At 51.2% G+C, this 66,421-nt stretch overlaps 6 protein-coding genes across 7 annotated transcripts; 4 read left to right on the plus strand and 2 right to left on the minus strand.

The window, feature by feature from the left end:
- The first annotated feature begins 2,326 nt into the window (after positions 1-2,326).
- Positions 2,327-9,234, plus strand: TMPRSS5 (transmembrane serine protease 5). Its single transcript, XM_075723408.1, has 13 exons — positions 2,327-2,365; positions 4,220-4,346; positions 4,572-4,679; positions 4,995-5,111; positions 5,496-5,718; positions 6,052-6,165; positions 6,372-6,415; positions 6,563-6,725; positions 6,843-7,015; positions 7,405-7,503; positions 7,812-7,954; positions 8,348-8,500; positions 9,142-9,234. Exons 1-13 carry the CDS (start codon positions 2,327-2,329, stop codon positions 9,232-9,234), a joined length of 1,596 nt encoding a protein of 531 aa, XP_075579523.1.
- A 1,208-nt stretch (positions 9,235-10,442) lies between these two features.
- On the minus strand, positions 10,443-23,061 carry ZW10 (zw10 kinetochore protein). The gene is made up of 16 exons (XM_075723236.1): positions 22,945-23,061; positions 22,509-22,643; positions 21,564-21,665; positions 21,297-21,374; positions 21,013-21,172; positions 19,912-20,061; positions 18,922-19,113; positions 18,092-18,255; positions 17,147-17,329; positions 16,410-16,648; positions 15,335-15,406; positions 14,445-14,614; positions 13,685-13,815; positions 13,060-13,191; positions 11,803-12,005; positions 10,443-10,787 (listed from the first exon to the last, which is right to left on the minus strand). Exons 1-16 carry the CDS (start codon positions 23,059-23,061, stop codon positions 10,667-10,669), a joined length of 2,349 nt encoding a protein of 782 aa, XP_075579351.1. The 3' UTR covers positions 10,443-10,666.
- Positions 23,062-24,760: 1,699 nt separating this feature from the next.
- On the plus strand, positions 24,761-28,022 carry LOC104037975 (T-cell surface glycoprotein CD3 delta chain). Its single transcript, XM_075723335.1, has 5 exons — positions 24,761-24,874; positions 26,067-26,270; positions 26,736-26,867; positions 27,294-27,337; positions 27,721-28,022. Exons 1-5 carry the CDS (start codon positions 24,802-24,804, stop codon positions 27,781-27,783), a joined length of 516 nt encoding a protein of 171 aa, XP_075579450.1. The 5' UTR covers positions 24,761-24,801; the 3' UTR covers positions 27,784-28,022.
- A 4,547-nt stretch (positions 28,023-32,569) lies between these two features.
- Positions 32,570-38,722, minus strand: CD3E (CD3 epsilon subunit of T-cell receptor complex). Of its 2 annotated transcripts, none has more exons than XM_075723287.1 (7): positions 38,689-38,722; positions 38,462-38,571; positions 37,021-37,041; positions 35,306-35,515; positions 34,374-34,526; positions 33,235-33,281; positions 32,570-32,887 (listed from the first exon to the last, which is right to left on the minus strand). In XM_075723287.1, the coding sequence occupies exons 2-7, from the start codon at positions 38,508-38,510 to the stop codon at positions 32,831-32,833; spliced, it is 537 nt and encodes a 178-aa protein (XP_075579402.1). In that variant the 5' UTR covers positions 38,511-38,571; positions 38,689-38,722; the 3' UTR covers positions 32,570-32,830. The 2 variants fall into 2 exon arrangements, with proteins under 2 accessions (XP_075579402.1, XP_075579401.1); XM_075723286.1 differs by having other exon boundaries at positions 38,665-38,716.
- Positions 38,723-42,794: 4,072 nt separating this feature from the next.
- On the plus strand, positions 42,795-46,615 carry LOC104025524 (myelin protein zero-like protein 2). The gene is made up of 6 exons (XM_075723337.1): positions 42,795-42,849; positions 45,018-45,184; positions 45,494-45,704; positions 45,956-46,100; positions 46,481-46,483; positions 46,555-46,615. The coding sequence occupies exons 1-6, from the start codon at positions 42,795-42,797 to the stop codon at positions 46,613-46,615; spliced, it is 642 nt and encodes a 213-aa protein (XP_075579452.1).
- Positions 46,616-48,767: 2,152 nt separating this feature from the next.
- Positions 48,768-55,272, plus strand: LOC104036356 (myelin protein zero-like protein 3). The gene is given in 8 exon segments (XM_075723360.1): positions 48,768-48,810; positions 48,813-48,850; positions 48,852-48,939; positions 50,141-50,307; positions 51,318-51,528; positions 52,172-52,337; positions 53,195-53,258; positions 55,246-55,272. Coding segments are annotated over 8 exon segments (804 nt in total).
- Positions 55,273-66,421: the final 11,149 nt, after the last annotated feature.

Genomic DNA, 66,421 nt, shown 5'->3' on the forward strand with positions numbered 1-66,421 from the left:
CCACCCCCGGACTGTTTTGGAGGCTTAGGGTCCCTCTGGCTAAATCCCCAAGGAAGAACTTGGCTTTTGTATGGGAAAGGATAGAGCAATGTGAGCACAGCCCAAACCAAATAATTAAAGTAAGTGATATTCAGCAACTGGCTGTTAAAGCTGCTTTGACAGCTTCATGTATTGGGCATATGGGCTAAGATTCACCCCAGGGTGAAAGCTTGTTGGGAGGAGCGTAGTTCCCGATTCATTTGTCCTGCACCCAGCACAAAAGGGCACAGTTTGTGATGTTACCACAAAACCGCAGGCAGCAGCTGCAATCCCCACCCATCAAGTCCCTGGTGATGCAGTGCCTAAGGGCGGCAGCACCCAGGCAGCCCCTGTTCCCGGGCCACTCGGTAGCGGTACGACGGACCGCTGTGGGGAAGCGGGCTGCGAGACCTGTGGAGCAGGGCACCTGCTGAGACGTGGCTGGGGAGAGGAGAGCCAGGCTCTAGGCTTGTTCGGGATTCATATCCCAGCTTGGAAACGCCCAGCAGCCTCGGAGTTGAGTTTGGAGAAGAATGCATCAGGGTCAGGTGTTCAAGATGCAATTTTATGTGCCAATAAGTGACCCTTTCCTGCTAATCTCAGCAGAACTGACTAACTGGAGAGGATTTTTGCTTGTTATTGCCAAGTTTAAAAGGTGTCATTTGAAAAAATGTAAGCCAGATCTTCCCATTGCTGTGCCTAGCCATGACTTTATCAGCTTCGGTGTTACAGCAACAGGGGCTAACATCTGGCTTGTTGCTCTGCAGCTGTGCTCTGCTTACTGCTCTCAGGTGGGAGGGGGAAGCCTGTTTCAATGGGGCTAAGTCAGAAAAATGACAAAGGACATGGCTTGTGCTGCGCAGCGTCTCTGCCACCTGTCAGGTATCCATGCAGCACATGGGCATTTCAGCGGTTGTCAATGTAATCGCTACTGCTTCTTTTTTATTTTATTTCTCTAAAGAACCGCAGAAAAATGATGAAAACTAGGAGGAAAAAGCTACAATGCTGTTCTCCTTCTGACCTTTTACATCTCTGTGTCAATGTTTAATTTTGAAAGCGCTCTCATTTTAGTCACTATTTTCTTACTGCAGGCAAGCAGAATTGATAGAAATATTGATCTTCTTTTAACGAGTTTTGAAAGAAGAAAACGAGTGTGACTCAGAGTAGCGAGGTAGTATAGACTGATTGATGTGTCTTATTTTTTTAACCGCTGCTGATGTATCTCTTTGGAATTTGCTCTGTTTTATCAGTTTCCTTGCATAAGACCAATACTTGCTCATTGCGTCTTGTTGCTTGCAGCGAAGGTGTTTTCATTTCCCTGGCTGTGGTCACAGCCTGCGTCTTCGTTCCGCTTTTGCAAAGGTCGGCTTTCCAGCAGCGCCGTGGCATGGGGTGCTGGGGGGGGCCATAACCCGAACCGGTCCTGCAGCACCCTTGGGCTGGTGCTTGGCAGCAGGGAGGAGAGGCCTGGGTGAGTCCTTCCTCTCCTTGAGCCCCAGCACGGCTCTCAGCGAAGGATTCTCGGGCTGGTCTCCACGCGCCTGGGCTGTTGCCTCCCGTTTCCCACTGGTGCTCCCTAGTCCTCCAGCACCATCTACAGTCCTCGGTAGGCTGAGGAGGTGCCACCCGGTGCAGCCCAGCCACGGCCAGGACAGGCCAGCCGCTGAGCCCACGTTGTGATTTGGGGGAATTTGCAGCCTCGTCCATTGCCTCTCAGCCTTCTGGCCTAATCGCTCAAGCAGATAGGGAGCCTGGAGAAAATAAATCCAAACCAAAAAAAAAAAACAACCCAGTTTTCACACCAGCTGAGCAGTTGCAAGGTGCCAGGCTGTAAAAGGAGCCCAACCTCGGGGAATTGTAACCAGCACCTCAGCACAGGTCCTGAGCAGCGTTGCAGCGTGCGGCTCCGGTGGTGCTGGTGTGTCTGTCCGCTCTCCAGGAGCCGACGGCCCCACCTGCTGCTCAGCGCAGCTCAGATTTGGGGCACAACACACGCAGTGCTGTTCATCGACAGCATGAAACCTCAGCCTGAACCTGCAAGACATGGCTATCATGAAATATTCATAGGAGTTGAATAGTAAATAGCATTAAAAATTCATTGACATTTTCAGCAACAAGCCAGCAGCTGTATCTTTCGGGGACGGAGAAGTATGTAAATAAGAAAAGTCTGTCTTTCATGAGACAGCTGTTTGTCTACTTCACTGCCTTTTGTTTGAGACACGCTGAAGGCAGTACTCAGCCTCATCTCTTCTGGAGGGGAGGTTAGACTGCTGACTCAGCTGGAGAAAGGCCATCTTATTATTTCGGGATGGGGTACAGTCAGCCGGAGGAGCAGCCAGCACAGCCGGTGAGCCGCCTGTGCAGACGAGGCGGCGTGGTGTACCGCTGACCTGGGGCTCTTTGCAGGGACTCTGGATGCTGCTGCCGCAGCAGGAATCTCCGGTGGTGTTGATGATCGCTGCCTGTTCAGCTTGCTGCCTGGGTCTAATTTCCGTAATGACTTTTGAACTTGTATTTGGATGTTGGGAATTTGACAACTGTTACAAACTTGGCCAGGAGCCTGGAGTGTTTCTGTTCGGTAGTGAGTAGCAGGGGTCGTGAGCAGACTGCAGTCAGGATGGGCTCTGGTGCCAGGCAGGCAAGAGGCAGGGTTGTGCACGAGGCGAGTTGTCTGTTCCCCTGCCCTGTGCCCGCAGCTGCCGGTGCTGCTCCAAGCTCGGCCTCTGCCTCCAGCGGGATGGGTTAGTGGGAGGGAGCCTGGCGATCGCTCTCTGCTAGGGCATCTACGTCCACCTTTGTGGGCCGTGGCTGTTTCATCTGCAGCTGGGGCCTCCCACAGCTTCGGCGTGGATTCCTCCTCGCTGCCCTGGGCAATGCAAGGAAGGTGCCGGCCCTGCCCTGTCCCCTGTCCAGAGCAGCGTGCCAGCTGGGGACCGGCACCACTCGTCAGCCTCGGGCGCAGTGACTGCGGTGCAGTGTCTGCCGGCTCAGAGGAAACAGTGGATGCAGCAGCACAAGCGATTTCTGTTCCACCTCTGCCACAAGAGCTCTGCATTGGTAAGGAAAGTGTCTCATTCCCCAATGCTAACCCATGGGACAGCCGGTACCCAAGCCATGGGCTAGAAAGTCTTCCCTTCCCGCAGGGTGCCGGCCAGGCATCTTTCAGCAACAAGAAATTACATGGAAAATCAGAAGCTGAACTGAGAGCTGCTGTTTGGCCTTTATTGCTCTGTGTGCTACAGCCAAAAGACCCCAGGGAACATGCAGCACCTGGGGAGGTGGGGCTGTTTCCCTGGAGGTCTCCGTGCTCATGGGGTGGGGAGGGTCTTGCTGAGTGACGGGGGCCCAGCAGCCCTCGCCAGCACATCCCTAACGCAGCTTGTGGGCAGGGAAGTCGTCCTTTACACATCACAGCTGGCAGGCACTTGGCTTGAGATGTGAGGGTGATAAAAAGCAGCTGCAGGCTGTCTTTTCTGATCTTGCCCCAGCTTAGGACATTTTGTTCCCCAGGGTCTGGTCTCTCTGAATGTAGCCGCTAACACGGAGCAGTTGGTCGGCGCCCTTCCTGCTGCCCGTGCTGGCGTCTGTGCTTCGGAGCGCGCCGTCGGCAGGGCTGGCCGCCAGCCTGCAGCCCCCTGCCCACGCCGATGGCCCGGGGACTGCTGCCACTCCTCAGCAGTGCTTGCTGTTTCTCATACAGCAGCTAAGCAGAATAAGGGGAGGGGGAAGGTGGGGGGGCAGCAGGTGGAAGATAGGTTTGAGAGCTGAGGTGACTCAACAGCTGCTGATCTTGCTCAGCGTGGCACCGGGGAGGAATGGGAGCGTTTCCGCTGGGGCTCCCCAGCCTGAGCAGCACGCTTTTGGGAGGGGGCGGGAGGGGGGCTGCTGAGCGGGGACCCTGTCCGGGGGGGGCCCAAAACAAGGAGTCCCTTCAGCGTGGCTGTGGGTGCTGTGCAGGGCGCGTGCACAGCGTCAGGCCGGGAGCGTGCGGAGGAAACCCGAGCTGCTTTGCAGATCTGTGTGCTCGGCTTCCTTGGCTCAGCAGCAGCCCAAACTAGCAGCTGCCCTCCGCGTTGCTATCATGGTGAGAAGCGCTTCCTCACAGCCTGGGCAGTGGTGTCATCGCTCGAAGCTTGTCCTCTTCCAGGAGTCCTGACCTTTGCTGCTGATCTGCTCCCCGGGACTCCACTTCTTTCCCTAGCGCCCAGCCTTAGCTAAGCAGTTTCCCGACAACCTGCCTTGCGTTGACGATGCTGTGCAAAGCTGCAACAGCCCGACAGCAGAGCCGAGGAGGGAAGCAAGGAGGACACAGGTCTCCCCGGAACACGGTGGGTGAGCTGTTTCTGGGCTTTGGGAACAGGGGGGGCCCCCCCGAGTCTTGACCTCCCGCAGAATCCATGGCCTTAGCTCACCTCCTCCTGGCATTGCAGGGAAAGGATCGGGTGAGTCCTAGAAACGGGTGCGTAACGACCCAGGGGCTTCACCAGGGGGTTGATAGTGCTGTGAGATGGGCAAGACCATGTTAATCCTTTCTCCCTCTCTGTTTCTTAAAGATTCTGCTAATGCATCTCTCAAAACTCTCTGCACCGTCAGGAGGCTGCTCCTGCTGCTCGGGGTTGCCGGGCTGCTGGTGGGGACAGCAGCTGGGACGTGGCTCCTAGGTCAGTGTCTGCTCCGGGACAGCCCTGCCGCTGCGGGCAGCTGCCAAACTGGCGAGTGAGCTCGGGGTGCCAGCAGCAGAGTGGTGGTGATGGGAGCTCCTTGGTCAGCGAGCTGCGGCGTGGGACGGGGGGATGTGGCTGGTGCGGGCTCTGCTGCTGGCTGCTGGGGTCCCAGCAGCAAGCTGCAGCTGTGCCCGCTGAGAGGCTCATCACCTCTTCCAGCGGGCAGTGCAGGATCGTTCCCAATATTGTGCATCCTCGGATGCTGCCCAGGCTGTGTGAGTCCACCTTCACCCCCTTCTCTGTTTCCTGAAGTGAAACACCTGAAGAAGCCTCAGCCAGACCAGGGCTTCACCCCACTGCAGGAGCCAGATGCGATGCCAGGGTGCAGTGACGGTGAAGAGGAAGACCCCGTGGTCCGTGGGGCTCCCAGTAGAGGTTTACACCTTTGCTTGCTGCTACAGAGGATGGGAACCGGGGAGCAATGTGCAGGACCATGCCTGCCAAGCCCAGCAAGAACAGAAAGGATGCTCTTTAATAATAAGTATCTCTTGCTGATCCACTAGCTTCTTTCAGCTGCGTTTTGCAATTATTTTGCTTTGCTTTTAAGTCCTGCTGCATTCCTCAGCATTACGGCTTCATTGCATGGAGTGATCCTGCAGCAAAGGCAACTCTTGCAGGACTCTGTGTGTAATCACTCGCCAGCGCTGCCACACAGGCACTGAGAATATGCGAATAGGTTCATGTATAGTTTCTAATTGCTTCAACTGGCTTTTTCTGGGGTTTGGGGTTTTTTTTTCTTTTTTTTTGCTTTAGATGTGCATGACCCTCCACTGTGCTGGCCCTGCACAAAACACTGCAAGGAAGGGAACTTGCAGGTTGTCTTTAGTGGAATGGCTTTAGTGTCTTTCAGAATAAATGTGGCAAACTCCTTGCTGGAAGCACAGGTGGAAGGCCATCCTGGCTGGCTCCTGGTGTGCCATGAGCGCTGGAGTCGCTCCCTGGGCACCCTGCTCTGCCGGCATCTCGGGTATCTCAGGTGGGCATGGCAGAGGCGGCCGCTTCGACCCCTACTTGCCCTTTTCCGAGGGGGATGGTCTTGGCAAAAGCAGGTGCTTGAAGGCTTGGGAGGTCTGTCAGGGCAGCAGTGCCAGATCGCACAGCTCCCTGGTGAATGCAGGGCAGACAGTGGGGCTCGGGCTGGCATGGGGACCTGCGAGAATTGCTGCAGAAGATCCTTCCCACCAAGGAGGTTAATGCCCCGCTGCCAGAGCAGCAGGACTGCGGACCATTGTTCCCATGGCAGGGCTAAATTCCTGATCCCCCAGCAGGTCCCCAGCCCTTCCTGGGACATGTACTGTTGCTTCTGCAGAGTGACCCATCAGAAAGGAGTGAACCTGACGGACGTCGAGGTGAATGACACACAGGAGTTCGTTCAAGTGAGACCCCGCCAGGAAGGCAGCCTGGAAGATATGTGGCAGGTCAGGTAAGGGTGAGTCTTGGGGAGGCAGAGTTTGCTGGTGGGGCTGAAGAAAACAGAAGCCTTTTTTTCAGGCTTAAGAACGCAGAAAGCTGTCCTGGTTTTGTGTGAAAGCAGCCCCTCTGGGGACTGCCGCAGCTGCCCTGGAGCTCCCTAGTGCCCCGGGGATTTTGGTTTATGTGTATTCTGACCAGAGGCTTATTCCTGCGCAGGAGCAGCTGTGAATCGGGTCAAACTGTGGCTCTGAAATGCTCAGGCGAGTGCCTCCTCTCCTGTGTCCCTGTGATCTCCACCTGGATCTAGCAGTTTTGTCGCTCCCGTTGCACCCGCTTCCCTCGCCCTGCAGCGTGAGGGTCTGGCACCTGGGCCTCCACCCAACACGTGCTCCCTGGCTGCCTTGCAGAGTGCGGGTTGCGCCCCGGCGCTGCGCGGGTGGTTGGGGGGGCGGACGTGCCCCCAGGGCGCTGGCCCTGGCAGGTCAGCCTGTACCACGGCGCACGGCACCGCTGCGGGGGCTCCGTGCTGGCACGCGAATGGATCGTCACGGTGGCTCACTGCGTGCACAGGTACCTCCGGGCTCTCCCGTGCCCAGCCTCGGAGGCGGTCTGTATCTGCTCTTATCCCAGGCCTTGGCGCTTGTTGCCCTGCAGTAAGAGGCATGCTGTATTTCTGCTCACTTACAGGCGGCTTCAAGCATCTGCCTGGCTGGTTTTTGCAGGCGCTATCACCCATGGCTCAATCGAGCAGGAGGCCGGGGTATCAGTAAAGAAAATAATTTACCACCCGCTTTATAACGACAGTAGCCTTGACTACGACATTGCTCTGATGAAGCTCCAAGTCCCCCTGAATTTTTCAGGTAAGATGCTGTCATGATGCTGTTGTGTCCTTATCCCATCTGTAGAGTCGTCTGTCTTATCCCACAATTAAGAGATGGCCAAAAACCAGCCTCTTCTGAACCTGCCACTTCAGAGCTGCTCTTTAGGGATATGCAGCCTGGCACCTGGGAGGCAGCATGCGCAGCAGCACGCTGTTTTGAACTACGCCAGAGCTGTGAATTACCGGGAAGGTGGCTGCGGGAGCTGCAGTCTCCAGAGCACCTGGCCCGAGAGTCTTTTGCTTCAACGTGCCAGGCTGAGTGTCTCTGCAGGCTGACGGCTCTGCAGCCCTTCCCTGGCAGCTCGTGCTCAGCACAGCACGGAGCTGTCCCCACTGGCCTGGCGCTTACCCCTGTCACCTTCTTACCAGATGCCATCCGTGCTGTGTGTCTGCCACCCTTCCACCGGGACCTCTTCCAGGGCACGCAGTGTTGGGTCTCCGGCTGGGGCTACACCAGACCAGACCAAGGTAAGCTTCTGTCTCGTCCCTGCTGCTCAGCACTGGCTGGAGGCTCTCCCCTTGCTCCCCACCGGCCCTGGCCAGCCCCTTCCATGCCACATGTGATCTTGCAAATGCCCCCTCCTGCCTTCAGCCCCCGCCCGACTCCAGCAGCTCTGCAACCCACATGCACAGCTCCTGTGGGTCTGGCTGTATTGAATCCCATGAGGTAATCCCATCTTTCCCATCTTCTGACTTCTCCAGCTAGCGCCCTGCTCTTCCCTTCTTGCTCCCTGCAGATCTTGTTTCCCTCTTGGCTTCTCTTTCTCCCTCCCCAGCGCAGGTTAGCGAGACACTGAAGGAAGCACCTGTTCCCTTAATCGGTACCATGAGGTGCAATAGTTCGTGCATGTATGCAGGCGAGCTCACTGCCAGGATGCTGTGTGCCGGCTACCTGCATGGGAAAATAGATGCATGCCAGGTAACAGGAGGGAGCAAGTGGTGTGTGCTCGGTGTGCGTAGCAGGTGTGGAAAGGACGGATATGTTGCATGTTCCTGTTAGGCACCAGCAAATGCTGGGGCTCGTGGCAATAGCTTGCAGTAAACAGTCTGTGCAGGGCAGCGTTGGGCCCATTGCATCTTGCACTGCAGCGTGGAGCCCGCAGTGCCCCAGCGCGTTGATGTCGGGCTGAGATTTAGCTTCTGTAAAGAAGGAACATGGAAACCTTGCAGGGAGGCACATGCTGCTGCTTGTACCCATGTTTCAGCTTCTCGTACGGCCGATGGAACAAAGCCGTGTGGGAGAAGCCGGCCTGATCTGCATCCCAGCTGCCAGCGGGGCAGAGCTGCTTCATTACTCCGTGCTGTCTGGCAGGGTGACAGCGGGAGCCCCCTGGTTTGCCAGGATGAATTCACGTGGCGCTTGGTAGGCATCGTGAGCTGGGGCCGGGGCTGTGCCGAACCCAACCACCCTGGGGTTTATACCAATGTGGCTCAGCTTCTGCCGTGGATTTATCGCATCACTGAGGTAAGCGGGAGCAAGCAAAGGCCTGTGTTCAGCCTGACATACAGCCATGCATGTTGCACAGACAAATCTCAATGCCAGCAGCCTGCTTTAACTCTTTCCTTCACTACCATACGCTCATGCTTGACGCACGAACCTCTGGGACAGCCTCTCTTATAGCACTGATTCCTTTTTCTGTTTTGTTTTCTTTTTTTTACCAGCTCTACTAGAAGTAAGGCAAGGAGAGACTTCACAGTCTTCCATGTAATAAGTGCAGAACGGTCCAGGACTAATTCATACTGTGTTACTATAACCCTAACAGAATCCCCAGACAACACTAGAAAACATGCTCAGTATAAATAGTTTATTAAAGAAAATAGCAAATTACATTTCTGTGAACAATCCACATGGGAGAAGTGGTGTTTTTCAAAATACACCGGTTTTTGGATTGCTGAGTGTAAAGGGGCAGGGGATCCCATGAGATGCAAGTGTTATGGGAACGCTCCCAGCCTTCAGACAAGTCACTTGGAGGGGAAGAAAAGAAAAAGCTAGAGTTTTAAGTGGCAGTCAGATTTTGCTTTGATATCTCCCTTCCTTGCTGCATTCCCATGTGCCGGACTCAGCCTAACTGCCAGTTTGACTGCATGTGCCCCCTCCCTATGCAGTTAAAGCCAGAAACAGAAGGGTCTCCTCAGCACCTGCCGCGGCTGTGCTCGGCTGACCCAGCAGAAGGGCCGATCAGTTCTGCAATGACTTAGTGCAACGTGAAAGCCAGCTGTGATTCAGGCCCTGCACAAAGGCTTGGAAATGTGAACAGAAGTCGGACAAAGCAAACGAAAAGGATACAACAGTAGATAACAGATTAAAACATTAAGCTCTGCGATCAAAACTTTTGTAGGCAGGTTGTAAGCACTACATGGTAGGAAATACTTTGTTCCATGTGTGCAGCAACTGGCACATCTGCCTCTGGGCTATGTCCTAATGAATGCTCTTGCTGAGTTTTTCAATTAAAAGAAATGTACGTCTCTCAAAGTCTCAAGCATAGCCTTTTGTAACTTAAAAGATAATGCTTTGAGTGCACACTTCATTCCCTTTTTATATTCATTTACATTTATCTCATTATTCTTAAAGGACAGAAAATTTACTACCAGAAAGACAACAGATGCCAAACCTACCTAGTACACACGCAACAAAGGTAAAGGAAGGAGCTGAACTGGCTTCTGCTGTTGGTAAAGTGAGATTGAAAAATTCTAAGTCAGTTTTAAGATATTTTCCATGAGAAATAAAGCCATGAGGAATTTTGCCACTTGTGCAAAACCCTGTGGCTTGATAAACAGCTCACTTGGAGGAGGATTTGCTCTCCTCCTGCCCGCCCCCCCCCCCCCCCCCCCCCTCCCAAATTTCACTCTCTTGAGGTCTGCTCTTCAGGGAAACCTGAGGTGGGAAAGAGCAAAGTTTGGCACTTCAGCATTCTTAGAAAGATATCAAAAGCTATTGAAGTCTGTGGGCTTCAGGTGTAATTTGCAGGGACAGAAGAGGTAAGACACAAAGGGGCTACATGCCCCTGATGTAAAACTGCATAGATAAGATTCGCTACTGAGAAATAAAAATCCCTCTACAAGACCCTGAAGCAAGCAAGCTTGAGTTGACATCATACAGCACCTTGCATGAGAGGTCCATCTGACAGCAGTGCCTGTTGTCACAGAGAGACATCAGATACAAGACTTGGTTTATTTCCCTACACTGGGCTTAACAGGAAGATGGAATCCTAGAGAACCGAAATTAGCAAACATCACAAAAAGCATCTCTTCTTCACCAGGACTGTACACCCACCAGCTCATGAAGGAAAATTTGGATCTGGGCAGAACACCTCTGGGGAGCATGGCAGGAGATTGAATTTTCAAGCCCAAACTCCATCTGCCTGGCAGATGGAGCATAAGCAGTTAGTGTCTATGTGTTGCCCACCTTTGTTTTTCTGGTCCCAGACTCACAGAGCCATTCTCTCTGCCCTACAAACACTGAGCTAGGTAATGTTCCTTCTCCCTCAGTCAAGCCTCCAGGAAGCACGTACCTAATGCTAAGCTTTTTTATACCAGTACAAATAAGAAGGGTCAAATCTGAAAAATATTTGAAAGACTCAGTTTGCTCTTGCTTTATCAGAAGATGGAACATGTAGGAGTAAACACAGAGTTACTTGATTTTGGCCAGTGCTGCTGCTCTCCTTTCTGTGTTCTGGAACAAGGCTCGGATCAGACTCTTCACTTCAGCTGCGGAGAATTCAGCTGCAAGAGGCCCCTTCCCATCCGCCCACCTACGTGGGAGAGAAAGATCTTTATTTAACCAAACTGCGCAGAAATGTCATATTAAAACAAGCTTGCCGAGCACTCGTTACAGTAGTAAGTCTGAAGGCAAAACAAATCCAGTTAGCAGCCTATTAGCTGTATGCAAGTTGAGTCCAGCGTTGTTTAGCTAGGCATATGAAGCAACAGGTTGTGAGGTGGATTTTGCAATCATTACAAACTACCTTTTCCTTCTCCAAAATAAGGCTAAAGCCTGTCTGCAAAATTCCCATTTACCTCCCAAACAACAGGGCGGGAGAAGTGGGTTTATGCCCAGGTGGAAGTAGAGTTGGGAACCTTTGGCATCTAACACGGTTCCAACAGCAGCAATGAGCAGGGCGCAGAACAGGAACTGCCTTCCCTATGTGCCTTCTCTGTGGCTGGCACCTTTTCAGTTTAGCCTGCTGAGGACAGTATGTTTTCTTGCCATTCAGAGATACGTGTGAGGCAGCGGTGAGCAGGGAATGTGTAGCTTCTGACAACTCATGCCAACTGAAGTAATAGAAGTAATTGTGCAAATCCTCATGTATAATTCAGATGAATCCCGCTCGCAAGTTAAAAGAAGCAAGATACAGCATCTAAAAAGCAGAGGCCCATCATGTGGAATGATTGCAGCAGCAAGGCACGGCTAACATCAACAGCAGTAGGCAAAATGCCAGGCTGCTTACCATGAAATACTTCTGAACTTAGAGAAGCCAAGGGGGAAGCACCATCACTCTGTGGTTGGCTCTTCCATGGCACTTGTTTTTTTACCATTGCCTTTTCCTCTGCAGGAGGCAGCTCAATACATGAGCAAGCTTGAAATGGAGTATTAACACACAGCCAAGAAACAGCCCCAGGAGCAGTTATCTGATCTTGATTAACGGTGATTGCCTTTCATCTGCAAGGAGTCCCCCGAGTGCAGTGCCTGCTGATGTCAGACCACTTCCCAGCTCCCTGTTATTGGGGTGAAGAACTAACTGAAAAGGAAGAAAGGAAGACACCTACTGATCTACTATTTCTTGGAGGTTGGCTTGCAAGATGATCATCAGCTCTTTGAATGTCATCCATTTCTGCACGTAGACTGGAACTTCCTCTTGATATTTCTTATTTTTGTCATCTTCAGGTAGCGGGGTGAAAACTTGGGGTCCTTCCTCCACCATGGTCCTACAGAGGGAGTACAACCTATCTGCATCTTCTGCAGAGATATCCTAGAATTGAACAAATGTTAACAGGGGAGCAGTTAGAAATATTTTTGGAGTACCAAGCAGTAAGTGAAATGGAAAAAAAGGCGGCTCTGTATGTGAAGATGAAAGCAGTGGTTTAGATCACGTTTAACATTCTCAAGCCGATATAATTTATTTCATGAATAGCTATTTCAGCAAGTTCTCAGCGATTGCCTCAGAACAATGGTTGTGCTTCTAAATAGCATATGTTAGTGCAATAGCAAGCATTTCACTCTGAAGCAGAGGTGTTACGATGAAGGTCTGAACAGTTTAACAAGGAAATTGCTCAGGCATTGCCAGCCCAGTGATGGAAGCCAAGCTTTTTGACAGGCACAGCCTGAGCAAGTGTCCTGTAAACTAGCTGTTAGGGGAAAAGAGGACTTAATGGCCTAATGCACAGTGGGAAGGCTCTTTGGATGTAGACTACAACGAGAACAGATGCACTAACATATTCCTATCACTTGCTGTGAAAAATATTTTAATTAAGAAATGTAATGGGATAGTTATACTGGACCCAAGGTAACCTGACAATCACTTAAACACAATATGGGGAGTCAGACGGAGATTTAAACAGGTAAGAATTTCAGTTTGAAATGCCACAGGTATTTCGGCATCTGGTGCCTAAACAGGATGGAGGGGTTCACTAGAGATGCACAGATTGAAAATGTATTAGAATAGATGGAGTTTGAGATAACAGTTAACTCCTGTACCTTGAACAAAGAAAAAAGAGATCAATTCATAGAAATGTTTATAGTAGGAGTGACACACCTACATCCAAATTAAGATGAAATCACAGCCACTTCCCTGACTCTCCCCTTGACTACAGAGTAATGGAATCACTGTAAGAGTATATATGGTCTCCACTGGATGTGAGTTATTGGTATCCTAAATGTTTCTCATAGATAGGACCACAATTATAGTCTCTGTGAAAGGTAACTGGTCCCCTGAAACCTGATCTTGGGAAGAATTTCTAGAGGTCACATGCTAGCTGTTCACACCACCACATGCTATGCCTGGCATGTCCATCTCGCGCAGTTACCTCTAGGGCAGCAATCCTAGTGACAATCTCTGTGAGAGCCGTGTTCAGCAAAGTCCCCATAGCCTTGCAGTACACGTTCACTGGAAGGACATCTTGCCAGACTTTTCCCAGTCTTTTCAACTGATGCAATACCTGGAAGATAACAGCTGTGTGTTATCTACATGTTATCAAAAAGGACATTAAGAGACGCATAGGATAAGAGGACTACATATGGCCAGGAATTGGTTTGAAAGAAGCGAAAGGCAATGAAGTACCCTGCTATCGCATAGAGCAGGCATTCCTGGGAAAAAATGCAACATTTTCAGTTTGCATTAAGGCTCACTGAAAGTGTGACAGATCTTCTCCTTGAAAAATGAAAAACATTATAAATGTACTATAAACAAAAGTTCAAGATTAAGAAGCTTTTCATTTCAACTTGAAGCAAGAGGAACTGAACTCAGCATGCTTCAATTTTACAAAAAGACAGCAGTGTGGGGGGAAAAAGTCATGCCAGAAAATTGTTGTTTTGAGAAGTCCCACCCTGCTGAAACACTGCACAATTTTCAGGACTGAGATGTTGTCCTTACAAAGGTACAGTATGTAATCTACAGACAATGGGATATTTGGCTTGGATTGCCTTGCTTACCTGCCTTACTGCTTTGTTTGCTGCACGGTAATTTTCCTCATCATCCATATTAGAAAAATTCCTGGCACTTGACAGCCTCTCCAGGATCTCTCCTTTCTGCACTCGCATCTGGGCCAGAAAACACTCCATCCCTTTAGGAGCAAAAACAAGCAGAGAGAAGCAATTACTAAATTTGCTCTGCCAATTTAGAGACTGTAAGTACTGAATAATAACTTGCTATAATGTTTTATTTTTAAAGGAATTTCCAGGCTCTAAACAGTCTCATAGAGCAAATTTAATCAGGCCCAGTCACATATTTGGTAAGCTCTGGGGCAGCTTGCATTGCTACACCACTTTTGAAAAGGAGCTGAGTAGCAGAATTAACTATGGATGACAGGCTCCTATTAGGCTTATACAAACTTATCTCAGAATTTGTTTTCATAGAATAAGCTAAAGAAAGTATCAAAGGACCGAGCAGCAGATCCCAAAATATCTGACTGCCACAACATCTTGTTGGATAATGGACTGTTTTTGAACTGTGTGCTGGACAAGAAGAGTTGGGTTTCAGAGAGTCAAGCCCTAAACAGCCATCTTGCTTAGAGTTGTAACGCTCTGTCAGACTGTGCAATCTAAAAATGTCCTTGCTACTTGTCCAACTCTTAAATAACAATCTGCTGCTCGAGTCAGTAGCCCCACTTACATTAAATCTTTCAGCAACAAATGCCAGGATTAATTACTATGTCATCCATCCATATATTTCAATACTGAAAGGTAAAATTACCAAGTCTCCTAAAACCAGGTACCAGATCTACAAAAGTAGCTGCTCCGTCACACAGGATGTTAGTCAGGCGGTATCGGAACTGGTGTCCCAGAGTGAGCAAGTGGTGAGCAATATACATGCAGTTGTTGTGGTGAATGGCTGCCAGCTGGGGTAATTTCTGAAGGTTCTCCCTGTCCCAAGAAGAGAAAAGGAAGAAATGTATTTATTTAGACCTGGCTATGTTAAAAGAATTGTCATGCCTACCCTAGAGAAACTCACAGTCTGTCTCAGACAGATGTTGCAAATAACTGCTAACTGTGGGCAATGCCTGATAAAGACATCAGTTGGAATAAAAGCATTTAACCTCCCATCACATCCACACAAGAACTTAAAGGAGTTCCGTGGCTAGTGAAATGGCACTTCAGTGTTTGAACCACGTATTATATCCACATTGTTTCTAGCAATGGACTTTCAAAAGCAAGATGCTTTGCTATAGCAAAGTTATGGTGAGGAAAAGAGAGAGAAGTCCTTTTCAGTAATACTCCAGTGTTCTCTGACAGAGTTGTGTATGTTCAATCTTCATTGCCGCTCTCTTTTACAGGAAAAATGTCATGAAAAATCCCTGCATCAGACCTGGGGTCAAGGTTACGTGGCTGGATTCAAACACAACCGTTACAAGAACTGCAACTATCTCCTTGGTCATAAGACTGCCAACTCAGAAACTCTCAAGCTCCTATTCTGCAGCAGGTATGATTTAATAATAGATTAAGAGTACTAACTTTTTGCCACTGGAGGAAGCCCTTAGTAATCTCTGGCTGTGGTGAACAAACTGGGGACAAGCGGGGCTGTTCCGATAGCATTGTTCCCTCTCCAAAACAGGCGCTAGGTAATACACACACACACACACTTACTTGTGGTATGTTGGCACTACATCATAGAACAGCTGGAATATATTCCGTACAGAGTAGAAGAGCTGTATACAGCTACAAGGAAAATAAGGTTCATGTTAGTTTGTCAGTAGAATTAATGTCTTGTTCACAAGTGACCCTCAATCTTCTCCAAAACAAGGTTTTATTAGTACTGAAGCACTGGCAGTGAAGTACTGGCACAAAGAGTAGATTGTCAGGATCAGCTACAGCGATGTCAACAAAGTTCAACATTCTGGAAAATTCACACAGGCTGTGATGACCTTGTAAATTCAGTGTGGAAAAGACAAGCTTCAGACCACATGTCAGACGGGAGATATATGAAACCCTAGGAACAAAGGGGACAGTGTCCCTTCCCCACCAGGTGTGCATAAACAGCCCTCTCTGCCACAGTACACTGAAAGGCATTCGGTACCTAGGCAACTCTCCTTCAGGGCTGTGGTCTCCAATTTTAAAAGCAGACTGTACGTGGTTCCTCTAAATGTTTAATTGTTTTCTCTGAAGAGCCCTGCCACATGCAGAGCTGGACTTCTTTGCTTTCACCCAGCACAAAGAAAGCAAGAACTCATCTCAGAATAGGTGCCATCACTTATCACTTGGTTTGAAAAAGAGAGATGGTTTTGATTTTTCTGAACAACGGACAGCTAACATACAATAAAACACCAAAGCGAGCACTGCAGTAGCGTTTCTCCCAACTAAAAGACCAAAGCCATGAACTACGCTGTGCATGCTAGGGAGTTTACCGTGTTTTCACTGCTTTAATAGCTAAAATACAATAAAATGCACCTGAACATTCCCTGAAAGCATAAGTCTGAAAGGCTGCTTAACCTGAGTACTGCAGGGAACACAGTCCACAGCTGTTCCTGCTGTACCAGTCTACTGCACAAACCCAGGGATGCATCCTCCAGCCAAAACAGAGAGTAGCTTTAATGATTGATTCTTATTTTTAAGTCTCTGCTGTTCTTTCAAAGTTCTTCTCATCTATTAACACATGCTTGGTGTTGCCAAAGGCAACAGGTATCTGACACCCGAGGCTTACCCGCCGATCTATAATTCCTACCATTGATCTGTGCTGGCTGTAGCCTCCAACAGCGTCTGATAAGCCAGCTCCATCAGTTTCTCCACTGATGAACTGATGCGGCATGTGGGCAGAGAAAACGTGTACTGGCTCAGTTTAGTCTCATTCTCCAAATTCACCATGTCGTTATGCAGAAGTTTAGATGGTTTTTGTGTTTTTAAATGATCTCCTGCCCCAGGATCAGGAAGCCTTGGTAGGGCTACACAGGAATCGGGTGTGATCTAAGGGAGAACAAGAGAGAGGTATAATATAATTTAGAGCCCACAGAAAAGAGACTGCACAAGACTACAAACCATTGAATGACAGAGATTTAAGACTCAAGATAAACGCAAGGCTGCAGAAGTCCCCTAAGACTGCTGGAAGTCTCCTGGCTTATGAACACAGCAGACCACGAAACTGTCTCCATTGTGTTGCATGCCTAGAAGCAACGCTGTAAGTAATTCTCTAATTTTTCTTATGCTTATGACACTAACCAGAAAAGCCTATGCAAGCAAACTTCAAGTATTTTAAGAAACGCCTTGTTAGTGAACTAACTCTCTTGAGCACTATTAAAAAAGGTTTTGAAACTGTTCTTTGCCAAGATTCCCAAATAATCAAGAGTATTCAGTGCTCCACAAAAAAAAAAAAAAAAAAAAAGACTTGACTGTTCTAGACAAGCCTTCTTCAACAGCTAAGCTATTCTTCCACATTCAAAGACAGTGTATTGCATCAATAGTCACCTTTACAGTATTGTGTATTTCTGAGGTCATCAGGTTTCTGGCTGCCACAATCACATCCTGGCACTTCTTGTTAGCAAAGTGGGAATTGACATTACGGGCGTATTTCAGTAAATCAGTCGTGTCTCCTTTCAAAAACTGCATGTTCTTCAAGGCTTTTTCAAATTCCTCTGTCGATTTAATCACCTGAGAAGAGCAGACACATATTCTACATTAAAGTTGGGTATAAACTCTTCCACTCAGCTGAAAGCAAAGGATGAAACTGGGTTTTAGAGGGCATTAACCATCCAACAGCTTTTCAGCAATCTTTTGGGAAAAGCTGGCTCAGCTGGGGGCCACGATCACACAATAATACAGTGTTTGAACTGCAGGTTTGTCCCCCCTGACTGTGCTGGCAACCTAATTCAAAAACCAGAGGAGCAAGATAATCAAATTTCATTACACTGGACTACCTGAGGCAACAGGACTGGGAGGTTTATCCTAAACTAGAAGACTGCTTCTGTTTGAAACAGCGCCCCCCCCTTCAGGAAAAGGAGCTTTTGGCCTTCTTCAGTAGCGGTAAGTTCTGTTTTATGTCTGTGGTTTTAAAAAAAAAATATTATGCGGCCTATGCAAGAAAGCCCTGTGATCATTAAAAACAAACACGAACAGAGCATTCAGTCCTCAGGAAGCCAGCTGGGCAACCAGCACTGCCACATCACCATCTCCAGCCTCTCACAGAGGCTTGGAGAAGGGCCTTAATCGCACACCCTGAAAGTCTCCAGGTCTTAGCTAAATATGGCCGAGTTCCACAGATCAGAGCCCTTGCACACTTTACGTGACAGGAATCACAAGCCACAGCTTAACTGAGAGAAATACACAATTCTAGATTTGCAGAACACAGCTTTTTGTTCAAGCTGGCCATCTGGCATTTCCACCACATAGATCTGAAAGACTTTTGAGACCTACCTCTATATACTGCTCTAGTTTGCTGCTATTGGTTGGGATTGAATTCACCAGACAGTTCTGAATGAGGCAGTCCGATAACTCTTCCCATATCATATCACCTAGCAGTTCTGCAAGTGTGACTCTGCACTCCTTTTTATCTTCCGCAGGCTGCTCAAGAGGCACATCTGAATTCAAGGGAACAGAAATGAATTTTAATACACCTGCTTCCCGGACCAGATGCTTCACCAGTCCATTCAGTCCTTCCTGTCAGAACAGCATCTATCAACTGTTCCATGATCTTATAATGGAGGTACTCTTCTTATCCAGGCCATGTGCTGGGACTGTAGAACCGCCCACCAGACCAAAAGACAACTGAATTTATGTGTAAACTGAGCCTGCTTTCCCAGCATGTTTATTTCATGAAATGCTATCAAAGCCCGGGCCAGTTTCTAGCCGATGGAAGATCCTGCATGTGACCAGCCTGACTGAGAGAGCTCCCTGGATTGCATCATGACTTCCACCTTTTAGACCTGTGGCATGCAAAGATCTTCAATGCAGTGACTGGTTCATAAGAAAAAAACATTTTACCAAAAAATTAATTCCTTGATCCCGTTGAACCAAAATGCTTCCCTCCTTCATTTTCCCAGCTCTGTGAATGCTGGGTCACTTCTAAGTCCAGTTTGACAAGGTGCCAAGCTGTCCAAGAGCACAGCATAGCAAGTTAACATCAAGAGCTGCTTAGACCATATTTCAATACTGCTTAACAACCAGATAGTCTAGAAAGCTTCCGCTCCAATTACATGAACAAGGTACTGATCTCAGTCTAATTCCAAAAGGGAGAAACTACCTACTCAGCAGATACTTGTAGAGAACTTCAAAAATAAGCTTGATCTTGTCAAAAACCTCCATAGGAGAGGAGTGATCCAAGTTAGGCTCCTCGGACTTAAAACGTAGGATGAACACATCTGACTGTTCCTCTGTGAATGGCTGAAGAGACGGGTATGAAATCAGCGGCTTGAGGATGTATTTCAGCAACAACTGGCCTGAGAAACAAAAAAAAAAAAAAAGTGGTCTAGCAGAAGGTGTCCCTGCCCATGGCAGGGGGGGTTGGAACTAGATGATCTTTAAGATCCCTTCCAACCTGAACCATTCTATGATTGATTCTATGTTTTCCAACAGCAGGAGGCAGGCAATTTGCTCCAGTGAGGCCCAATCGTGAGTATTTTGGACGTAGAGATTCTTCGCATGAAGTGGAATAAACACTCTCTTGATTAGCTGTATCAGGGAACAGCTAATGAGGTAGAACGCTGGGTTTGGTTTCACTAAAGACCACTTTACTCATGTAAAACACATACAGAGGCCTAAAAAGAGCAGCATATTTAATGTAAAATGAAAAACCAACTTAGCTAGAAACGTGAAATCCTGTCCTACTATCTGCCATACTTCCTGATTCATTTTATCAACACCTGAGAATGCTGAAGGCCCAGAGGCTTCCTGAAACCAACAGCCTTGCTCTTGGTAGATAAGGTGGAGGTAACTGGAAAAACTCTTTAAACATCAGACCACAAAACCACATAGCCACAGATCAAAACAGTATACTAGAGTAAATTGACAGGAAAGGATAAATCATTCTGGATAAATAAAGGATAAATAATTTCCTGTTAATAAAAACGAGAGCATTCACCTCACACTCAGTGCAAAACGCAGGCCAAGAGAGAAAGAAGTCTTCCAGTGGACTGCTGAAGTGAACTGGATCTCAATATCCATCTTAAAACAAGTCAGAACTCATATCCACTCAGGCTACTACAGCTACACTTATCTGGATCCACGGTCTGTCTTACCAAAAATTTTAAGCTTGGTGTGCAGTTCTCCTAGGACAGCAAACGCCTGCAGCACAGAAGCAACAGGTGGGCCAGCAATGTCCTCCTCTTTTGACGGTACTGTGCGTAAGTGCAGTTCTGAATGCATCACCGACTCCAGGCTGCTGCTTTCTAAACAAAAAGAAGAACCATCTCCGTCAAGAGTGTGGTCCAAGATACAGCAGATCTGAGAAGCTACTGCATTCCTCAGGGGGCAGCTAAAGCAATATTCTACCTCTCCCCATTTCCACAAAACACAATTCCTGTAAAAGAGCATCAGAAGAGGGCACCGAGTTCCTTGTGTTACAGCGCAGAACAACAGAATGAGAATCAGTCTCTTACAACGATCCAGAATTTTCATTTCAGCCTCCTTGCAACTGAATGACAATGTAGTGACAATCCCCTCTTCTCCCCATTTCAAGTCAAATCCAAAGGAAGAAGGTTTTTGCTTTTCCAAAGGAAAAGTTTGTGTTTCAATGAAGACAGCAACGTACAGACTCCTGAGCAGTTCTTGCAATTAGCTGCCTGCAACAAAAGTGGCAACCTGAAAACCTGTCAGAGAAGGTAAGGTATCCTTAAAACTAGCCTAGTGGGGAAGCATGTTCAGGCTGAACAAAAATTTCAGAAATAGTAGCTTCCAGCTACTACACCGAGCAGGTATTTGATAATAAGCAATCTGAAATCTTGGCCCAGCTGATTTCCTCAGGAGCAGAATCGTTGCAAGAGAGCATCCCTTTTCTGATATTTCACAAGACTAGAAAAAGTACTCAGAGGCTGGTAACTGTTTTGATCTCTGCCTCAATGTTTTCTAAGAAATACCACAGATGAGGCAGATGAGCTTTCAAAACTCTGTTTAAAATCTACTGACTACACCGGATTGCTTCTGGAGTATTTAGGTGCTACCATGAGTGGAATGACATCCAAAGAACACTGCCACTCATCGCTCCCATTCGTTAGGTTATGCAAACAGCAGAAAGAGCTCCTTAAACCAACCTCAGTCCAACAGTATTACTGTATTTCCTCTCTTGTAGGTGCTTGAAACCAGGCATTTCAACTAGTGAAACAAACTAGAATTGTGAGTACCTTTCGAAGGAGGAAGCTTCCATACAGCCAATTTCTGCCATTCTTCTCCTAGATGATAGAGCATGTTCTGTGTCTGCACTGTGAGCTCTGTGCCTAGCGCTTTCAGGATCTTCAGCTCAAAGCCCTTGCGGGATTCCAGCATTTTCAGGCTGCTTCGTGCCTGGTGGTAAAAATCAAATACAAAACATGGGTAACTGTTGCCCATGCCAAGGAAATGCGTCTTGTGAAATTTACTGGAAGTATATATGAACAATATTGTCATAGGCTTAAGAAGTCATTATTACCTTTTCCAGCTGTTGAGCTGCTGCAACATACTTCTTTTCCAGCAATGCAGTATTGTACTCTTTAATAGCTGTATCAAACTGCAACAATCAAATAGATTCAGATGTCACTGTTTATCTGCTATTAGACTACAATATTTTAAATAACACGGCTAGAGACAGGGGAGCCACAGACAGTTATTCAAAAGAGAAGCCCAGAATAATGCCACAGCCTGAGCACCAGAGAGGATGACTACTGCTTCATGATTTTAAGCCGCTCCCTCTCCTCACCTCCTGGAGCTTTTTCAGAATACTCAGAACCAGCGTGTCTCGCTCCAGCTGCTGCTTCAATTCAGTAAATTCAGCAACAGCAACATTTAGATCTCGCTGAACCTAAAATAACAAAGTTCTCAGTTCATTTACAGCAAGCAAATGTTATCAGACACATTTCCTCTTAAAAGTGATAATGATTTGACACTTAAAGTATTTCTGTTACTAGAATAATTTGTTGAGGAGGAAAGGGGCTCTATCCACTCCTTGCTAGGAAGATCCTTAGGAGCACTGGAAACGCTTATAAACTGGTTTCTCTTTTAATATGTTAAGGTTTTTTAAAGGCACTGTACAGAAATTCATTCTCAAAAGGCAGTCAAAAGGACTTCAGTGTTCCTTTAACACAGCCATTTAAAATGCAACAATGCATGAACTAAGCCAAAAGTCAATTCTCAATTAACACTGCTACAGAACCCCAGATGTTGGAAAATCGATCAAAGAAGCAAAAAACAGGGAGTGGGTCTGCAATGCAGCCTGCAGGAGCTGCTCACATTCTCCTTAAAGGATTCAGTGAATGTGCACAGCTATGATCTGGGTTCCTGTTCTGCCCGAAAAAGCCGTGGGACCAACACTCTGCCAGACCATTACTGCGTCGCACCTTACCGCAATCTACAAGACTGATCCTTCTCTCCTGTCTAAAAGAGAGACGTGCGACACTTTTCCAACTGTACAGCAGAGAGCAAACCGTGACCAAACCTTTAATGACAGTTCTTAACTCACCCCTCCGATGTGGCACACCTCTGCTGCGTGTGTCACCTCGAGGCATTTTTTAGAGGCGATATCATCTGGGGTTCTTAGCAGTCCTCCTCCCCCAGTCCCCTCGCAACACCCCGTGATGCTGGGGCACAGGTTGGGGTGAAAGCGAAGGGACCCCGCGCCAGCCCCCCAGGAAGCCCGGGCCGTCACCTCGTTCTCAATGCCCGCTCTCAGCAGGTCGATGTTGCTGGACAGCCCATCCACCTGCGCCACCAGCTCCTCGGCGCTCTGCATGCTGGGCAGGAACTCGTTATACTTCTTGTTAATCATGGTGCAGACCTCTCCCTAGGGAAGAGGGATGGTTGGGACACCGGCGCTCTCAGGCGGGCCCTCGCGAGCGCTCCAGGGCCCGCTCCAGGCCCGCGGCTCCCCGGGCTGGGCCGGCTGCGGGGCAGGGCTGCGGGGCAGGGCTGCCAGCAGCCCCCAGCGCAGGACTGCCAGCGCCCGGGGACGCTCCAGCTTCACCAGAGCGGGGCGGAGGCGACCCGCAGCAGCGTCGGCCCCGCCGCCGGCCGGGCAGCTCGGGGCCGCCGCCCCCCCCAGGCTCCGTCCCCCGCCGCCCCCCTCTCCCCGCTCCCGGCCCTGCCTTCAGCTCCTCCACGCGGCGGGAGAGCCGCCCGATGCGGGTGCCCAGGTCCTCCTTGTCGAGGCGGCCTGAGTGCGCCAGCACGGCGGCCACCAGCGAGCCCGCCGGCGCCGCCATGGCCGCGGCCCCGCGCCCGCCCCGCCCCGCCCCGCCCCGCCGCGCAGCACCACGGGACGGCGCCGGCGCGGGTCCCGCTACGGCGGCCGGCGAGGGACAGACTGCGCGGGGCGGCTGCCGCTGGGCGGGCGCCCGTGGCTGCGGGGGGCCCATGGCTGCGGGGGGGTTCCATGGCTGCGGGGGGTTCCATGGCTGTGGGGGGCCCATGGCTGCGGGGGTTCCATGGCTGTGGGGGGTTCCATGGCTGCGGGGGGCCCATGGCTGCGGGGGGCCCATGGCTGCGGGGGGTTCCATGGCTGCGGGGGGGAACCTTGGCTGCGGGGGTTCCATGGCTGCGGGGGGGACACATGGCTGCGGGGGGCCCATGGCTGCGGGGGGGACCCTTGGCTGCGGGGGGACCCTTGGCTGCGGGGGGACCCTTGGCTGCGGGGGGCCCATGGCTGCGGGGGGCCCATGGCTGCGGGGGTTCCATGGCTGCAGGGGTTCCATGGCTGCGGGGGGTCCATGGCTGTGGGGGGCCCATGGCTGCGGGGGTTCCATGGCTGTGGGGGGTTCCATGGCTGTGGGGGGTTCCATGGCTGCGGGGGGCCCATGGCTGCGGGGGGCCCATGGCTGCGGGGGGGACCCTTGGCTGCGGGGGGGACACATGGCTGCGGGGGGCCCATGGCTGCGGGGGGTTCCATGGCTGTGGGGGGCCCATGGCTGCGGGGGGTTCCATGGCTGCGGGGGGACCCTTGGCTGCGGGGGGGTTCCATGGCTGCGGGGGGGACCCTTGGCTGCGGGGGTTCCATGGCTGCGGGGGGGGACACATGGCTGCGGGGGGCCCATGGCTGCGGGGGGACCCTTGGCTGCGGGGGTTCCATGGCTGCGGGGGGGACACATGGCTGCGGGGGGCCCTTGGCTGCGGGGGGTTCCATGGCTGCGGGGAGTCCATGGCTGTGGGGGGACCCTTGGCTGCAGGGGTTCCATGGCTCCTGTGGGGCTCCATGGCTGCGGGGGGACCCTGGGCTGCTGGGGGACACATGGCAGCTGGGGATCCACGGCTGCAGGGGGACACATGGTTGCTGGGGGCTGCACTGATGCTGGGGGGACCCTGGGCTGCTGGGGGACACATGGCAGCTGGGGGGACCCTTGGCTGCGGGGGGGTCCATGGCTCCTGGGGGGCTCCACGGCTTTGAGGAGACCCTTGACTGCGGGGGGACACACGGCTGCAGGGGGTCCACAGCTGCTGGGGGTTCCGTGGCTGCAGGGGGACACATGGTTGCTGGGGGCTGCACTGATGCTGGGGGGACCCTGGGCTGCGGGGGGACACATGGCTGCGGGGGGCTCCATGGCTTCGAGGAGACCCATGACTGCGGGGGGACACATGGCTGTGGGGGGTCCACAGATGCTGGGGATTCTGTGGCTGCAGGGGGACCCATGGCAGCTGGGGTGACCCATGGCTGCTGGGGGACCCATGGCTGCTGGGGGGCACATGGCAGCTGGGGGTCCACAGCTCCTGGGGGACCTGCCACCTCAGGCCCAGCTGTCCTTGTGCCTTTCCACAGGCATCGTGGCTGGGGCTGCGAGGAGGCAGGCCCAGGGCACCTCAGACATCCCTCAGCGGCTGGGGGAGGGAGGCTCCAGCCCCCGGCATCCGGTACCTGACAAAGATCTCGGGGCGGGTGGTGCGTTGTGGCGAGGAGCTCTCTCCACGTCCTCTGCTCCGAGTGGAGGAAAGAGCCGCCACCGCTTTGTGCCATGTGGAGGGGAAGGGGCCTGGGCGCCTGGGCGCTCCTCGCCAGCCTGGCCGTGGCCAGCCGGGGTGTCCGAGGTAAGTCCCCGGTGCCAGCCTGCGCCCGCCGGCTGCTGCGGTGCTGAGCCCCACGGCTGAAACGGGGGCGATGCCGTGCAGACCGACGCGGTAGGCGGAGACCCTCGGCATGGTGCGCCCGAGGGACCCTGCACAGGTGGCCAGGCTGGGGCTCGCCCCGCGCGCTGCAGCGGGCCAGCAGCGGCGTCCGTCGGGCACTCGCCATGGTCCGTGGAGCCCGCTGCCCGTATCGCCTGCGCTGCGGGCATCTCTGCAGGGGTGGGAGGCTGGCTGGGAAACAGGGCCCCGCGGCTCGCTGGGGTTATCCATCACGGCACCTTGACGCGGGGTTCATAAATGTCGATGGGGAAAAGGGAGCGGATCGGTGCCGCGGTTCATGAGGACAGGATCGCTTTTGATGCCTCTGCCTGCCCTGGACCGTTGCTGTGGCAGTCCGGAGCCGTGTGCGTCACTCCATGGCTATCCGTGATGGCTCAACCCACCTTGCCATGACAGAGCATGTAAATTTGGACATGGCAGTACCGTGGTGCTAGACCAAAGCAGCTATGGGCTTTGTGCCTGGCACAAATACGCAAGCAGGAGAGGCTGTATTCTGTACTCTGCTCCAGCGCTCAGCAAATAAGACAAGGAATTTACTCTTCATTTGCAGGCTCTGAAGGTGATGCCTTTGGGCCAAGGAAGCAACTCTGTGTGGGTTTTTGCATGCTTTTCACTAAAAATGTTTTTTACTATTGAGTAAAAACCCAAATGGGTTTTGGCCTCCCCATTTGGGCTCAGGTCCTGCCCCGGCTGGTGTGAACATTTCACTTTCTGTTGAGATGTCTCTCGCTGCAGTTGCACTTCAATACCAATGCAATCTGTGTGCAGGATGAGGGTCACGCACATACAGTCTGAACGGAGTCCAGGTAGATGCCTGCTTCCAGTTAGTGTTTGCTCTAATGGAATTTGGATCTCTAAACTACCCAGAGCTACATTAATTTAACCCCCAGTTGAACGCTGGACTACTTTTCCACTGGGTAGTCTGCTTTTTCTAGAGTTTGTTGTTTGCGGTGTCCTTTCCACTGCTCAGGGGACGGCCCAATGCGATGCTCTCCACAGTAGCCATGTCCATGAATGAGATCTCTCAGCTCTGCACCACTGTGAGGGTTGAGAACTCAGCTGTGAAGCTCTCTGCTCTCCTTTTTTTTTACAGGACAGCAAATAAATGTGAAAGAAGTAAACGGGAAGGTGTTCTTGCAATGTGCAGGCAGTGCAGGTGAAGTCGCATGGCAGAAAGGTGGGCAGAGCATAGGAAACGCATCCCTGCTGGAGCTGGGTGCGATTTATGATGATCCCAGAGGCACATATGCATGTGAAGCAGGAGGAAAATCATACGCCCTCTACGTGCACTATCGAAGTAAGTGTTGCGTACCTGGTTTCTAGAGCCAGAACTGCTTGGAGTTTTCACCAAAGCAAATTTTTGAGGGAACTACTGATTTCCCAGAATTTGAGGGTGATTCCACCAGTTTGTGGAAGTTCTGACAGCTCCTGTGCTAGGTAGCCCTTGGGACAGCCAAGCTGCACCTTCCCCTGCATGCAGTGTCCCCGTGAGAGCTCTACGGCCTCATTTAGTGCCATAACCTGGTACTCGTACTGCCTCACTGCCGGCTGCTCACTGTGGCCTGCCCTGAGTGCTGGGGACACATGGCAGCTTGCGCCACTGCCTGGGTCACGCAGCAAGCCCAGCTTAATCCCTGGGACTGGCAGAGCTGGCTGAGCACTCTGGGCTCCGACTGGCCCTGGTGACAGGGCGAAGGCGGCCAAGGGGCAGGGTCCTGGTCACGGCCCTGCTTTCAGTGTTTGTGTCCTTTTGGGCTTCCAGTGTGCCAGAACTGCATCGAAGTGGACGCTCCCACCATCTCGGGGATCGTGGTCGCAGATGTTGTCGCCACCATCTTCCTGGCGGTTGCTGTGTACTGCATCACGGGCCAGGACAAGGGACGCATGTCACGAGGTGAGGGGAGAGCCCTGCTGCCGGCGGGCGGGGACAGGCAGTGCCTGGGCATCTTTGGAGCTGCGTGGTACCTCGGGACTTTCCATTGCTGCCCGCAGACCCCAGTCACTGCAAGCTGCAGGCAGCAGCCTGCACATGGCGTGGCTAGGGTAGGGATCCATGTGAGCACTCCATGTACCCTTCCTGACCCTGGCCCAGCTTCCCAGAAGAAGCCATCGAATGCGCAAGGTTCACCAAAAGATCGTGCCAGGGTCAGCTGCTGCTGGCACAGGAACGTCTGAGGCCTTGCAGGGGCTTTCCACCGAGCGTCCCAGAGGAAGTAAAAGCACACGGCTGAAAGCAGATGGCCGCTTGGGTTGGTTTGCAAATGTTCACCACACTGCCCATGCCTCCCCTGATCCTTGACCACCTTCTTTTTTCTTTTAGCTTCTGACAGGCAGAACCTGATTGCCAACGAGCAGCTCTACCAGGTGAGCATGGGCACGCGCACGTGTGTGTGTGTGTAGGGACGGGGACAGCCACCTCTGCATGGCATGGGGCTGTGTGGTGGGACCGGGGAGGCCACGACAGCCCAGCTGCGGGGGGCTACTCGACGCCACGAGGCACTGAGCCACGCTGGAGGTTGCTCTCTGCTGGGGCGTTCACAGCTGCCTCCCCCTGAGTGACCCAGAGGATGGGGCAAGCTCAGTTACACCCTGCCTCTTACTCTCTGGGGTTGTTAAGCTCTGTGTGCGGGGACGGAAAGCTTGCCAAAAGCTTGGCAAAGGGAGGGCTGGGCCAGCTTCTGCCGTGCCCTCCCTCCCAGGGCTGGACAGACACAGCTGTAGCTCGTCTCACCTTTTTGTCCTCCTAGCCCCTTGGCGAGCGGGACGAAGGACAGTACAGCCGGCTGGCACCTGCCAAGGCCCGCAAGTGAAGTGGGAAGACGCTGGGGCCTGTGACTCCTTCACACCGGGGGTGATATTACAGCAAAGCCACCGCCAGTGCCCAAGAGGACTGGTACCCTGCCCTGGCACTGCCTTTGTAAGCTCACTGCTGGCAGGAGACAGGGCAGGTTTTTGCCTAAAGAGCCCTCCAGCTTCTTGCTAGGATGGGCTGCTTGTACCACTCTGCTCTTTCCGTGACCTCGTGCACTTCTGTATTCCTCTCATTAAAGACGAGCCTATCCCATAGCCTCCCTGCTCCGTCAGTTGTGTTGAGGCCTGAGGAGCCGTCAGTCACTGGGGAAGGTGAGCGCTGGATGCAATCTGCCCGGATCCCTGCAGAGCTGTAAGGCTGCTGCCTGTCCCGGTAGGACACGGCTCTGCCAGCACAGGCAGGTGCCCATGGCTCTGCCACCTCTCTGTGCCAGGATCTAAATGACATCCGGGTGCATTGCTGAAGCTGAGCGTGGGGGACCTTGTGAAGGGAGAGGGTTGCTGCCCCTGAGAGTAGCAGAGGCTTTGTCTCATTTAATTCCCCTTCCAGCATGGGGAGCAGGGACACCAGGAGCACAGCGACACTGAGCAGGGTCTGTGTCACCCCTGCAAAGTGCCTGCGTGCCTCAGTCCCCTGGACAGAGCTGGGGGTCTGGCAGGAGGGAGGACAGGAGGATGTTTCGTCTGCACACGCAGGGCCTGGCATCTAATCGCAGTCTCCAAACTGCAGGAGCTTGCCAGGTCGCTGGCACCCAGCCAGCCCGCAGGTTGCCTCCGTGCTTGGGGGAGTGAAGCCTGAGCAAAGGAGCAAGCTGTGCTGGCTCCCCAGAAGGGCTTGCGGGGGCTGGGCTCAAAGAGGAAACGGAAACAGCAGAGGGGACAAAAACTGCAGCAGAGACCGTGCAAAACACGTGGCAGCGGAGCTGGCCAGGCAGCGAAGGCCAGTGTGGCCGTCCGCACTCCCGCCCCTCTGCCTTCCTGGGGGGCTCTTGCACCCTCCTCTGCCTCTGCAGCCCGCTGGAGAGTGACTCGCCTTCGTGACCAGGCCAGGCATCTGTCGGGGGGCATTTGGCAACCCCTCTTTCAGGCTAACTAGCCATCCCAGTGTGCTGAGTACAGGATGCAGACGAGCAAACGTTCAGAGCCTTTCCCAGCTCAACCACCTTCCCAGACACTGAGCAGTACGGGGTCTCCCCACACCAACCCAGCTCCTCCTGGCAAGGTCCCCGCTCCCCAGCTCTGAGCAGAAACAGCTAATGTGGGCAGATATGGCCAAAACGGGAGGCAGATAACAGACACGATCACCTAGCAGTTAGAAACCTCAGAAACCAGGTCACCCTCCGTGTGCCAGTTGCACACACCTGTAGGTTGTGTTTTCCTGCTTTTCTAAGAATCTGGGTGGCAGGTTTTAGAAAGCACCAGGCTGCGAACTGCCTTGTGACTCAGTGGTATAAAGTAAGCACCAAAAGAGTTAAAAAATAAATAAATGAAATTATAAAAATCAGTAAAACCTGGCCACAAATCTGTGACATGTCTGACACAGCAAACAACACTTAGGCTGTGCAAAGCTGTGGGTGCACCTTACAGGAATCAGTGTGTGAGCAGCCTTGCGGACAGCAAACAAGAAAAGGACCTGTGTTCCTGTGGTGTCGGCCCTTTACACGATGACATGTTCTTCACAGGAGCAGAATAATGTCTTAGCACTTTTTCTGCTCTAACCTGCTCCAGTGAAGGGTGAGTCTGGCATGGCCATTGCAGGTAGAGTATGCCAATACCCGCCTCTGGTCTGCAAAGCCATCTGGGTAGGACCTTATAAAAAAAGTCACCAGCAGCCTGCCTAGCTGCTAGTGCTTTCATCACCATCAGATCTCAAAGCAATGAGCAGAGGTGGCTAACCACACCCAAAGGGCAGGAGAAACCTGGAGCAGAGTGGGTGGGTACGCTCTGCACAAATCAAAGACACAGCAGGGGCAACATTTACAACTCATCAATTTGTGAGAGGGTCCTCAGCACCTCACTCTTGGGAGGACAAAGAAATAGTTCTGTAGCTGCTAAGCACAGAGGCAGAGAGATGTTGTCACTGGATGGGCGCTGATCCCACTGAGATAAGAAGAGGTGGGATGGCACTGGTTGGGGCAAACTAGGCAAACATGCAGACCCATAAATGGCAGCAGAAGCACCGGGGTGTAGCTCGAAGCAAAATTTCGACCTTGTACACCCAGAGTGGTCCAAGCTCCTCACATCCCATTCGTGGCAATGGGCTGTATGGCTGGGCTGAGCAAGTGTCCCTGGAGCAGTGATGTTTTGCAGAAGCTGAGAACGTGGCCCAGAGTGGTTTTAGAGCTGCTGGGGGTTAGTGCTCTTTGTATCTTGCAATCTCCCTCATAGATGTTCAGGGCCTTGTATGGTAAACCCAGCTGTGCTGCCTTTAAAACCACATCCTGCAGGGTAAGCACAGCAATCTGAAGCATGAAACTTGCTGGGTGTTCGTCTCCCCATGCTGAAAGTCAAGGGTTAAACCACCCCCAGCCCCCATCGCTGCTGCTGTTTCCTTCCTTCGGAGCTGTTGCTCTGCAGAGCAACAGAAACGTGGCTCGCTCAACCAGCGTTAGACCAGAAACGTTCCCAGGCATCACAGCATCTCCTGGGCCCTTCTCCTTAAGTTACTACCTGCCCCATTGCTGCTGCTTTGCAAACCGCAGCTTTTAAAATCAGACAGATTTAAAATCTGTATGCAGAGTGCATGGGACCTCAGCTATTTCACTTGCCTCTGCACAGCAGCCCCAGACCCGCTCCCCCGCTCCTGTTCACCCCTGCCCCGCTCTCAGGCCCTGCTCTCCTAGGCACAGCAGTGCATTTTTGTACGCGTAGTTGTCCCCCTCCATCGTGGAACAGTCTGCTCCCAAACCCCTCGGAGGCTGCTGCAAGGCGAGTCAACGCAGACCCACAGAAGGTCTCACTGCCTCGGACTGCTCCTGACCTGGGAAGTCCCCTTAATAAAAACTGGTTTTCTTGAACAGAGACAAAAACACAGGGGAAATCTTTTCCAATGCATACCTGGGGTTTCTGTCTCCCATTTTATTAATATGTTGCAGTTTTAAAATGTATATAAAAAGGTCAAAATGGATCTTTACCAACGGCAAAGAAGCCCACCATCTCTCTAACAGAACCCAGGCAGAACTCAAGTTACAGAGCTGAAATGGGGAGAGAAAGGGCAGCAGTAAAGGACTGATGACAAGAACCTCAAAGAGCGACAGCTCTGGAAGATGAAACGTGGCCAGCAAATGTACTTGTACACCCCTTAGGGTACAACACACCCAAAGAAATGTGTTTATCCTGGACAACACTATAGAATATCAGTACAAATTGAGCCCAAGAAGTCTCTGGCATGAGAAGGACAGCCTAGCAAAAGGGTTTGATGCTCTCTTGGATTTTGTAGGTCCTGGGCTTTATCTCTGTGGCCCCAGTGCATTCATTTCAATTCCAATGAACCAGCTGTTTCAGAGCAGAGTGCTACTGCTGGGTCTGAGCCAAAGGGTCTCAGTTTCAATCTGGGAAACATGACAATCCCTGTTGTGCTGTCTCAGTCAGAATGCAAAGCTGATCCGCATTGCTAAGTGCGGCTTCAAATCTTAGCTGAAATACCTGAGCCCCACTATTTAATAGTAACGAAGATCTAACACTCAGCTGAGCATTTGGATTTCCTAATAAGAGGGTTTCAGATGGCTTGGGAAGGCACCAAATCCCCATGTGACCCTATGAGGGTGTTTTGCTGAAGGTCTGAAACATAAAGGTCACTGGATGCAAAGTGGTACTCAGCCCCACTCACTTCCTACAGAATAAGGGCTGGGGGATGGACAGGTGTCCTGGTTTCAGCTGGAATAGAGTTAATTTTCTTCCTAGTAGCAGGCATAGTGCTGTGGTTTGGATTTAGTATGAGAATAATGTTGATAACACCCTGAAGTTTTAGTTGTTGCTACCAGTCAAGGACTGCTCTGCCAGGGGCACAAGAAGCTGGGAGGGGGCACAGCCAGAACAGTTGATCCCAACTGCCCCAAGGGCCATTCCATACCATACGGCGTCATGGGCAGTATGGAAACTGGGGGGGTTGGCCGGGGAGCAGCGATCGCTGCTCGGGAACTGGCTGGGCATCGGTCAGTGGGTGGTGAGCATTGGGCATCACTTGCTTTGGATATTATTATTATTATTATATAGTTATTATTATCATTACTATTACTATTTTACTTTATTTCAATTATTCAATTATTAAACTGTTCTTATCTCACCCCAGGAGTGTTTCTCACTCCTACTCCTCCGATTCTCTCCCCCATCCCACGGGGGCAGGGGCAGTGAGTGATGGCTGCGTGGTGCTGAGCTGCTGCCTGGGGCTAACCCACGACAACAGGTCAGTCTGCATGGACTGGCAGAAGTGCTTCTCCTCTTTTTAAAGGAAAACTGTTCTTTTTGACTGAAATATTTTCATTCAAAGCAGTGGCTTTTCTATGAACATGTACCATTTTGTTCGTAACATACTGACTGCCCCTGTTCCGTTTGTTACAATCCTGGGCAGCAAGGCTAAGATAGGCTATGAACATGAGAGCAGGACAAGGTCAGAGGCCAGTCACCCCGAGAAGGACCCACTCTTCGCCCACTAGCTACCCAGGGAGGCACGGGGAGCAACTGGAAGCACTCAGGGCAGAAATTAAATGGGAGGGAAAACCAGAGCATGCACCTGGAGCAGAGAGAGAGAGAAATGCAAGGGGAAAGGAGGCCAGGAACCACAAGTGAGGCTGCAGTCCTTTAATGAGAAGGGAAACTTCTCTTGCCAATGTGCTCATTTGATTCTTTTCCCTAATATCAGACCGAAGGCCAAAGGAACACGTCAGGGTGGGACAGCGGATGGCAGCAGGGTGCCTGTCCTGTGTAGCTGCCTGGCTTACCCCAGAACGCCTGGGCCTCAGCAGGCCTGCAAAGAACCGGTACCCAGCTGGGCAGAAGCGCTTAGCCCCTCTGCCGCTGTTTTCCAGCCTGTCATCCATGGGAATTTCAGAAGCCCCTGGATTCCAGGCCTGCATACACTTCCCGCTGGCCTTTCCGGATGGGCTGTGGGAATAGCAGAGATGTTAGTTCAGGAATCCTCATTAACACACCCTCAAACAGTGCCAGGGCCTTGGTCCACACAATACGTGGAGAAAACTACACCAGAGAGAGCAGGTGTAGTGCTGCTCTGGTAGCATGCACAAGAAGCTGCAGTTCTGCTCCTGACTCCCTGTCAGCACCAGGAGAAGGGGCTCCACCCTCACCACCTTTTCCTCTGCTCCCGGGAAAGCTTGGAGGCTGACTGGATGCTTCTTCAAAGGAGCAAAAAAGGTAACAGCTACAGATTCCCAGCGCTGGCTATCCCTCCCCAACCAGCAAAGAGAGATGGAAAAAATGCAGGTTCTCCATACCTCATAGTCTGGGTTTGGAACAGGGGGAGGACGCTGCATCTTCTGACCTGCAACAGAGGCAAAGAGAGGTCATCCTTGGAGGTGATTCATATAACAGCACGAGGGACTTTCATGGAGACGATCCCAGGGTAATGCATACCATGGGTCAACTCCCACGGCTTTATTATGAGCTTGGCGCTTTTAAAGACCCAACTGCTGCAGGCAGGAGGCATTGCGATCATTTAGGAAGAAAGCAGCTTTCTTTTAGAAAGGGTAAATTCCTAGCTTTCCTGATTGTGAAAAAATACTTGAAAACAAGAAGGGCCCATAAGCACAGGCCCTGGCTACAGCTCCACAATATGGATAACAGATCTGTGCTCCTCTGCCTCAGCAAGCTGCACAGGCATGAGTACATGATCACATTTCTGTTGAACCCAGCACGCAACATGCACAGTAAGCACACAACAGCGCATTTAGAGCTGCTGCAAGATTTATATCAGCTTTGTGGAGGGAAAAAGTGGCAATGCCTGATCTGCACACAGCCTGGCTGGTGAGCCCCCATGGTTCTTGTCTGACAGGCAGTCTGCTGGTACAAATGTCACCATCAACACTTCTTGAACAAATCTGAACCAGCACCGTAAGGTCACCACCCTGCATCACTTTACCCCGGCATTTATAACGCATTAGCCCCACTGCTGGGCCCACTGGGTCACCAAACTATGGCTGCAGAAGCCAGAAATTCAAATTTATAGTTTTAGTAACACCATGATCTCTAATCACATGTTCTATGTGCGGGCCTGATTCTTGGTCTTTGATTGCTTGAGACAGCAGCTGAGTGGGCCAGGGCCAGGCTGGGTTTGGGGCTACATTTGCAAGCTGAGCATCTGCCGTTTGCTTCAGCACAGACTCAAGGCTGCTGCACAACAGCCTGTGAAATGGCTTCCTATGGGGGGAAGCCTTTGACACAACACGGCAGCCGCACCCGTCCCATACAAGAAGGGAGCCCGGAGCAACAGATGTGGCAAGCAGGAGCATTGTTTGGCGACATCTTGGAGGCTTGGGGGGACAGAGTTGTGGCTTCACCACTCGGCAGGGGCAAGTGTTTAATTTAGTGCTTAGCGGACATCATGGAGAGCAGAGACACCTGAAATATCTCTTACCTCGTGGCCGACCGCCAGCACCAGTGCTCGGTCTCCCCTTCCTGTCTTTGCTGAAGTAATAGACCAGAATCAGCACCCCGAAGGTGATGAGAAGATCCGCAGTGATGATCCCTGTCACTGCCAAGGCATCCAGCTCCTCACAGTTTGCGCACACTGCCAGGAGGAGAGATGAAGGTGCTCAGAGATGGGCACCCTTCCTTTCCAGCAAGGAAAGTCCAGGCCTCACTCATCTGCTTAGTGCTAGCAGAAAAGATACCGTTCTGGGTGGGAAGGAGGAAAGAGCAAACCAAAAGGAAGGGCTGCCATTTCAGTCTGCAAACAGACACAGACTGGGGGCTGGTGTGTGCAGCCTCCTTCACTACCCTCTGCTGTTTGCATGGCCTGAGCCAGAGGGTGCAAAACATCTCCTAGATCATTGCCCTCTGGCTATGCTGGACTCTAAGTCCTGAATCCGGAGCAGCTGCCCACACTTCAAATGGCGCAGAGGCTTACATCACTCTGTCAGGGTGGAGGTCAACTCCCCTGGCTGACGGGTCACAGAAACCAGGCTGTGTGCTCCAGATGGGAGGCTTCCACTCTGCAAGATAAGAAATGCCTCTGGCCTTTGTGACAGACATTAGTCTTGCCTTGTAGCATGGCAGAAACTGTATAAAAAAAGATAAAGCTCCTGTGCTGTGTATGTGGGAACCATTGACTTGCAACCTGCTTGACGACAACGGAAGGGAAAGGTATAGAAAGCAGGGAGACTCCTTTGGCCAAAAATGTGCTCTTGGACTCTTACTGCCCACACAGAGCGGGCAGGGCCTCAGCAGAATCGCTTTCACCCAGCCCAGCAGCACTATAAATCAGGTCTCAGCTCCTAACATGTGTCACTGAAACGCGTACCCTTTATCTTTAGCCTCAGTCTACAGAGCAAGTGCTTTTTCACTCACCTCTGGCATTCAGGTACATTTCATGCTTCTCTCCACCCGACGAACAACTCAGGTTGACAGGAGAGCTGTCATGATTCTCTATAATGTACTTCGCCTCATTGAACTCCAGGTTTTTCCCATTTTGCTGCCACGTTACCTTGTCTTCAGACAAGGGACATGTGATTGTCACCGTGGTTCCGGAAATCTCCACCAGGAATTCTTTAGTGGAAGCTGGGCCAACAAGAAGGGAAACCAGCATTACAAATGGCTTCTGAGCAGGCGTGCCTGCCCACCCTTGATCCCACCATGACAGTTTTCTCTGCAAAATCTTTGATTTCATGGTGCAATGTAAATTCCCTGTGTATGTGTCTTCTGCACGCATGTTTTCCTTTAGCTTTTTATGCTGTTTCTTTGCAACACTAAACAGTATCAAAATACCATCACAGAGTGTTCAACTTTCTGTCGGAGAGCCTGGCCACCTGCCATTCATCGTTCTGTTTATCCATATGCTTGCTGGTCTCTGCAAATGGCCAGCCCTGCTTGGAGACCACTGACAGTGATGAGGGGCAACTCGTATAGCTGAATTTTCTGATTGGTGATGGCAGTAGCAACTAACAAACAGGAGTTTTTTTCCTCCTAAAATACTGCTCGAACTCGAATATTTCTGTCTGCCTTTTAGTCCTCACCTGTGAGGCATCTGCTGTCTTTATAGCATGCTAAATAAAGAATGCTGGTAAAATACACTTACCTTCCTGTGCATCAGTATCATCTCCAAGGGAGAGAATAGTAAGTGTTAACGAACCAGGCCCCTATTACCTTACTGCCTGTTGCTTTTGGAAAATGCCCAACCCTGTGTGGGCATCACTAGCAATACTTAGGGACAATTAATGACAGCCAATTTTTCAAATCAGTGAGATCAGTAACAATTAATGAACGGGGATATTTTCCTATCCTACTGAAAGGGCTAAACCTCTGACAATACCTGACTCGGATGGTTTTAGTTATTTGCTGAAGCAGAGTAGGTAAATAAGACAGATATTTCGAAGAATATGACTCCTTGTCTGGCACAATTAAAACAGATGTTAAGCTCGTTAGGCTTACTGTGTAAAGCAGGGATAACACAGACTCAGGATACCTGTGCCAAGATGAGCACTCAAGGAACTGGTTTCGTAACATTCCAAGGCCAAAGGACTGATGAGCTCATTCAGTGACCATATATGGACAAAGGCGGCCCAAAGTTCAGCCAGTGGACAAGTGAGGAGGACTATCGGAGACCACCGGAGGACCCCCGAAGACCACCAAAGAGGACGACTACGCCTCTGGATTGGACATTTGCATATGTTAATGAGTTCCAGGAAACCTCATGTTTATGTATATGAATTCTTGGGAACCCTGTGAATATGTACGACTTTATAGTATGTAATCTTTGGAAGTTTGCCAAATCGCTGGAGCACTCGCGGTGGAACGATCCCCAGTGCTGCCCAGCGCTGCAATAAAGGATGCCTGCTTAATAGTAACTTTGTTGCTATTGAGTTTTATTTCGGGAACTTTCTGAATACTCCGTTTCCTCCTACGGAGAGGTTCAGACTTTGAGGAATAGTATCCGTGAGTTTTTGTATCACTACAATATTTGCAAAATTCAAATATTTCTCTTTGAGTTTTAGTCCTCACTTGTGGGGCACAGTTGGTATTTTTATCATACTAAATAGTTAGGAATCCAGGTAAAATTCACTTACCCTGCTGAGCTGCGGTGCCAACTGCAAAAGAAAGAATAATAAGAAGTGTTAAGTAATTTACCTACTGATATCATACTCCTTTCCTACTTCAAGGACATCCTTTCTGAACTCAGCTGCTTGAAAGAGATGTTTATACTCCCATATTTTTGCTAACGGCATTAGAAGCATTCTGTTAGCTGAGACAGGATGTTGTTGTGAAATGAAGTCTTTTCCTTTGGAAGCCATTTTTAACACAGACTAACGCAGAATGGAAATTTGAGTAATTTTCTGACCCAGTTTAGAAAAATGGTTACTGCAAGCTGTACACCCAACAATTTTGCTTTATTATCATGGACCAAAGACTGCTGGAAAATCATGCTTGGTTTCTGCAGTAAGAACCACTGTCCTCTGCAAGAGTGTACTCACTGGAGGATTGGACCCTGATGGTTGTTTTAATGCTGTAAAGCAGTTCATCTATGTGATTTTTCTCTCTTGGTAGAAAACAAGTAGCTCCATTGAAGTCACTGGAGCTGGAGTATTATAGAAAGAGCTTTTAGGTGGTCTGAATCAGACTTGTGATTTACTCTAAAGACATTTGCCCATTGAAAATAATGTAGATCAAGGAATGACCTGTATTCGTGTGTTCAGCACTGTTGTCTCATCCCAGGCAATGCTTGCTTTACAATAGAAGTTAGTTGTAACAAAATTGTAGAGTTGAAATTCCACAGGCATATGGCTTGGCTGGAGAGAACGTGATCTGATGTTTTTTTTCTTTAAGTAAGATGAATTTAAATTTGAAAAAAGAACAGACCATTGCTAAACCAAGTGTTTTGAATCTTCTCAAAGAATAGCAGTTGGTATTTGCAGCACATTGGCAGAGTGGCTATAGTCTTATTGTAGTATCTTTTCATTCTCTTTCAAGCTTATCTCTCATGGTTACCAGCTGCTTTACAGATACTCTGCGCTTCATCCTAAACCAGCTTTCTAAATGCTGGTCAGCTCAAGCAGGTAACATGGGAATTGCTACCACTCCCATGATATCACAGTGATCTGAAGTTATTTACCCATGATCACAAAACGGTTTAAGAAACAAAAAAATAAACTTAAAAACACAGAGCCTTATAGTTCACACTACTGCAGAAAGCAGCACATCAAGCTCCAACCCTGCTGCGTGAAGTTTAGAGACCGGGTGTCTTAGTGAATCAGCTAGCAAGCAAAAATGCACCAGGGACCTTAGGTTCTTTTCTCTAGCCTGAGAGGGTTGGATTCCCATTTCTTTGTCCCTGCAACCTGCACTCTGAGGGGAACGCTCACACTGGAGAGCAGCAGCTCCACAGGCACCATACATGCCAGCTGTGGAAGATACTTTGCAAACCCAGTCGCGCGCCCCTGTGCTTTCTCCTCTGCAGCCCTGGGCAGCCACCCTCCTGGTCCCCGTGGGCTCCTGGCCAGCGCTACTCACCCACACACAGCAGGAGTCCCAGGAGAGGCAAGGACCGCTCCAACCTCATCCTTGTGTTCCTCCTTCTCTTGCTCTTCTCTACCACATCAGATTGGCATCACTGAGGTTGGCTGCGAGGGAAGAAAGAACACATTGGCTTTTCAAGTTGTCGCTTACAAGAAAGAGGCCCAAGATTCTTTCCCAGAATTGTGTACGGCAGTGACCTGAGCAGTGCTGGGGAGACTCACTGTTTCCAGTGAAACCTGCAAGCAGCCAAGAAAGACACGGAACACGTACGATAAAATAAGCTCGTGTCAGGAAGTGCGGAGGCTCAAAACGTCTTCACAGAACGTCATTGACAGCAAGGGGTGGCTGCTCTGCACCAGCCCAGCTCAAGTCTTGGGAGACCTGTTGTAACCACCCTAGGAGCAGCAGGAGGGATGAATGAGCCTGGATTCGATTTGCCATCAGGACCTTCCTAACAACTTTTCAAAGGGAGTGTTTCAGAAGTTCAAACTACTGCAAGTGACTTAACATAGGAGGGAAGAAACAAAGGAACCAGAGATGCTGCAAGAAGCTCAGCACCTACAGACACTGTATGGCCAGCAGAACTGAGCCTGTGAGTGCCAGGCTGTAAAACTCAGGGGGTTTGGTCACTGATGGTGCAATCTGGACTCTGCTTTTGTCATTTTGCCTAACACAACCCGTTTATTCCTGCTGCCTCTTCAAGAGCGGCGTTGGCCAGCTCCTCACCCAGGAGGAGCTCCTCTGCACACACACTGGCAGCGAGAAAAAAAGCGGTGGCTAAGCACGGCCACCCCTGCTGCAGGCCTGTGACCTGAAGCGAATGCTCCGCTCTGACAGATGCTCGGTGGCACACTCTCCCGTTAGGAGGGAACTTGCTTAACTGCGTTGCTGTTTCTCTTCGGTTTCAGTATGAGGTGCAAGAGCAATTGTACATTTTCATGCAGAAACGAGTCATGCTCGTCTTATGAATGGCACCTACGATAAAATCAGCTTTCTGTCTTTAAATCATATTTACGTCTACTCGCCAGCCTGGCAGCGCTCACGAAAGGTGCCTGCTGGGGGGGCTCAGGCTGCTCGGAGAACAGCTCGGGGAACACGGTGCCTGCTGGGGGGGCTCAGGCTGCTCGGAGAACAGCTCGGGGAACACGGTGCCTGCTGGGGGGGCTCAGGCTGCTCGGAGAACAGCTCCGGGAACACGGTGCCTGCTGGGGGGGGGCTCAGGCTGCTCGGAGAACAGCTCGGGGAACACGGTGCCTGCTGGGGGGGGGCTCAGGCTGCTCGGAGAACAGCTCCGGGAACACGGTGCCTGCTGGGGGGGGGGGGCTCAGGCTGCTCGGAGAACAGCTCGGGGAACACGGTGCCTGCTGGGGGGGGGCTCAGGCTGCTCGGAGAACACCTCGGGGAACATGGTGCCTGCTGGGGGGGGGCTCAGGCTGCTCGGAGAACAGCTCGGGGAGCACGGTGCCTGCTGGGGGGGCTCAGGCTGCTCGGAGAACAGCTCGGGGAACACGGTGCCTGCTGGGGGGGGGCTCAGGCTGCTCGGAGAACAGCTCGGGGAACACGGTGCCTGCTGGGGGGGGGCTCAGGCTGCTCGGAGAACAGCTCCGGGAACACGGTGCCTGCTGTGGGGGGGCTCAGGCTGCTCGGAGAACAGCTCCGGGAACACGGTGCCTGCTGGGGGGGCTCAGGCTGCTCGGAGAACAGCTCGGGGAACACGGTGCCTGCTGGGGGGGCTCAGGCTGCTCGGAGAACAGCTCCGGGAACACGGTGCCTGCTGTGGGGGGGCTCAGGCTGCTCGGAGAACAGCTCCGGGAACGCGGTGCAGCAACCCCCCCCGAGAGCCTGGGACACCCTTCCACGCACAGCCGGGCGGAGCCCCGAGCCCCCGGCGGGCCCGGCGCCCCCTCTTTCGGGGGGGCCCAGCGCGCCGCCCCCCCCGGCCGCGCGGGAGGCGCCCGGCTCCGCTAGGGGGCGCTCCCCGCCGCCAGCGAGCCCCGCGCGCCGGGCCCCCCCCGCCCCGCACCCCCGCACCCCGCGGCGGGGCCTCCCCGGCTCTGCCCCCGCAGCGCCGCCCGCACGGCCCTGGCGCCCCGTTCCCCCCCGCCTGACGCCTGCGGAGCGGGCAGGGCTGCGGGGCGGCGCGGGTCTGAGGGCCGGGGCCGGGGCGCTGCCCCGAGGGGCGGCTCTGCGGGGGCCGGGGGCACGCAACGGCCGCCTTGCCCCCTCCCAAGAGCTCGCCATGTCGTGACATGGCCAACGGCGGGCCTGTGGGCCCGTGCCTCGCTTACCGACGGGCTCGCTTTAGCCATCACGGCTTTCTTTTCCTTATTTCTGTTCCAAAGTGAAAAATGAGAGAACGGGCGTTACTAGCGAGGGTGCCAGGGACGAGGCCTTACCAGCTGCGAGTCAGCACGTTTTGAAACAAGACGTTGAAGGTTAGCAAAGTCTGCAAGCAAAGATTGGAACAGACCCCCCTTCCCAGTCCCGCGCCTTACACAAACGCGGTCTTAAGCGAGAGCCGGTCGAGTTGCCGCATGGGTGCAGTGGCCAAAGGGCGTTGCAGCAAGAAACACGCTTGTGCTGCTGGGCTCCGCAAGGCTTTGCGCCCGCCTGCCACGGCGTGCAGAAATCCGAAAGACCACCTTAGGCGGGGGCCGCAAATTGGCGGCTGAGCGCTGCCTCACAGCTACTTGCCACAAAATCTGAAAAGGCGAGCAAGTATCCTCTGCTTGCAAAACAACCAACCAACCCACCCCAGTATGATAAATATTTATGGTGGCGATGAAGGAAATGGATACAACGTTTCAGAATAGTAACTGAGCGGAAATCTGGGGAAATGTAGTGATGGGGGTTAACACAGGGCCAAATTATTCCCATGAAAACAGAGATATCCGGTATCTCAGAGCTATTAGCGGGGACCTGTTAGCAGAGACAAGATTCTCTGTGCTGTTCTGTGGACAATCCATGATGCTGATGGCCTCAGTGCTTTTTTACATTGCCGTATTTGTAACTTGAAGTTTAAAAGTCAAAAATAAATTCAGCATTCTCCTCAGAAATTGCCACAAGGATGTTACAACAGCAAATGGGAGGAGAGATGGCCACATGGTTGCTCATTAGCAAGAAGTCCGAGAGTCCTGCTGCTGTCCCCTTTCTACCAAAACCTTGTTCTGGCCAGTTCTGGCATCCTCTCAGTGCGTCCCAGGTAATCCAAAACATCCCAGTCGGAGCCCACACCGCTGCACACCGAGTGCCCTCACACTGCTCCTTAGCCCTGAGCTGAAGGGAGCCCTTCAGAACACCCAGAGGTTAGGGCATCCTCCCCATCCCTGCCTCGGCACCACTCCAGGGAAAATTAGCATCAGTCACAACGAAAGCTCATAACCTGGGATGACTTCTTGGAATTAGACCGTGGACCAGACACAAACACAGCCACAGCCAGCAGCAGGTTCTGCTGTTAGAGTGATTTATGGTCTTCAAATGCAAACATCCTTATTTTGCCAACACACATGCACAACTCTGTTTCACGCTCTCACAGCTGCCACGTGCCACCAGGAAAATATTTCGTGTCACAGTGTTTCTCTAGCACCTTGTGCTGCTTGTTAAGCACAGTGGGGTTTCCCCAGCTGTGCCTGGACTACCACTGGGCTGGACTGATGTCCAACGTAACTGTCTTTTGACTTTTCCAAGAACTTTACAAGCCCCAGTTAATGCGGTCTCCCAGTTCTTCTGCAGGATGACTGCAACCAAGTAACATTAAAATGACCTTTTAATGACATTAAAATGGCTTTTTTTACTGTAGGTATCTGTGCTTCTGTAGGACATTTCCAGCCACACCGCTACCACAGACTGTCTGGTTTGGGTTGCTTTTTTTTCGATCGTTTGCAGGTTTTTGACAAATAAAAGGCTTTCATTCCTTCAGGCTAGCTATAAACATCTTCAGGCAAATGTTCTTTTAGGAGCAAAATTACCTCCCACAAGAGGGGAGTGGTTGCAGGTGGAAGGTGGGAGGAGGGTTGATTGCAACACAAAAGAGCAAAGGAATATGGGAGGCAGAAGAAATTAATCTTCCCTTGAAAAGCTCCCTGGTTTACACGCAGAAGTGAGCTGTGCTGGCCGCACCTTGCCTCGCAGTGCAGGAGCAGGGAGTGCTCTCTGACTCAAGCAGGAGTGCTGACACTGCCTGGCAGGCCAAGCGGAGAGAAAGGAATTTGCCCTGCTGTGCTGGGAAGGCTTTGAGAAACTCATCTTTCATTTGGTTATCAAGAACCTGAAACGAATTTCTCTTTCTGGCAGCGCTCAAACCGCGGAGTACAGATTTATCTTCCCGATGGATGGCCCCAGCTGGCTGGGTGCTGTGCTCTTCCTTGGGGTAGAGCTCCAAGGTAAGGAAACTGGTACTGCCTGGCCTCAGTTGCCATCTTGACTTTCCTCTTCTGATCCCTTAATTATGGTCCTCATTAAGGCAGCGACTTTGTAGGAGTCTCAGATACTTGTTGTGGATGATTGCTGCGATTCTTTTCGGTCCGGGGCGCACTGCGAGTGACACGAAGTGATAGAGTTTCTTCGACAAACAGGTTTAGGTGTGTTCAAGAGGAAGAACACCACTGATCTCATTCTGAGCTCTGGTTACACATCTTTTCCTTTCCTGCCAGGAATTTGGACTTTACTCCTAGATGTCATTTTATGTTAACTTTGTTACTCAACGATCAGAGATTGTCTGGGTTTATATCTTTTACACAGCAACTATTCCAGACCAACAATAAACTTGCTTGAATTTTCAGTGGTTTATATCAATATAGCTGGAATCTAAGAACACCATGTCCTCCTTTCCCAAATGCATCAGCACTCAGATACGCTTGGTAATCTGTCTTGAAAAAAGTATTTTACGCTTGTTACCCACAGTTGTTCTTTTAAAGGAGTTTAAAATGAGAGTATCTGACACCAAATCTTTGGATGAGAAACATGATCTCTGCCAATGAAGTTTTTCAAGTGTGAACACCTTCAATGTTTTGGCATTTCAAATATTTTCTCCTTTGAGAAAAGAAATTCTTTGGCAAAGAAGTCTTTGGTTAGCAATTATTTTCAAATATAGGAAATGTATTGATTGTCTTTGTTAGGAAGCCATATTTTACAACCCCAAATAAGCTATTTTTTGCTTGAATCACACTGGGGTGAGTTAACTCATCTTCCTAAAGTGGCAGGAAATTATTCCTATTTTATTTTTCTGCCGGGTTAGTTTGACCACGAGGAAAAGGAAACTAATGGGAGCACATGATTAGGAACAGGGAGGACTGTCCCTTTCAGCAGCAGCAAGATTTTTAGCTCAGCACTGCTGTTTTGTGGAAACTAACCCACTAGCTCGGAGAGCTAAAGTGGGCAGGCAAGCAACACAGCGATTGTGGGGGAAAAAAGAGAGAACTTGCAGCACCGCTGTTTTGGTAGCACCAATCTGCCAGAGCGATTGAACTCTGTCTGGAATGGCAGGGCAAGCCAGAGGACAACTAGGGCTCAGGCATGAGAGGCTTCTTCACCAGCGACCCTTTGGTTTTCCTATTTTTCATTTTTCTTCTTTCTGTGTCTTGATGCTCTCTCTCTCTTGCTGATTGTCTCGCTTTCAAGGCAGCACTGAGTTAGTGATGCTAACTTATTTTTTTAAAGCAGCAGCTGTGGTGGGCTGGTTAACAGAGGATATTTCTTTGACAAACAAATGCTTACAAATTTACCTTGAGGATTTCCTGTAGAGTTCCTCAGTCTGACTATATTTGACTATAGTTGTCCAGCTGGGCTATTAACCTTCTAACAGGCACCTCTTACATCAATAAGAGCAGTTTTCACCATGGTGTGCATGATGCTCAGGCTGATAAGTGCATAAAGGAAAGTTCTAGCATGGGAAATAGCGATTGCTTATTGGGGCTCAGCAGTCCTACTTGAAAGGGCAGGACTGCTTTTCTCAAGAAATCTGCTTGGGGAATTGAGTGCAGTAGAGTGTAATCAGTTGTGAAAATGTGACCAGGACAAGCACATGAAAAGTTATATGGTATCTTTAGTGCCGGTCAGGAGAAAGTGTATATTTAAGGAGGGGTGGCATTTACAACAGCATTGCACCTCCTAGATGCCAAGTTTGCTCGTGCCTGAAGAAAGACATTTCCCCCCAAAGCAAAGTCTATTGTCCCTATAGGCAAATCCTTCTCAGTGGTCCTTTCTCAACCAGTTATCAGATCTGTAAGTGTTTGTAGTTTTGTGGCTGCACAGTTAAGAAAGCACTGTACCAGCAGTTCAGATGAATGCAAACTCACTTGAAACCAGCACTGTGCAGCTTGCACATCAACTGACAAAATCCATGAAGCACAGGGGATCTCTTGGATTCTGCATATGCAGGATCACCTCCCTCAGTAATTACATCCTGTGTACTTGTGACTGTCAGGTTAAACATTGACGCGGCTAGATAAGGCAGGCTGCTGCATAGACTAAATGCAGATAAGGAAAAGTGATGAACTTACTCCTAGACAGTAGTTTTCTTTACCTCTAACCCCTGCTATTTTCCCTGCAGCACTGTGGCCCGCAGCAGCTGTGGAAGTTCACACTTCCAAGGAGGTGGATGCTGTGAATGGCACTAACCTGCGGTTAAAATGCACCTTTTCCAGCAGCAGCCCTATTAGCCAGCACCTGTCAGTGACCTGGAACTTCCAGCCCGAGGACCTGAGCTCTCATGAGCCAGTAAGTGAGACCTTTATGCTCCATTTCATTGATGCACACTTGCCCAAACACCCTGGTGCCAAGGCCCAGCACTGGGTAAGTCCAGTGACTGCAAAAATTCCAGGTCTGGGTATGGGCAAGCGCAGCTGAAATGCACAAGGCACTATCTTCTGAAATGGCCTCAGAGTTCATCCGAGAGCGACTGGGCCAACACAGCTCTCCTCAGCTTAGGCTACATGCCTCAGCCGGTGCTGCTCCGCTTTCACGTGCTGCTTCTATCACAAAGACTGCACAGTGTGTAGGAATGACAGCTTCCTCTCTTTCTTGTAGGTATTTTATTACCTGAAGGAGCCCTACAAGCTGTCTGTTGGACGGTTTAAAGAGCGAGTCACCTGGGATGGGAATATTCAGCGTAATGATGTTTCCATCATTATCTGGAATTTGCAGCCCACTGACAACGGGACGTTCACCTGCCAGGTGAAGAACCCACCGGATGTTGACGGCACAATTGGCGAAGTGCGACTCAGGGTTGTGCAGAAAGGTGAGAGGCCGAGAACCCCACCAGAGGTCATGTGAATTTAGCCAGTGTGAAGCATTGGCAGGTCTTCCTCCACGTTTGGGAAAATATATGGAAGAAAAGGGATTGTAAAGAGAAAGCATGAGGGTAGTTAATGGATACAAGGAAAAAAGGAGCCTGAGGAAAGGTTATATTCACAGATACAGGCTCCCAGCCTCATACTGAGAGCCCTCTGTGTGTCCCTCTTGTTCACTTACCTGTTTCTCTCCATGCAGTGCATTTGTCAGAAATCCAGTTCCTGGCGGTGGCCATTGGGTCTGCTTGTGTTCTGATGATCGTTGTGGTGATAGTTGTGATTATCTGTCGACACCATCGGAAGAAAGCGCAAGAGAAGAGGATCGAGGTGGCAGACACTGAACTGTAAGGACAGAGGAGAGAGAGAAGGGCTTCTGGAAAAGCTTGTCAAACATACCTTTGTAGCTGTTCTGAATCACTGGCTTGCACCCTACACTAAGCATCTACCATGCAAAACTGCCAGCACAACTAGCAATAATTGGCTGCTTACTTGCAGTCAGAACACAGCCCCAGGATGAACAAGCTTTGGAATCCTCATTTTGCTCTTGCCCTTCACAGTAGCTCCTCGCTCAGAGAAGGATCCAGCTGTTGTGGTGGTAGTTGGCAGAGGACCACCCTGTTCTTTCTTCCATGAACCTGACCTTGTGGTCACCATGCACGTAGCATGCTTATTATCTTATTGTATAACTTCTTGTTATATGTTATGTATGTTATATATAACTCAGAAGGTGACTCTGCTCAGAATAGCTGATGCTGATTTGGGCTTCCCCCCCCCCCCCCCCCTTTTTTTTTATAACAGTAGAGAAAAGGAGAAGCTGAAGATTAGAGAAGAAAAGGAAGCCAGTCCATTAGAAGACTAGAGGTCTTTGATGGTATATACAATTCAGGTATCCATTCAAACATTCTCTAATGATGCCTCTACTGTGTTACTGCAGACTTCCTAAGACTGTTTTACTTAGGTATTTCATGTCTATGGCCATGGTAGCCATAAACAGAAACAACTGAGACCACAGTCAGACGTGGCTCTTGCGGAGCCTTCAGAGAGACTGACAGCTGGACAGGCAGTGGAGACAGAACTGCCTCTTAACTGTAGAACAGATTTCTCCACCCTAGTGTTGAGAATCATTGGTAGGAAAGCCGTTGCTGCTGCTTTCTGTGATATGCCTGCTTTGTGGATAAAGAGGAATGAATGGATTTCCTTTCAGAAGTTTTGAATCTGCTTTTTGATTCATTTAATCGTTATTGTTTTAAAATTGCTACAGGAAGACTGAACTGTTTCCAGATTTGCTGGCTTTGCCAAAACGTTTCAGTGTAATTTTTACCCACTCAATTTCTGAGGTCAGCAGTTGCCTCTACTATTTTCATTGTCGGCAATAACCCTGAGTAATGATCTGGTTTGTTTTTCTTATAATCTTTCTTCTTAGGTACTTCTAAAGCAGATGGTGAAGGCTTCTAATTTCAGATACTAGAACAAAGCTGAATTACAGACGCCTCATGCTGCGAGTGTGGTATCCCTGCTCAACCTGAAATTCTTGCAAGGAAAGAGGATGACATTAACACAGGCTGTAAGCTTCCTTCATTGAAACAAAGCGGGAGGAACTTGCCCCATGAACAAGGAACTTTCCTTCATCTTCACACCTGCAGGATGTGGAGAAAGCTGCTCTGAAGATGAAAAAATGCCAAAAAATTTAAACAAAATGCCAAGATAGCTGACTGAACAGAGATTTTCAAAGTGCCTGAGCAGACATACTCTCGCACCTTAAAAATCACAAGGTGCATATGTGTTGCCCTATTTTTCCTCCCTCAAAATCCTCTTTGACATCACGAAAAGGAAGACTGACTATGTGAGGGACCAGAGGAGAAGCTAGTTGCTACAATGTACTTGAAATCTCTTTGCTGCTTTAAATGGGAAGTAGTACAGTTTGGGAATGTATGCCGTTTCTTATTAGGGAAAACGTTTACCAGTGGGTGTGTTTTTTCATATTGATCTCTTGCAGCTTCAGTAGGCTTTGTAGCTACGGTAGCTGAGGACACTGCCTTCTGCTGCACGGCGTGCGGCCACGTGCTCCGGCAGCTCCCCTCCTTTGCCCAGTCCCGCTCTGCCAGCACCTGCCAACGCTGACCTCCTTTCCCTGGGCTCTGCAGCCCCGCTCCCCCCTTCCCTCTGAGGGAGCGCACCACTGCCAGGCAGGACGCTTCTTACCCCACTCAGCGGCCTTACTTTGGCTGGCAGCGGCGGGTCGTTCAAGCGCAGAGACTGAGCGGTGGTGGTGCGCTGTCCCGCCGCCGGCCACTGTGCTAGCAGCGTTCCGTGGATGCTAGCAGCGTTCCGTGGATGCTAGTACGCTGTCAGGCTTCCAACAACAGCAGCCAAATCCCACTTTCTCCGGGTGCCGTTTATTGCCCAGGCGACCACCAGCGCGTCTCGCCCCCGCGTTGGCTGCGCTCACTTAGCACGTACCCTGTACTTCCATAGACGCAATTTCTCCGAGGCAAACGCAGCCCCAAATCACTGAAACCGCAGAGCTGTTATGGTATTTAACCAGCACCAAATCAAAACACCAGACCGTTTGTTTAAAGAGTATCTTTATGACTTTATATCTCTACCTGTAATGTGCCGGCCACATTATCTCTTTGTATGTATTCCTTTTCGATCGCGTGTTATAAATAAACAGTGGACAGCAGTGATGGCGTTCTACAAGCGCTGTGTCACGGGGGAGACGCGCAGAGCCGCTGCTGTGCCCCCGGCACCTCGGACGAGGGGCTTTTCTGCTCCGAAAAGTACGGAAAAGGTGGCCAGCGGGCTAGCCCACAACCGGCCCGCCCGGTGTTTTCGGGGAGCCCTGATGGGCGCTGGGCGCAGGAAGGCCGGGCCTGCTCCCCCCGGAGCGAGCGGAGAGCCTGGGCCGGGGGGCCGCTGCCCCCGGCCCCCGTGGCGGGGCCGCCCCGGACTCCCCCGCTCCCGGCGGCGAGGGCCCCGCCGCCGCCCCAGGTGCGAGGCGGCCGGTCGCCATGGCGACGCGGGGCGGCCATCTTGGGGCCGCCCCGCCCTCACCTGCGCAGGTGAGCCGCCATGTTGCGGCCCTGAGCGGAGCCGGGATGCGGTGCGGCGAGGCGGCGGCGGCCGGCGGCGGCGGCGGCGGCGGCTTCCCCCTTCTTCCGCGGGGGTTCCTGCTTCTGCTCGGTAACGGGGGCGCTCCTGCTGCCGGGCCGCCGCCTCCGGGGGCCGCCGCGGCGGCGGGGTGGGACGGGCCCGGCCCTGGGAGCCGGGACGCCCGGGAGGCGGCTCCGGGGCCGGCGGCCGGCGGGGAGGTGGTGGGCTGGGAGCCTCTGGGGAGGGTCGTTCCGGAGCCGGGGGGCCGCTCCGGGCCCCGGCTTCGCTGCGCGGGCCCCGCGGCGAGCGGTGCTGGAAACGGCACCGGTGTGCGGCGTGCGGCGGGGCGAGCGAAGCCCCCTTAGCAGGGCGCGGTAGCGGCTGGCAGCCTTCATGTCCTCCCCCCGCGCTCTGCCCGCTGCTCGCTCTCCAGGCGCGGGTACCTTTGTCCCATCTCCGCTCGCTTTGCTAGGCCCGGGTAGCTGCACTCGAGACTTCCAGACTTTCACTTGGTAGCAAAAGGGGCGTGCGGGCAAGACCCCTGCGTTTCATATTGGTAGCTGCGGAAGAGGTGTGCCACGCCAGAAACCGGTGCGGGAACGGGGACATCTGAGTAGAAATCTGTGCCTGCTCCTTCTGAGCCTGCACAGCGCAGGAGTCAGCTGTGATAATTGGAGCAGAACTTTAGGCAGAGGACCACCATAATAAATCTTCATAAGCCCGGAGCAGGAGATTTCTGAAAGGGAGGATTTGAACCATGTTCCTGCTGAATGCTGGGCAGGCTGACCTCATCCCTGGCTGGAGTAACACAGTAGGTGAATGAGGCAGGAATTGTTGCTCACATTGAAAACAAGAACTAAGAATACTTGCTGCTGCAGGGTGACTCTTGACCCCGTGGCTGTGCAAGTCATTGGCTGTATCACTTTGGGGCAAGACAGGCAGAGCCGGAACTACCTTGAAGTGGTCTAAAGCTGGCAATTTGCAACTTGTCAGAGAGCCAGCTGATTCGGTTTCGCAGTCCTTTATCTCCGTATCTAAGTATCTGTAGGCTTTTGGTGGTATTTTCCAGACAGATACTTTAATTGCGGCTAGTTCCAATCCCACAGAGAATAGGTTAGGGAAGTTGTCTGCTTTTCTTTAAATTTCATTATGGGGGAGGTAGTCACTACTGTGCTTCAGTCTTTGGACTGTGGTTGAGCTACACGTGCATTGATATCTTTGGGACATCATCACTCCTGCACCTCACAGATAACGAGAATCTAATTCTTGTCTTTTGTGCTTGTTCCATCAGGTGTCTGCAATGCTCTTTCCCTGGAAATTAAAGCCAGTCCTAAAGTGCAAGCTTTCGTTGGTGAGCAAGTATCGCTGAAATGCTCTTTCAAATCCAGTTCTCCCATCACTGAGAGCCTGACGGTAGACTGGACATACCGGCCCCTCACAGGTGGTCAGATGGAGACAGTAAGTGGAACAGAGAGTCTTTTTCTAGTGGAGACTGACCAGGCCTCTGTGCATACTGGAAATCTGATGATGTTTTTTCTGTTTGCCTTGCTGTGCTTCTTCATCACTTTGGGGTTTGGGACTCTCATCGTCACCTTCTTTCCCATGTGAAATTGCTTTAGTGTTCTTTGGGCAAAAAAAAATACTCTATGTAAATGCACAGTGATGATAAAGTAGATAAACTTTGGGTTTTGACACAAGTGCTGCATTCTATGCTGTAGCTATGTATAGAATGACTGTAAAGCATTTGATTGGTAGCTTTCTTGAAGGCAGCTGTACCCTAGTAGTTCTGTTGTGCAGTCTACTGCTGATATATCTTGGAGTGGTAAGAACGTGTGTGCAATGACAGTCTGAAGACGGTGATGATGACAGCCTCTAAGGTTTATGGATTGCTACTTGCTGTTTTGTTGGCAGCATTCTGAAATCTAAGCATAAATACTTAAGTCTGAAAGCCCACTGCAAATCTCTTATTCAAGGTGGAAACAGAAAATGTGCATCTTTATGGATTATCAGTGACTTCTGCTGCCTGAAGAGTTTGAACTCTTAGGAGTGTCCTTGTATCTGGAACAAAAGCGTGGTGCTTATATGAAGTGAGGTCTGCTAAGTCTCTACTCATAGGACAGCGAGAGCAAAAGCGCAAGAAGCAAAAGCTGAAGAACTGCAGCGTTCTGTCTTCCATGAGACAAGAAGCCTGCTCTGCTTCTCAGCTGAAGATGTGCAGAAGGGAACAAGTTGGTCAGAATGGTGATGGTGACATCTGAGAGCTGAGGCTGGTAGATAAAAGCACTGGAGATCTAATGAAATGGGACTGACTCAGCATTATCAGATAGGAACTTGAAAAGGTCTCCTGCATGCAAAGTATTCTTTCTGACTTCTTAATGTGTATTCCTTTATGTTTGCAATCCAAAATGTGGTTTGCTTTCTTAGACGAGTGTTTTATTGGCGCAATTATTGTCTTTGCCTCCCTTTAGGTTTTCCATTATCAGTCTGTTCCATACCCAACAACAGCGGGCAAGTTCAAAGACAGGATATCCTGGGTTGGGGATGTTGCCAAGGGTGATGCTTCCATTGCTATCCAAAGCCCGGTGATGAGTGACAATGGGACGTTCATCTGCAGTGTGAAGAATCCACCAGACGTGTACCATAACATTCCCCAAACAATGCTGATAGTTACAGAGAGGGGTAAGGTTCCATTTCAATAGCATGTCCTCATCTATGTGATACAGCTGCATTGCAGCTTTGTCAGAATCTTAGAAGTCTGACCATCACGTGTGAAATGGGTTTCCTGAAGTTCCACGTTAGAATTTCAGCAAGAGTTACCTCAGTCCTTCTTTCTGAGCTAAATACATTGAGAACTACTGAATTTATTAGGGGTAGGAAGGGACGGAGGAAGCTGTGGTAACAAAAATCAAAAGTGTGCATTTGTTCAGGAGTTTCGGTCTCCACATATCGCAGCAGCAGAACAAGTTAAACGTTTAGGAAATACTGGTCTAAAAATAACTGTCACATCACAAACACTGATTCTCAGTAATACTTAATTTCCTCATCTGCTGTGCGTGTGAGACCTGCCCCAAATTTGCATGCTGATAGAACTATGTTGTGACCTGCCTTCCTTTGTAGTTTTAGGCGTGTAAACCACCCTACTGTGTTGGATATGTGATAGGAGTCCCACAGATTCAGTGACAAGCTGTTTCAAATCTGCCAGGTTTGTGCTTTTTATGAAAAAGCTAGCAACCTGTGTCCTGGGTGAACATTTGTCACAGAGACTTAAGCAAGCCATATTTTACTGCTGGTACAGCTGGGTTGCTCTTTGTCTTTCCTGCAGGCCTTTCCTTCCAGCTAACTTCAGCGGTGCTGCTGTCCATTTTAGTATTTCTCCCTTCCATCATTGTGGTTGTTCTGCTGTTGGTAAGGATGGGAAGGAAATTTGGAGTGATAAAGGAGCAAAAAAAATCTGGCTGTAAGAAATCCTCCATTGAAGTGTCTGACGAGTAAGTTCTGGCTGGAACCTAAGCCCATATTTCTACTTTGGTCCGTTGACACAGGCCAAAGGACAGTTTCTCCACCGTTCTTCATTTCATAGCTCTCAGCGTCTGCAGTTCAGTCACTGAAATCTACTTCTCCATGAGCATAATTTAGCCAGCGGTCAGAAAGCTTTGGAAAATCCCCATGCTGGAGCATAAACTAAGTGCTGTACATCCCCCTTTTTCTGTCATTTGTGTAGTGCCATGGAACTGAAGCAGTTCAGGGTTAGACAGTCTTTCACTTCTGTAATCAGATTTATTTCAGCCTAAATCAGCAAGATATTTTGCTTATGTGGGCTTCATGTGTTGCATTTTGGTATGAAGTATCCATAACGACAAAACAAACTGAATAATGCTAACTGGTTCCCCTGTGAGGGCCTGAGCAGAGATGCCAGGTACTGAAAGAGCCTTGGAGACTGAATTCCCTTCTGAACTGGAGAGGATTCTGTTCTGGAAGGGCTCAGTAGGGAGAACGATAAGGTAACACTGCTACTGCTGGAGCTGCACCTGGTTTTGCAATGAATTCAGTACTACAATTTCGTGCAGAATGGGTTTTTAATACAATGTTCTGATTAGTGTTGTAAGATTTGCCAGCCAAATAGCGACTGTTGTATTCTTTGTGGCCCTTAAGTGAAATGTCTGCCTTCAAAATAAGGGACCTGACTTTTTTATTCTTTTTGGTTTTGCTGTGCAGAGTCAAAGGCTTTTCATCATGATGAAAAGCCTTCAATTCAGTGTGATAGAACTAGAATTCACAGTCCATAGGAGATACTAGTATGTGTGTTGGGGGAACAGTCCAACCTAATCCTATGCTTTTTCTGCAGGCCTGAACATACAGAGACCGGCAGCTGCTTGGGGAAACTCAGAAACTGGTGTCTGAACTGTGTGGTAAGTGAAAGCTGGTGTTTTCATAAGTGGTTTTGTCAACTTTGGTGCTCAGAGGAGGTGCTAAGAGCAGCAGGTAGAGCTTGCCATAACACCTCTGGATGCTAAAGTGTCCCAAATACAGCCAAGGCTTATGCTCCTTGCTGTTTTCCACATATGGGCTATAGGGGGTGAGGAATGTTGGTCATATTGCATTACTGGTAGGGGAAGTTATCTTGAGATCCACCAAACTGAGTTTTCATTTAACTTTATTGAAATCAAAGCTGACATTTTAAGATGAAAACTCAGAATTTTAAGTGCTAGCTACTGTGCTGTGTAGTTTCTTTAAAGGCTCTGCAAAACCAGTTTGTGGTTTGACAGTGCTATGATGGGGAATGGAAGCAGCGATACCTCAATCCACTATGTTTCTTGCAAAGATGCTAGTGTGCAGCCTTGCCTCTTTTTTGGAGATCTTCCTGCTTACACTGTTTTCGTCACAACACGATCCTGCTAACCTCTCCTGGTTTGTTTGTTTCTGGCTTTTTGTTTGTTTTGTTTTGTGAAGTGGTGTTTGTCCTCTAATTCTGCTTGTTCACTTGCTACCCTATCAGCAGCTTCTGTTCGTCAGATGTGTTGTGCTGAAACTACTCAATGTTTTTGCCACCTGCTGTACTTGTTTTGTAAAATGTGCCTCTGAGTGCTCTGTGCTGGCATTAGCAGCCACAGCCGTAAGTGTGGCACATTCCAGAGTAAACTCACTAATATGCCTAATTTGAGAGTGTTTTCATTTTTTCCTGATGTCCTACAGAGCAAGCTCACCTCAGATGCACCTTTACATGTTTTATACGCGGTCAGGAAGTATGTAAAGCGGGATTTAAATATGTGTTGCTTGATTCACTATTCTAATGTCAGTGACTGAAAATGTACTAAATGCATGAGCCTTCAGACATGTGTGTGCTGATGGTTCTACACTTCATTAGATACAGAATGAAAACCCAGCGGCAGTTACAACGCAGCAGTATCGGGGAAAAAGAGTTGTGAGAGGTGCAGAAAGCAGAAAATGCTTTATGCAAAAGAGAGAGTTGCCATGGGAGATGGAAAGGCTGTTGCAAGAGACATGCTGGGGAGCAGGGAGGCACCGTTGCTTTACTGCAGGTGGAGAGATGGGAAAGGATGGGAGCCCCAATTCAGTGAGACAAATGCTGTCAGACAGTTGGAGATTTTAAAAATTGAAAAATGTCTTCTCATCCTTTGCAAGAAGGCAAATTTGAATGCTATAATCCTGCTGCTTTCATATTGTGTATTTTGTCATCTGTTTGATCCTTGGCTCTCTGATAGCAAACTATTTAGCTTAACGAGTCTCTGAACATCCTGTCTCACTCACTTTAAATGATTCTACATTTTTGAGGTTTCTGTAATGTACTTTTTCATGCTTCATATGTTACTAAATAATTAAAAGTGCAAAGCCAGTGAAAATCTCTTTGGACTTAAAATGGCTGGAAAGTTAGTGAGACTTCCCTTATAGAGCTGTTATGTTTGCATTTCTTTCAAGTTGAGAGCTGGATTGTGGGGACGCCATCAAATGATTAATGTGGTTAAAACAATAGATGATGGGTATCTGAAAGTATGTGGTTGGTTGTAGCTGAAAAACAGCAACTTGTGCTGCTCTGGACCTGCTCTGTAGGGATTGGTGCTGCTTTTTGAGAAGATGGCTATCTGCACTTTATGGTTCATCTTTTGCTTGAGCTTTAGCTGCTACTTCCCTTAAAACACACTTCACGGGTTGGTTATACAGTGGCAATTTGTCTGTGTATCTGTGATAAGTCAAATAGATTTAGCTGCAAGTGCTTATAGGACTACAAGTCCTATGGCTTATTCAAGCACAGCAGCATTTTGGAAAGCATTTAAGCTTTTGTCAGAAGCCTAGCAGAGTCAAAATTTTGTTGAACTCCTAACTTGGTTCATGTCTTCACACATAGTCTCAATTTTTCTCTCCATACTCCCTGTTTAGGACACGGATGAGGAAGACCCATACTGATGAAAGAATAAAGCTATGGATAAAGAACAAAATTACAGCACTGAAAATCATGGCTAGATAGGTACAAAGGCTGCTGGATAACCAGTGCAGATTGAAGGACCTGCTCTAATCTTGGTAGTTTGGAAGAATAATGCTGATGGAATAATTCACTCTTATTTGAGCACAAAATAATGATTTTGGAAATCTTTCTAATTTATTGGGTTGGGGGGGGGGGGGGGGGAAGAGGGGGAGAATCTCTTAACCTCACTTCTCCAGTGCCTCCAGAAACCTCAGTGCCTACAGCTGTACAGCCTGTTTCCTACCAGCAGCCTGACAATGCGTGTTTCCTAGTTTACTTGCAAATTTTTTTCCTTTATTATCGGTGACTTCCCTCCTTTCCTGTGCTCTTGAATTCTAATTGCCTGAAGCACAGGCTACTCTGGAGAGTGACATCAGCGCTCTAAGGTGATCATCATTGGGCACTGACAATGTTTTTTTCTCAATTTTTTTGGAACACATTTGCTAAGGACTTAAAACAGTTTGATTGATTTGGTGTATGGCATCCTTTGTCTTGGAGCAAAAAGAACATACTGCTTTTTAACTATTTATTGGCTTATTTTGCCACTTAATTACAGGATCACCATTTTGTTCCTACTGTTTTCTGATTCTATTTTTAAGTCACCAACTGCACAGTAGTGTTACCTTACATTGTTGAGTTTTATCTTTTTTTTTTTTAATTATTATTTGTCCAACAGCTGCATTACTAGGTACATCTCCTTCTACTTGTAGAAGTGAAGGGCAATTCACATAAACTAATTTTTTTAAAATCAGAAATGCAAATGGGGACTCTGTGTCTGGGGAAACATAACCCCATCTACCTCAGCAATTGACTCAAGCACTGTCCAGAGGAATGTTCCATGTTCAGAAGAACAGTCATGTTCCTCCTCTCTTCTTCTAGGTACCATTTTAGGGAAACAGCTAAACATGCATCATTACTGCCTGGTAAGAGAGAGTACTTTCTCTTTCACCAACCTGGTCCAATAATGGATGGCAGAGAGCAGTGGGATTCATGTCTGATCAGTATCTAAACAGCTGCTGTTTTCTGCTTCCTTTCTGTATGCGGCACTGGTCAAATGGTCTCCTTTTACATATGTGTTACAAGTTTACTGTTGACTTTTGATGTGCCATTACCAATAAATTGCTTTGTTTCATTCTGGGCTGTGGATTCCTTTATTTGGCTAGATATGGCTAAATCCAGTTGAACTCATAAACTGTCGTCTTGAGTTGTTGCTTAGCTATAGAAATTGTCATATGACAATGGGTAAAGGTGTTGGGGAACAGATTTAACTCAAAAGGGAACATGTACTGAGTCCCCCTTTAGCAGCTTTACGATGGCAGCCAATCACAGGTATGTTGAAGTTCCTGACTGCAAAGCAAGTTAGCTGTAAATCTGTGTCTCCAGATAAAGAAATGTATTTTTCCCCTGTCTACTATGAAGTAATATTTAAAAAGCTTGAGCTTCCTGGTGACACAATGTCTCTCCCAACCAAAACTTCCGTGAGAAATGGTGGTGGTGGGATACGCAGCCTAGAGGAAGTGGCTTTCTTGTTCCGCTTTCGGCAATAATACATCACTCAAGTTCTTTGTGGAAGTAAATGACTCTTGTTTTCTGCAAAATGTTTGCTTTCAGCTATGACTCCTTTGCAAACGGTGGGCTAGATCCTGCAAATCTTTCTGGTGCAAAGCTAAATTGGCACCTTGAAGCTAAGCATTCTGGACTGTGAATGGAGTTGAGCATGAGTAAGACTTAACTTTCTCTTCCTTTCCTAGCTGTAAGGAAGTTGCTCTGTGGACCATTAAAACCACTGATACTGGGGTGGAGAACAGTGATTCCTGTGGTACTCCAGAGGAAGAGGAAGGACGAAAGTACGCTTTCAAAGTGGCTTGCGGGGGGGTGTGTGTGTGTGCGCGCCAGCTGAAAGCAGTCTGCACTGTGTATCTTGCATGTGTCTCAAAAGGGAGCAGCTGACTGCGCTGTGAAAAGCATGTTGACAGTGGCCCTTTTGCCCGTATGATGCCTGCTAGCCTGTGGCCCCTGCCAGCACCAGTAGTGAGGCTCAGCAAAGTTACTCGCGGTCGCTTGCTGCTGCTACCTCAACAGGACAAGATCCGCTCTGCAGGTGTGGTGGTTCTTTAACCAGCTCTGATCACCAAAAATGAAGTACAGGCCGCAGAAGTGTTGCGTGCCAAGAATCTCTCTCTTCTTGCATAATGACTGATCAGATCAGTCTGCCTCGATGGAAGGGCTGGGACTGAGCCACATCTTGTACCCGTGAAGGGCCTTCTCCTTATGAAGCTGCATACCCATCGTCTGCTCTCAGGCGTATGCATCTGTAATTCTTCTCACCTCTCTGTAGCAGTCCCTTCTGCATTCTGATTTGTCAGTACCTCAGTCTAGCTCTTAACTTCCTCTTGCAACTTGAAAGTGACCACCAAGCTGAACACGAAATAAGAGACTCGAAACCAAAGACTGGTAAGACAAATGTCTTGCACGTACAACCTCAAGATGATTTAGCAACTGATTCTTTCAGATACTCCGAATTAGTTACAGAAGAACCCTTCATGCAAGAGACAAGTTGACTGCCCCAAGCCACACTAGGTGAGCATTTTTTGCCATAATTACTTTTTTTTGTTTGCTTTTCCTGAAAAGACAACTAAAGAAACAGAAGTGCTGAGGATTCAGATACCATGTGCAAAAGTAGGAAAATGTGAAGGCAGTGTGGCATCTATGTATTTTTTTCCCCCAACCTGTTTAGTAAAGGCAATTATGCTGCAGAAGGATTTTGATATGTCAGCACTGTAATATTCATGACAGCCTGGGTGAGTGGGTGCTGTCTTCAGCTGGTGCGCGCACAGCACCCGCTTGCTGGTGCGTGTCGCAGAGGGAGACCATGCAAAAATGTGTTCCCAGACAGGACCAGAATTTCTTCTGAGAAATAGCGTAGTAAGTCCAGGAAGGATCTGATGGCAAGTAAGGACCAGCCTCAGTAGCTCAGCTACAGAGAACTTCTGAAGTTCTGAGTATAGATATCCCAGTACCCAGGCTTCGTGTGCTGAGGACTTTTTTTAAAGCTGGCTCCTATTTTGGGTCCTGCGTGGGGGTGGTCCTGGGAGGGTGTAGCTCTGCTTGAATTCTACAGCTTTTGGCAGTATAGCTGGAGAGTAGGATGCTTTGGCCTGCTGCACTGAGATATGCTGCACCAGCTGAGAGCTTTGGAGCTGAGCATGAATTTTGCTGTGTTTGTAGGTCATGTGTGCACAAGCACGGGTTGTACAGCAAACTGTGTCACGGCAGAGGTGCAAACAGCGCAGCCAAACCGCACAGCTCCCCCCTCCACCTCCAAAAAACCCAACCCCCATACAGGTCATGGTTTTTGAAAGGCAGATTTGAGAGAATTCCAGAAGGCTTACTGCCACTTTGCAGGATTTTGTTTGTGGAAAGGGTAGGGCGATGAAGGGCGGAGGTGGTTTTACATCGTTGACTGCAGGCAGAAACGCCATGCACTCACTGGAAAGCCGTAGCGACTGTTTCTCAGCCTAGAACAGACCCGTGGGTCCCCCAGCAGCTACGTCTGGGCCTGTATTCCCTGTCTGAGCCCATCTCGGGGTGTTTCTCACCTTCCTTCCCTGAGAAAAATGTATTTGGAAAGCAAACGGAATTAGCAAACGTGTCTGGCCATGTAAAGAGATGGAAGCTTTCTTAGGGGAAGAGGCCTTCCCCACTCCCTGCTCGCTCTCTGCGGAGCCGCAGTAGCTGTTCCTGCTGCTCCACGGTGCGTGCATGGAGCTGGCACGTCCCCTGTCACCTCCCTGCCGCCCGCACCGTCCCTTTGCACCTGGCGTTACTGTCACCGTCGGTTCTGCCTGGAGTGCCAAGGACGTGGGTGCTGCCCCAGGAAACTCGGTGTCCCAGCACCGCAGATCTGTCGCTGTGGCTTTCTGCTCCACAGCACTGAAGGGAGCAGTGGATCTCTGAGAGCGATAGGAATAATGGCAGACGTTTACCTTACATATTTACTCTAACTCCTTTCATGGCTGTTTCCTGGGGAGAAATATCTGGGACCTTTTCCTCTTCCAAGCCTTACTGAAGCTGGTCTAGATAATCTCTGGCTTGCACAATCAAGGAAAAATGAGAGAAGCTAGCAAGATTTCAGAGATGATTTGGCTCTTGCTGTCTTTCTATTTCTGCAGTAAAAACACATGTATTGGAAAACATGTGCTGGTAATGGCAGCCTCAAATTCAATTGTAACGTGCGTGTTCTCCAAGCAGGAGTGCTTGTTTCAAGAACTTTTTGCCCTTAAATACGTTTGTCAGTTTTGAACAGGCATAGATTTGAATGACAGAGCAGAGATGCAGCAAGCAGGGTGCTGGCTTTTGCCTTCCTGCGATCCACGTGTGAACGCTGGCTGGCATATTCCTGATAATGACAGCCAGTCCTTCCTTGGGCTGCAATGTGCAGAAAGAAGACATGGTTTTATTTTGAGAGATGTGCAGCAGGTCAAACTGAGTACAGTGACCAAACGTGGCATTGGCTGAAGAGACCCTGAAGGGTTCCAGCAGAAGTTGTCACCATGTGCAGCACCCTGGAGCAAGGGGGTTATTTCTAGACTAAGGGGTTTTTAGGACCTCTATCCAAACTTCTCTGAGTACATAGCAGAAAAAACGTCCCATTGCTTTCTGAGTAGAATTAACATCTATGAACATCTCTGTTCACATGCTAGAGACCCCAAACCACCGGAAAGATTCATTACTTAGGGGAAAATGCAAAGGCTGAGCCCTCCCCCCGCTCGCTCTCTCTTCCTTTCCAGGGCTCAGAGCAGTCTCAAACCAGAGACGTGTCTGACATCTGTGCTTCACCGAGTTTCAGGCTCCCAGCTGGGATAGTGGCTAACTTGAGAGGCTGAACATCCAGGCAGCAAAGATCGTGCCCCTCTCCGAAGAACTGAAGGAAGTCTTTTTCTGACCTTGGGGTTCAATTCGGTTGCAAGTTGTTGGTCTCCTGCCCTGGGGGAAACTGATGCATCTGTCACCTCTGCTGTTCTTTTTAGAATAAGATGAAGGTGTTGCTGAGCCTGACTCTGGTGCTGACATGGCTGGGTAAGCTGTAAGTCATTCGGGCGGTCTTATTTACCTTGCCTGCTTTCCCCTCTGCCTCTGCCGAAAGACCCGTTGGTTCCTCTCCTCCTGTGGTGAGAAGGCCTTGGGGTTTCGCAGGTGCACGGAGCTGGCAGCAGTAAGTGGGCTCCTGGGTACCAGTAACTCCTCTGGTCTCTGGGTGCTGCATGTTCCCCTCCTGCAGAGCTCGCGTATATATAGGCTTCAAATTGCAATGGCATCCCTGGATGGAGTCCTGTACTTACTCTGTCAGACGCCAAGGCTTCGAAAGAAGTAGAACTGCTTTGCCAAGTCTAAATACAGGGCAAGGTTTCCAAGGTATTGATTTTGGCTCTGCTCAAGGCAACTGGCTCCCTTGGTCTTCTCCGCTGGCAAATATTTGTCATTTTCAGCTCCACAGCTGGTCAAGACCAAAGGAAACCTGTTTGGGAAGCTGTAGCACTTTGCATTTATTATTTACAGGGCATCAGACAAGCACTTGGTGCTTCGCCAGGGCCCAGCCCTCAGCGGCTTGTGGACAGAGTGAGCAGAGTGGCTAAGACACCAGGAAAAGTCTACCTGTCTGAGCAGCTCCCCGCTGAATCAGCTCACCTAGCTCCTGACAAACAAGTGCCAGAGCCTCAGCCGCTGCTCTTGCTAGGTTTTGCCGGTGCAGACTCTGGGGCATGCAGGGTTTCTCTTGACGAGCTCCAGGGACATTTTCTGCCCCACTTGGTTTCCCTTCCTGCCGCACGCTTTGCAGCCTGCCATGTTGGCAGCTGCTTCGTCCTGGTTATGTCAGCTCTGTGCTCTTTGATACTCCTCTGTTTTGTTTTTTTTTCCCCACTGTCCGGCTTCTCTAGAAACCCTAAGCAGTAGTTATGTGGCCAGACAAGTCCAATTCCAGGTCAGGAGCCTGTGAGCAAGGGCTAAGGAAGCCAAATGTGCAGGTTGTGAAAGAGGAACTGAAATTTGTGTGAAGCGGTTGAATTGCCCCTGGCCTGGCGTAGATGAGAGTGGCACTGGTTCTCCCAGCCAGTGACTCACAGGAACAGCCCTGCAGGAGCTGCAGCCTTTGGCTCGGAGACGCAGAGGGCTGGGGTTGTGCTTCCCCGCTTCCCTTCTGCGCGGCTTGTTCAGCGAGCGCAGCAGCCCTTGGTCTGGCGGCTGGGAGGATGTGCTGCCCCACATCCCAGGCACGCCAAAAGCAGGGGTCAGGGAGAGGCTTTGCCCGCACAAGGAGCAGGGCCTCCCCGTTGCGCTCCGGACTGGTCAGTGCCATTAGCCCCAGGCTTACCTGGAGAGGAGATATCTATGGGGACAGGCAGGCTGCATCTGGCCGTCCTCCCTGGAGTCATCCTGCTGTCCTTGTCCCTGGCAGAGCGATGCAGCGGGTCGGCTGGCTGGGTGTTCATGGAGCCTCAGCTTCGAGCCAGCGCTGGGGACTCTGTCCTGCTGCAGTGCCTCTTCCTAGACCCGGTGGCCAAGGGCTGGACGATGGCCAAAGTGGACTGGCTTCACAGGGCAGGAGCCAACACACGGAAGGTGGGTCAGGACCAGGGGATGGGCGGTGGAGCGGGGCACGGAGGAGGTGGCAGGGGAGGGCGAGCGAGGCAGCCTTGCTGCTCTCGGGAGGCTGTGGGGAAGCCCATCCACCTGGCCCAGGCCACGAGAGGAGGAATGTTCGCTGGTGTGGCAGTGGGGCACCTCCGCTGCTCCCCACGGCCCCACGCCGCAGGGGAACCACAGCACTAGTTGCTGCGTCCTGGCGCTTTCCGAGAGAATGTGGGAGTGAGCTGGGCTCTTGTGCGTGGCGAGCGTTCCTCGGAGAGACAGTGCAGATCTGAGGGTTATTGAGCAGGGAAGGCACACGGGGCAGTGCCCTTCCACTGGGTTCCTTTCACCTGATGCTGTCTGTGCCTTGGCAGGAGGAGATGGTGTTTTATTACTACAGCAACCGTAGCATCCCTGTGGGCCGTTTCCATGACCGGGTGCAGTGGCAAGGGAACATCTCCCGTTGGGATGGCTCTATCCAGCTGCAGGATGTGCAGGTGAACGACAGCGGCGTGTATGTGTGTGAGATCCGGCTGCTCCAGCACAGCAGCATCTTCAAGAACCACACGGTGCTGCACATCAGCCCCACAGGACAGAGAGGTAAGTGCCCTACGGCTGCTGCCCTCTCCCGTCACCCTGTTTGGCCCCACGAGGGGCTGCAGAGGTTGCCGGAGGCTCTCAGACCTGCCACCGCGACTCCTGTGGGGCAGGGCCGGGGTCCCCGCCTGTACTATCCCCTGCCTTGGTGTCTCCCCAGCAGGACGAGGAGCAGCACACCCCCGGGATGCTGCGGCCCAGGGATACGCTGGGTTTTGGCCCGTGGCTGTGGGCTGTGGCTGCGTGGCCGTTGTGCTGGCTTTCCTGGCCGGACTCAGCCTGAGGCGGAGGTACGGACGCTAGCTCTGGGTTTAGGGGGCTGAGCAAAGCACCTCCTTGCAGCTTTCCCGCACTCTTCTCCCCGGCCAAGCGCTGGCCGACCTGCCCCGAGCAGCGCGGAGCTGCGGGAGCCGGGGGCTCCTCGCCGGGGCAAGGCCGCTGCCCGCAGCGGGGTGCGGGCTCCTGCTGCCCTCTAGTGCCGCTGTCCCGGCCCGGGCGGCCCTGCCCGTGCCCCCTTCCCTGCCCGTGCCCCCTTCCCTGCCCGTGCCCCCTTCCCTTCCCTGCCCCCCTTCCCCCTGCCCCCCTTCCCCCTGCCCCGCTCCGCTCCCCCCGCCCGGCTCCCGCACCGCCCCCGCCCGGGGCGCCCGCAGAGGCAGCCCGTGGTCCCGGGAAGGGGCGGGCTGGACAGGAGGAGCGGGCCATGCTCCTGGCCAGAGATGACACCGCCGTTGCCTTCCCTCAAGGTCTGCAGCCCCCACGGCCCTGGAGAGGACTGGAAACGGTGGCAGCAAGAGCAAAGCAGAGGTGAGAGCCGAGGCCGGGCTGAGCGGAGGGCAGCGTGCCTGCCCTGCCCCGGGCCGCCGCCGCAACCCGTGGGAAGCGAGGAGAGGGGGAGAAGGGGAGGGATGGGGTGCACAGGGCTGCAGGGCAGGTGCTGAGCACCCACACCGGGCTGTGCCAGCCCCCAGCGAGGCATGTGGCGCACAGAGGAGAGCTGCGGGCTCCTTGCTGTGCCGCCGGCTGCGTCTGCGGGCAGTGGTTGGAACGAGCCCCAGGTCCCGCCATTTCGTTTGGCTCGCGGTTAAGAGGAGGCTCCGATGGAGCAAATGCTCCCGCAGCAGCCTGGGAGCCGAGGGGCTTGGCAGGGGGAGGTGGGGTCCTGGGCCAGGCTTATCTTCACGCAGGATGGTTGCTGCCTCGTCGCTAGCTAAGGCTGCGAGTCCTCGGGACACGGAGGGATCGCTGGCGTGGGGTGTATGGGGCACAGGGCTGGGGAGGCTGACGGAGGGGTCCCACACTGGCCAAGCACTAGGTGCTGTTGCTGGCCAGCCGTGGCCGTGGCTCTCGGTGCTAGTCCTGCGGCTGGGGTCAGAAGGCCCTCGTGTATTTGGGCACTGCTCGGTTCCAAGTGTCCTGATCTCCCCCTCACAGGAAGCGCTTTACTCCTCAATCCCTGGAGCTGAGGTACCCAAGGCTGAACAGGATGCAGGGAAGAAGAGGAGAGCCGAGGAGACCTACATAACCATGGTGAGGAGGCGAGCAGCTGCCCGAGCCGTGGCAGGCACAGGCGGGGTGTGCAGCTGTAGGGCTGGTGTGACCCCCTGCACCAGCAGCCCCCCAGGGTGACAGCCTCCAGGGCCTGACCCCTCGCTCCCCACGCCAGCCAGCAACATCCCTTGCCTCCCGCCCACTCCGAATGGGCCCCGATACCTGCGGCGAGACTCATGCCCTGTCCCCTGCTCCTTGCAGCACCCCTCTCTCTTCCGGGAGAATGGCATCTACGTGGAGCTGGCCAAGAGAGTGATCCCGGCAGAATGGATGGGAGAGGGGAGACAGCGTGATGGACAAAATGAGGGACCCGGCAGCAGACCAGAGGTGGCACTTCCCCAGGCTCCAGAGGGGGAGAAATAGCCGTGCTGGGGGATGTAAGCCCCTTAGCCAGCAGGTGTGTGCAAGGCATCTTCGTTCCTTTGGGCAGGCCAGCACTCTGCTGCTGTCAGCCTTTCCTCTAAGCAGCGATGCCCCTTCGCTGTGTGCTCTGTGCCAGGGCCACTGCTGGGGCACGTCCCGCCCGGCTGTCTGCCGGGGGACCCGGAGAGACACGTCTCTCTGGCTCTTGTGTCCTGGTCTCTGGACAGGGGCACAGAGGGCACAGCCTCCACGCTCTAGCTTGACCCTGGTCCATGCAGCTCCAGGTCCCAATTTAACAGTCTCCAAGGAGATCCTGGCAGCCGTGCACACGTGCCAATGGCATCTTCTCAGTATAATAAAACTGAGGGAGTCTTCCCTGTTCCTGGCTTCCTTTTACCTCCTGCTTAAGCGTGTGATGTTCAAGTGTGCCAAAGACTGCCCGGCCCGGAGCCTGGGAGCTCCTGCACCCACGTGCAGCCTCGCACATGCCTGCGCCTGCCCCGCTGGCTCCAGGGAGCAGTAAAGCCAAAAGGGCCGCGAAGGGGGACCCTTTGCAGCAGGAAGGGGCCCGCCTGGGCTGTACTGAGACCCCTGCTGCCCTGGCTCTGCAGGGGATGGAGGGGAGTGGGGCAGGACCCACGGGCAGCGGGGTCCCCCCACGTGTGTTTGTTCACATGTGTCTCCTGTGCACCAGCTGCTTGCCACGGGCGAGCACCTCCACGTGCACCCTACACCTGGGACTCGCTGCGCTGGCTGGGGGGAGTCCAGCAACCCCTCCCGGGCCTCCGGGGCAGCGTCTTGGTGTGTGCTGGCTCTTCTCCTGCACTATATATAGATGTTTGACACCTCCAGGTGCAGAGCTGGGAGCTGCTGGGGACCACCTCCCACCGGCTCTGCGAGATGGGAGACTGCAGCACAGGCTGCTCCGGGCTGCAGTCCTTGGTTTCACGTTGACACCCTACTCTCTTTTCCTGGATGAAGCCAAGTAACGGGATTACAGGAGGCATCGACAACCAGAGCTGGTTTTGGGGTGTCAGGGGTTACATATGACCTCCGCTGCCTTTGTGGGGTCGTGGGATCCATTCCAGCAGAGCAGAGCCTGCTCTGCCTGCCCAGCATGGTTGGGAAATGGTGCTGCATGTGCACTGAGTGTGTTTGTTAAGCGGGTTGCCTATATTCATCCTGGCGCTTCTCTGATGCCTTCTCTCCCGGCTGCCCCGTCTCCCCTCCTGGAGCTGCTCCTCTCAGGGAGCAGAGCACCTCTGCATTCCTCCTGCCTCCCCATTGCCCCATCCCTTCCTCCCCAGGGCTCCGGTGCACAGGAACTGTGATGTGCTGCAGGGCACCCCTCGCCTTTCTCCTCCCTGATGCTGCTGCAGCAAGCCCCACCACCCTGCGTCCCACGGCACCAGAACCAGGTGGCTGGGCAGTTGCTGTCACCACCCTGCTGGTCTCCATGAGGTCACGTTGTCTCCTTCCTGCAATGGTCTCTGCAGCCTGAATCCAGGCTTGGAGTCCATGGCCCAAAGGCTTCCTTGACCAATGGTGTGAGGGGCACCAAAGAGCTGCTCCAGCCCTGTTACTGCTGGGCAGAGCCTCCCCATCCGGAGGGCTGGATCAAGAGAGGGCGTTGCCCAGGGATAGTGTGCTGCTGGGAAAGGGGGAAGGTGCTGGTGGAGTCTGGCACCCCTGGGAAGTGAGGGGGCTGCCCTCCCATCAGCATGGGAGCGGGCAGGCGTGCGGGGAGTGCTTCGACCCGCTGCAGGCTGCCTGCCCATGGCCGTGCCTCCTCCTGGGCACACCGGCTGGACTGCTGTGCAGGCTGCCTCCTTGGGACCCTCTGCCCTTCCCAAGCCAGAGCAGCCCCTCTGCTCTCTGCCTGGCTTCGGGAGGGCATTTCTGATGTTCCTGGGCTCTCGAGAGTGGGAACTGCTGCTGGGAACGGTGTGAGCA

Source organism: Pelecanus crispus, chromosome 19, assembly GCF_030463565.1.
Source record: "Pelecanus crispus isolate bPelCri1 chromosome 19, bPelCri1.pri, whole genome shotgun sequence".
Classification (NCBI taxonomy): Eukaryota; Metazoa; Chordata; class Aves; order Pelecaniformes; family Pelecanidae; genus Pelecanus; species Pelecanus crispus.

Bases quoted from the DNA above. Each gene is read 5' to 3' on its own strand.
- ZW10 (XM_075723236.1), bottom strand. From the start codon at position 23,061: ATGGCGGCGCCGGCGGGCTCGCTGGTGGCCGCCGTGCTGGCGCACTCA. The intron at 20,062-21,012 runs GTACTCACAATT...CTTTTTGTTTAG, and splicing joins GAAGCTTCCTCCTTCGAAAG to AAAGCAGCAGCCTGGAGTCG. The intron at 13,816-14,444 runs GTAATTTTACCT...TTGCTCCTAAAG, and splicing joins ACCTGGTTTTAGGAGACTTG to GGATGGAGTGTTTTCTGGCC.
- LOC104025524 (XM_075723337.1), top strand. From the start codon at position 42,795: ATGGATGGCCCCAGCTGGCTGGGTGCTGTGCTCTTCCTTGGGGTAGAG. The intron at 45,185-45,493 runs GTAAGTGAGACC...TCTTTCTTGTAG, and splicing joins ACCTGAGCTCTCATGAGCCA to GTATTTTATTACCTGAAGGA. The intron at 45,705-45,955 runs GTGAGAGGCCGA...CTCTCCATGCAG, and splicing joins ACTCAGGGTTGTGCAGAAAG to TGCATTTGTCAGAAATCCAG.
- CD3E (XM_075723287.1), bottom strand. From the start codon at position 38,510: ATGAGGTTGGAGCGGTCCTTGCCTCTCCTGGGACTCCTGCTGTGTGTG. The intron at 37,042-38,461 runs GTGAGTAGCGCT...TTTCTTTTGCAG, and splicing joins GGGACTCCTGCTGTGTGTGG to TTGGCACCGCAGCTCAGCAG. The intron at 34,527-35,305 runs GTGAGTGAAAAA...TCCTCCTGGCAG, and splicing joins AATGTACCTGAATGCCAGAG to TGTGCGCAAACTGTGAGGAG.
- LOC104037975 (XM_075723335.1), top strand. From the start codon at position 24,802: ATGTGGAGGGGAAGGGGCCTGGGCGCCTGGGCGCTCCTCGCCAGCCTG. The intron at 26,271-26,735 runs GTAAGTGTTGCG...TTGGGCTTCCAG, and splicing joins CCTCTACGTGCACTATCGAA to TGTGCCAGAACTGCATCGAA. The intron at 26,868-27,293 runs GTGAGGGGAGAG...TTTTTCTTTTAG, and splicing joins CAAGGGACGCATGTCACGAG to CTTCTGACAGGCAGAACCTG.
- TMPRSS5 (XM_075723408.1), top strand. From the start codon at position 2,327: ATGGGGTACAGTCAGCCGGAGGAGCAGCCAGCACAGCCG. The intron at 4,347-4,571 runs GTGGGTGAGCTG...TGTTTCTTAAAG, and splicing joins ACAGGTCTCCCCGGAACACG to ATTCTGCTAATGCATCTCTC. The intron at 6,726-6,842 runs GTACCTCCGGGC...GCTCACTTACAG, and splicing joins GTGGCTCACTGCGTGCACAG to GCGGCTTCAAGCATCTGCCT.